This window comes from Homarus americanus, unplaced genomic scaffold (assembly GCF_018991925.1).
Source record: "Homarus americanus isolate GMGI-L3 unplaced genomic scaffold, GMGI_Hamer_2.0 scaffold13284, whole genome shotgun sequence".
Classification (NCBI taxonomy): Eukaryota; Metazoa; Arthropoda; class Malacostraca; order Decapoda; family Nephropidae; genus Homarus; species Homarus americanus.
In genome coordinates this window covers 88,951-161,039 of record NW_024750842.1, presented here as the reverse complement: position 1 = coordinate 161,039, position 72,089 = coordinate 88,951, and the positions used below count along the sequence as shown (strand labels likewise).

Here is a 72,089-nt window from a genome sequence, read left to right as displayed (position 1 = left end):
GGGTCAATTTTTTTTATATATTTTGTTCGTAATTTTTTTGTTTACGGGGTTAAAATTTCCGCTTGGTTGAGTTGCCGGATATTGTTTTTTTTTTTTTTACAGATATTTTAGACTTAGCGGTGAGACTTTCGTTAAGTTTTATTGCTTTAATTTTAGTAATAGAATGAAATAAAGAGAGAGAGTGTGTGTGTGTGTGTGTGTGTGTGTGTGTGGTAGGGTATGTATGTATGTATGTATGTATGTTTCTCTTATCATTCTTTCTACAACTTCTTTTGCAGATGTACACATGACCGCCACACACACACACACACATATCCCCGTTAGGTCACAGGAAGGAGAGAGAGAGAGAGAGAGAGAGGAGAGAGAGAGAGAGAGAGAGAGAGAGAGAGAGAGAGAGATAGATCACTATTTAGCACCGTTCAATTCACTTTAATTTGAGAGAGAGAGAGAGAGAGAATAGATCACTATTTAAGGCACCGTTCAATTCACTTTAATTTGAGAGAGAGAGAGAGAGAGAGATAGATCACTATTTAAGGTACCGTTCAATTCACTTAATTTGAGAGAGAGATAGATCACTATTTAAGGCACCGTTCAATCACTTTAATTTGAGAGAGAGAGAGATCACTATTTAAGGCACCGTTCAATTCATTTTAATTTGAGAGAGAGAGAGATCACTATTTAAGGCACCGTTCAATTCACTTTAATTTGAGAGAGAGATAGATCACTATTTAAGGCACCGTTCAATTCACTTTAATTTGAGAGAGAATTTGGCACCGTTCAATACTTTAATTTGAGAGAGAGATCACTATTTAAGGCACCGTTCAATTCACTTTAATTTGAGAGAGAGAGATCACTATTTAAGGCACCGTTCAATTCACTTTAATTTGAGAGAGAGAGAGATCACTATTTAAGGCACCGTTCAATTCACTTTAATTTGAGAGAGAGATAGATCACTATTTAAGGCACCGTTCAATTCACTTTAATTTGAGAGAGAGAGAGATCACTATTTAAGGCACCGTTCAATTCACTTTAATTTGAGAGAGAGAGAGATCACTATTTAAGGCACCGTTCAATTCACTTTAATTTGCTCTCTCTCTCTCTCTCTCTCTCTCGTGCTCACATTAACTAACCATCATCATTCATACATTTCCACAATTCATACACAATATAAAACAAACTGTATACATATACGTATACATATTTCTCACTGTCTTGGTTATGTATAAGAAACAGTTGTTCGAATGTTCACTAAATGTTCATATTGTTCAAAAATTTTCAGTTTGTTCATGAGATGTTCATTATATGTTCAGACTTTTCACACTTTGTTCACGAGATGTTCATTAATGTCCAGATTTTTCACACTTTGTTCACGAGATGTTCATTATATGTTCAGATTGTTCAAAAAAATTTCAGTTTGTTCAAGAGATGTTCATTATATGTTCAGATGATTCTTAGTTTATTCACGAAATTATTAACTATTCAAATTGTTCACGATATGTTCACTAACTCACAGATTGTTCACAAACTATTAATAAAATATTCACAAAAAATCACGATAAGTTCACCAAGAAGTTCATTCATAAGATGTTCAAAATCGTTCATACATGTTCCCAAAAACGTCCATAAGAATTAAAAACGTTCATAAATGTTAAAAAAACGTTCATAAGACGGAGTACATACACACATACATAAAGATCAATATAACTTTGTAAAATAAATCATAATAATGTATCAGGCAACTCACCACCTTCCAGCCTTGTTGATGATACAATGTGTGAGAAAACATGGCGTCAAAAGCTGTCTGTGACTGTACCTTACCTAACGCTACCTGGGGTAAGCTAGGTGAAATAAGCTGCCGTATTGAAAAACACAAATTGCCTCAAATAATTAATAAGAAAACAGAATAAAACACAAACGAACAATACAACGTAAAATAATAAACAAGAAAAACAAACAAACACAAACATCTAACAAATGGATAACTGAACAAACACACACACACACACACACACACACACACACACACACACACTTACGACATGTTAAGTAAATCAGTAACACTACAGCCTCCTCCCCCCTGCACCCACACACTTAACCTGTACTTAAAAACATGTAAAGTGAGTGAGCGACAAGGCACACTTAACTCTCTCCTCGATAACAATACCGCGATAGCGATAACATAACGAATAACTAACGATAAATATAATCATTACTCCACTTACGATATAACCCTTGACGATATAGGAACGACAGAGCAGACAGTAAAGTAAATTAGACTTGCGACAGATGGACGGGTACTGACAGGTGTATAGACAGGTATATAGAGATTAGATTGGACGGGGTAACATGGGAATGATATAATAACGTGATGTATATATGTAATACTGGATGTTAGTTCACTGTTATATAATGGTGGTGGTCGTGTGGTTGACAGACAGACAGACAGACAGACAGACATACTTATACACACACTGAACACACACACACGTAATACCTACCTATATACCTTTACGCATACTGAACATGCATACATACATACACACAGACACACATGGGCGTAATACATACTTACATACACTGAAAATGTACACATAAATACTTACACGCACACACACACACACACATACACACACACACTGAACGCATACATACTCATATATGTATACTGAAAAAATACACACACATACACCTTGGTTATATCCAACACAAACAAAAGAAAGAGAGAGAGAGAGAGAGAGAGAGAGAGAGAGAGAGAGAGAGAGAGAGAGAGAGAGAGAGTAAATTATAGTACACGTATTTCCTGCCTAATGAATAAATCTTACCACAATAGATGGATATTTAGGGCTCCACATCATCCACCCACCACCATCATCATCCACCCACCACCATCATCATCCACCACCACCACCATCACCCACCACCACCATTATCATCCACCCACCACCATCATCATCCACCCACCACCATCATCCACCCACCACCATCATCATCCACCCACCACCATCATCATCCACCACCACCATCATCACCCACCACCACCATCATCATCCACCCACCACCATCATCATCCACCACCATCATCCACCACCACTGCCTTACATACACTTACAGCCGCCAGTATGTACACTTAAAGGTCATTTTAACACTTGTCACTTGTGCTACATTATAAAGTGTGGGACGTGGGCAGATGGGTGTCACTGTGGGCAAGGTGTGGGGGGGAGGGTACTGTTGGATGATCACACACACACAGACACACCCTTCAGATTTGGATGGTACCCTAAGTAGTGATCCAAACTTACCTCTCTCTCTCTCTCTCTCTCTCTCTCTCTCTCTCTCTTTAATAGTTTCATTACTCTACCCTAAGCGTTACCCAATGCTCCTATTCCCCCAATACACAGAAATTCACATGTATAAAGTTCCCAGGTAAACACACGACAGAAAACAAACGAAAGCTTATAATAAACAGATGAATAAATACGTAAAACAAATGGCGATCACTATAAATAAAAGTAAAAACCCATAAACCAAATCCCCCACCAGCAGATAATCATATTAAATAAATAAATAAATATAAACAGGAAAAAAAATAACAAAAATCTATAAATAACAAAAAAATAATAAGTTCTTAGGTAATAAATTAAGAAAACAAAAACAAAAGAAAATCGGACGGAGCCTCTTAGAATCCTTAAGCAAATGCGATCATACTCGGAAGATCATCAACAAAGCATTCAAAACCTTTCCGACCAAGTTATACTGTACATAAACTCCCTGGCCCACACCACCGCCCCGCCACCTCACCAGAGTCCAGATACGGGCCGAAATACATCTCCTTAATGGGTGGACAAGTAGTTTAAGGGGCAATGGGGAGTGGGAAGTGTGACATAGGTCCATTCAAGAGAGAGGGAAGGATATGGGGGAACCGCGTATGGCAACATCGGGACCTTCACCTCCAGCTTGGTACGTTGTCTGCCAGTGTTGCCAGATCAGTGCCACAACCTCCACCTCCTCCCGCCTCTTATTTCCACCCCTTACCCTCCCGTGCCCTATACACCACCAATAACACCAAATGACTCGATTAACTCTATTTTCTCGATAAGATAAGGCGCTATAGAGGATGGAACACGGGTAGAGGTGTCGGGATGAGGGTTTGATATCCCGTGTTGGCAACGTGGAGGGCAGCAAACGCGGATGGGCACAGGGGGACGCGCCGAGCTGCCGCTAAACCTCTGCTGGGCCTGGCAAGCTGACTACCCCCCTTACCTCCTGCCCAACCCCTGTGCCCGCCTGCCCCAACGCTGCACCAGCATCACTACCACCACCATCCTAGCTATCACCATCCTCGTCCTTAGCTACCCAGCATCCTAGCTACCCAGCATCACTACCACCACCATCCTAGCTATCACCATCCTCGTCCTTAGCTACCCCAGCATCCTAGCTACAGCATCACTACCACCACCATCCTAGCTATCACCATCCTCGTCCATAGCTACCCCAGCATCCTAGCTACCCAGCATCACTACACCACCATCCTAGCTATCACCATCCTCGTCCTTAGCTACCCGCATCCTAGCTACCCAGCATCACCACCACCACCACCATCCTCGTCCATAGCTACCCCAGCATCCTAGCTACCAGCATCACTACCACCACCACCACCATCCTAGCTACCACCATCACCACCCCTACTTACCACCACCATTACATGAATCACCAACCCAGGCAACAGAACTACGAAACTACAGAACTACCCCCTTCCCTCCCGGGCTAAGAGTAAACAGCACCACCTGAAGATTACAACCCCAGCCTAGTTCACCTGATCATTAACCCCTAGTGCTAACCTAACCTATACCTAACCTGACCTCACCACTCGACCTATACCTAACCTAACCTATACCTAACCTGACCTAACCTAACCTAACCTAACCTAACCTAACCTAACCTACTCACCTTACCTAACCTAACCTAACCCCCAGGTAGCGTTAGGGTGTTTAATCATCAGGTGCGATAAGCTGGACGGGGGAGGAGCTAATCATCAGGTGGTCATTAGGCCTTTCCACCTGTCGCCTCGTTGTACCCCAGTACCACCTGTATATAGCCTCTCTCTCTCTCCTCTCTCACCTGGTAATAGATAAACAACTAAGCCTCCCCCCTTAACCAAGATGGCGGCCTAACTTCACTGTAACTATACTGTAATTGGACACATACACACACAACCCGGCCACATCTACAAGCAACTCGCAAGGAATTAATTAAACGACATACATACATACATACATACAGCGTGATTTAATTTGGAAAGAAAAACAATAATAAAATACAAACTTTAATTATTATTATTTATTTATTATTTTATTAACATTATCTCCTAGCAATTAAATTCAGGTAAACACAAAAATATCTTTAAAAAAAAGAGAATATCAATTAAATCCTTTCTAAAATAATAATAATAAAACAAATTACAAAATATTCCACCTTAAACAGAGCGACTAATTACGTACACGCAAAATTACGGACGGATGAACGGACGGACGGACGGACAGACAGACAGAGACACACGGACTGATAAACCCAAATCATTAAAAGAGAAAAAAAAATTAAGATTAAGTTACAACAAATCCTAATTATTTCACAAACAAGTGATGGAGTGTCAGGAATTTGCATACACACTCTCCTCTCCTCGGTGTGTCGGGCGGCATACGGCCTTCATACACACCCACCCAACGTCGTCGGTTCATTGGTCCCAGCAGAGAGTCTTGCCTAACCGAACCTTACCTTCCGATCACTGAACCCTCGAACCAACGAACCCATAATGAACCTTCCGATCACTGAACCCTCGAACCAACGCACCCATAATGAACCATCGAATCACTGAACCCTCGAACTATGGATGGATTGTAGCTACAGGACACAGGTAACTACAGGACACAGGTAACTACAGGACACAGGTAGCTACAGGACACAGGTAACTACAGGACACAGGTAACTACAGGACACAGGTAACTACAGGACACAGGTACTACAGGACACAGGTAACTAGAGGACAGGTAGCTACAGGACACAGGTAACTACAGGACACAGGTAACTACAGGACACAGGTAACTACAGGACACAGGTAGCTACAGGACACAGTAACTACGGACACAGGTAACTACAGGACACAGGTAACTACAGGACACAGGTAACTACAGGACACAGGTAACTACAGGACACAGGTAACTACAGGACACAGGTAACTACAGGACACAGGTAGCTACAGGTCTGGTAACTACAGGTCACAGGTAACTACAGGACACAGGTAACTACAGGACACAGGTAACTACAGGACACAGGTAACTACAGGACACAGGTAACTACAGGACACAGGTAACTACAGAACACAGGTAACTACAGGACACAGGTAACTACAGGACACAGGTAACTACAGGACACAGGTAACTACAGGACACAGGTAACTACAGGATGGGATGCATGGATGGATATTTTGAAGGATGGATGAATTTGATGCTGGGTGGATAGGTGTACAGACGGACAGATGGATAGATAAATAATTGGATAAACAAATGGATATATGTACGAGTGAATGGATGGATGACTGGGTGAATGAATGGATGACTGGGTGAATGGATGACTGGGTGAGTGAATGGATGGATGGATGACTGGGTGAATGAATGGATGACTGGGTGAGTGAATGGATGACTGGGTGAGTGAATGGATGACTGGGTGAGTGAATGGATGGATGGATGACTGGGTGAGGGAATGGATGCTGGGTGAGTGAATGAATGAATGGATGACTGGGTGAGTGAATGGATGACTGAGGAGTGAATGGATGGATGGATGACTGGGTGAATGAATGGATGACTGAGTGAGTGAATGGATGGATGGATGACTGGGTGAGTGAATGGATGGATGGATGACTGGGTGAGTGAATGGATGGATGGATGACTGGGTGAATGAATGGATGACTGGGTGAATGAATGGATGACTGGGTGAGTGAATGGATGACTGAGTGAGTGAATGGATGGATGGATGACTGGGTGAATGAATGGATGACTGAGTGAGTGAATGGATGGATGGATGACTGGGTGAGAATGGATGGATGGATGACTGGGTGAGTGAATGGATGGATGGATGACTGGGTGAATGAATGGATGACTGGGTGGAATGGATGACTGGGTGAGTGAATGGATGGATGGATGACTGGGGTGAATGTGCTGGTGAGTGAATGGATGGATGGATGACTGGGTGAATGAATGGATGACTGGAGTGAATGGATGGATGGATGACTGGGTGAATGAATGGATGACTGAGTGAGTGAATGGATGGATGGATGACTGGGTGAATGAATGGATGACTGAGTGAGTGAATGGATGGATGGATGGATGACTGGGTGAATGAATGGATGACTGAGTGAGTGAATGGATGGATGGATGACTGGGTGAATGAATGGATGACTGAGTGAGTGAATGGATGAACAGATTAATAGATAGATGGATGGACACTCTTATTATTATTTATTACCAGAAGCAGTGTACAGGTGTAATGTGTACAGGTGTAATGTGTACAGGTGTAATGTGTACAGGTAGAACAGCTTATACACAATGTAACACACCAATTTATGCCCACGGACAAAATTTTTTATCCAACACGCTGTTATATATTACTGAAGGGTCCTGGGTTCGATCCCCTGTAGGAGTGAAGGATTGAGTTACTGCTCCTCCTTGTTCTTCTTGTTCACTAGTTGTTGTTCATGTACAGTAGAGGTGACAGATCCCCCATATAGATAAAATATTGCTATTTATGACTTTTATTTCCTCCTCTTTCCCCCCTCCCTCCCTCTTCTACCCTCCCTCCTCTCTTCCCCTTCCCCCCCCTCTCTACGTCCCCTTAGTGTTATAAGAGACCACTAGATGGGGCAGCTTAAAGGGGTGTGGTGGGGTGTGGTGTGTGGTGTGTGTGTGTGTGTGTTGTGTGTGTGTGTGTGTGTGTGTGTGTGTGTGTGTGTGTCGTCTGTTGAGTAAACACCCTAAAGTTACCTGGAGGGTTAGGTTAGGTTATGTCAGGTTAGGTTAGGTTAGGTTAATGTTACAGTAATTTGCCTAAAATAAAAAAGAAGCTGGGGTGCCTATTCTTCATGTGATCCCAGTCATGTTTTTCTTCATCTCCAATCAGACACACACACACACACACACACACACACACACACACACACACACGAGAAACAGCACCCAGGTAGGTAATTAAGAGATGAGTGGATACAGGTGTGGCAGGTGTGTGAGTAAAGGCTTCCTCGTGGGTAATGGCGATAAAACTTGGATGGATGGAGAGCAAATACGTCATAAAATACACAATAAATATTACGTCACCAACACAAAACCCTGCACACGTCTCTTTAATACGTCACCAACACAAAACCCGCAACACACCGTCTCTTTAATACGTCATCAAACACATAAACCGCAACACACGTCTCTTTAATACGTCACCAACACAAAACCCGCAACACACGTCTCTTTAATACGTCACCAACACAAAACCCGCAACACACGTCTCTTTAATACGTCATCAACACAAAACCCGCAACACACGTCTCTTTAATACGTCACCAAACACATAAACCGCTACCAGGACATAAATAAAACCTAAAACCCCGCAAAGGTTAGGTTAGGTTTAGGTTAGGTTAGGTTTAGGTTAGGTTAGGTTTGAGGTTGGGTTGGAGTTTAGGTTAGGTTAGGTTAGGATTTAGGTTGGGGTTTAGGTTAGGTTAGGTTTAGTGAAAAAACGTATATGAAAATGGTGGTGATGGGGGGGAGTAAGGGGGGTGAGGGGTGATAAGGTGAGGGAAATGGGGGAGAGAGTAAAGGGTAAGGGAGGATTGTCGTGATCATTTGTACTCGCTAAACGAACCATCTACTTCCGCCTGAGCACTCCCTTTGCGTGTGAGTGTGTGTGTGAGTGTGTGTGTGTGTGTGTGTGTGTGTGTGTGTGTGTGTGTGTGTGTGTGTGTGTGTGAGTGTGTGGGGACCCCAAAAATACCACCTGTCTCATATCACCTGTGAGCTGTACAGGTGAGAACGTACCAAGGACTCACCTGTGCTGGAAGGTAAACACACCTTGCTAACCTAAATGACTTATTACACCAGGAGTCTCACACACACACACACACACACACACACACACACGCACACACACACCACACACACACACACACACACACACACACACACACACACACACACACACACACACACACACACACTACCATTTCTATACAGTACAGGTTGAAATATGCAAATGTACAACCTAACATAACTATACAATGCTAAACAAACAAACAAACAAACAATAAACAACGAGTCATATTTCCAGGTTACAACGAGCGAACAAGTTAATGAAAGACAAATGGTAATAATAGCGAGAAAAGTCATTATATTCAAGTACTAAACTTCCTTAACATAATAACAAAAAGATTCCGGTAAAAGCTGTAGTAAAGGTTATAATCCCTTGCTGAGTCATGTTGTTGTTACGGCCCAGATGTTCTTTTGTTATTTAGACGCCATGATGGACTATAGACGCCATGATGAACTATAGACACCATGATGAACTATAGATGACGTGATGAACTATAGACGCCATGATGAACTATAGACGCCATGATGGACTATAGACGCCATGATGGACTATAGACGCCATGATGATGAACTATAGACGCCATGATGGACTATAGACACCATGATGGACTATAGACACCATGATGAACTATAGACGCCATGATGGACTATAGACACCATGATGAACTATAGATGACGTGATGAACTATAGACGCCATGATGGACTATAGGCAATGATGGACTATAGACGCCATGATGGACTATAGACGCCGTGATGGACTATAGACGCCATGATGGACTATAGACGCCATGATGGACTATAGACGCCATGATGGACTATAGACGCCATGATGGACTATAGACACCGCGATGGACTATAGACACCGCGATGGACTATAGACGCCATGATGGACTATAGACGCCATGATGGACTATAGACGCCATGATGGACTATAGACACCATGATGAACTATAGACGACGTGATGGACTATAGACGCCATGATGGACTATAGACGCCATGATGGACTATAGACGCCATGATGGACTATAGACACCATGATGAACTATAACGACGTGATGGACTACAGACGCGCGATGGACTATAGACACCATGATGAACTATAGACGACGTGATGGACTATAGACGCCATGATGGACTATAGACGCCATGATGGACTATAGACACCGTGATGAACTGTAGATGACGTGATCCAGTCTGCTCGCTTGCCTCTCATTGGTTGATACGGGGGCCACTGGCGGAAGGCTATCAATCATCAAGGGGTTACAGATATGGGAGTAATGGCCGGGTCACCTGATGATTAGACACCCTAGTTTATTTTACCTGAATATTAGTTACCTTAATACTAATCTAACTTAACCTAACCTAACCTAACCTAATCTAACGTAACCTAAAACCTAACATAATAAATCCACGGTAAGGTTAGGTTAGGTTTTTATATTCGAAACGATACTTCCATTTTAGTGAATACCAACACACACACACATACACACACATACACACATATAAACACATACACATATACACACACACACATACACACATATATACACATACACATACACACACACACACACACACAATACTAAGTGTCATTCTTCTTGACGACATAAACCTGCCCTGTGATTCAACCCTCCCCCCTCCCCTCCCCTCCTCCTCCCCAACCACGAGTCAGCTGATATGATAAACAAAGTAGAAAGCCGAAACGTAAACAAACACACCAGGGTTACCACACACACACCAGGGTTACCACACCAGGCCACACACACAGGGTTACCACACACACACCAGGGTACCACACACACACCAGGGTTACCACACACACCAGGGTTACCACACACACACCAGGGTTACCACACACACACCAGGGTTACCACACACACACCAGGGTTACCACACACACCAGGGTTACCACACACACACACAGGGTTACCACACACACACCAGGGTTACCACACACACCAGGGTTACCCACACACACCAGGGTTACCACACACTGGGGTTTACTCCACCAGGGTTACCACACACCAGGGTTACCACACACACACACCAGGGTTACCACACACACACCAGGGTTACCACACACACACCAGGGTTACCACACACACACCAGGGTTACCACCACACACCAGGGTTACCACACACACCAGGGTTACCACACACACACCAGGGTTTACCACACACACCAGGGTTTACCACACACACACCAGGGTTACCACACACACCAGGGTTACCACACACACCCAGGGTTACCACACACACCGGGTTACCACACACACCAGGGTGCCACACACACCAGGGTTCACACACACACCAGGGTTACCACACACACCAGGGTTACCACACACACCAGGGTTACCACACACACCAGGGTTACCACACACACAGGGTTACCACACACACCAGGGTTACCACACACACACACCAGGGTTACCACACACACACCAGGGTTACCACACACACACACCAGGGTTACCACACACCAGGGTTACCACACACACACACCAGGGTTACCACACACACCAGGGTTACCACACACACCAGGGTTACCACACACACCAGGGTTACCACACACACCAGGGTTACCACACACACCAGGGTTACCACACACACACCAGGGTTACCACACACACACACCAGGGTTACCACACACACCGGGTTACCACACACACAGGGTTACCACACACACACCAGGGTTACCACACACCAGGGTTACCACACACACCAGGGTTACCACACACACACCAGGGTTACCACACACACCAGGGTTACCACACACACCAGGGTTACACACCAGGGTTACCACACACCAGGGGTTACCACACACACCAGGGTTACCACACACACAGGGTTACCACACACACACCAGGGTTACCACACACACCAGGGTTACCACACACACCAGGGTTTACCACACACCAGGTTACCACACACCAGGGTTACCACACACACCAGGGTTACCCACACACACACCAGGGTTACCACACACACACCAGGGTTACCACACACACCAGGGGTTACCACACACACACCAGGGTTACCACACACACCAGGTTACCACACACCAGGGTTACCACACACACACCAGGGTTGCCACACACACACCAGGGGTTACCACACACCAGGGTTCACACACACACACCAGGGTTACCACACACACCAGGGTCCCCACCAGGGTTACCACACACACACACACCAGGGTTACCACACACACACACCAGGGTTACCACACACACCAGGGTTTACCACACACACCAGGGTTACCACACACACACCAGGGTTACCACACACACCAGGGTTACCACACACACCAGGGTTACCACACACACACCAGGGTTACCACACCAGGCAGGGTTACCACACACCAGGGTTACCACACACACACCAGGGTTACCACACACACACCAGGGTTACACACCAGGTTACTACACACTGATTCACCACAAACAAGGCTCTGGACCCATGTAACACTCTACACCATTTGTTAAGAATAGACAGATACAAGGACAGGTACAGATAGCAGACAGGTACAGATACAAGGACAGGTACAGATACAACGACAGGTACAGATACAACGACAGTACAGATACAACGACAGGTACAGATACAAGGATAAATGGACAGGTACAGATGAAGGACAGGTACAGATACAACGACAGGTGAGATACAAGGACAGGTACAGATACAACGACAGGTACAGATACAAGGACAGGTACAGATACAAGGACAGGTACAGATATGACAGGTACAGATACAAGGACTGTACAGATACAACGACAGGTACAGATACAAGGACAGGATAGATATGACAGGTACAGATACAAATAGGTATGCAGATACAAGGACAGGTACAGATACAAGGACAGGTACAGATACAAGGACAGGTACAGATACAACGACAGTACAGATACAACGACAGGTACAGATACAAGGACAGACAGATAATGACAGGTACGATACAAGGACAGGTACAGATAAGGACAGGTACAGATACAACGACAGGTACAGATACAAGACAGGTACAGATACAAGGACAGGTACAGATATGACAGGTACAGATACAGACAGGTACAGATACAAGGACAGGTACAGATACAAGGACAGGTACAGATACAACGACAGGTACAGATATGACAGGTACAGATAAGACAGGTAAGATACAAGGACAGGTACAGATACAACGACAGGTACAGATCAAGGACAGGTACAGATACAAAGACATACAGATACAAGGACAGGTACAGATACAACGACAGGCAGATACAAGGACAGGTACAGATACAACGACAGGTACAGATACAAGGACAGGTACAGATACAAGGACAGTACAGATACAAGGACATACAGATACAAGGACAGGTACAGATACAACGACAGGTACAGATACAAGGACAGGTACAGATAAGAAGACAATGACAGGTACAGATACAAGGACAGGTACAGATACAAGGACAGGTACAGATACAAGGACAGGTACAGATACAACGACAGGTACAGATACAACGACAGGTACAGATACAACGACAGGCATGGTAAGGACAGGTACAGATACAAGGACAGGTACAGATACAAGGACAGGTACAGATACAAGGACAGGTACAGATACAACGACAGGTACAGATACAAGGACAGGTACAGATACAACGACAGGTACAGATACAAGGACAGGTACAGATACAACGATGCTGCAGATACAAGGAGAGGTAGATACAAGGACAGGTACAGATACATACAGGTAGACAGATACAGACGACAGGTACATACAAGGACAGGTACAGATATAAGGACAGGTACAGATACAAGACAGGTACAGATACAAGAGGTGTACAGATACAAGGACAGGTAGATACAAGGACAGGTACAGATGCAAGGGACAGGTACAGAGCAATGACAGGTACAGATGGACAGGTACAGATACAAGGACAGGTACAGATACAGGACAGGTACAGATACAACGACAGGTACAGATACAACGACAGGTACAGATACAAGACAGGTACAGATACAAGACAGGTGCAGATACAAGGACAGGTACAGATACAACGACAGGTACAGATACAAGGACAGGTACAGATATGGGGTACAGATACAAGGACAGGTACATACAACGACAGTAGATACAACGACAGGTACAGATACAAGGACAGGTACGATATATGACAGGTACATACAACGAGGTACAGATACAAGGACAGGTACAGATACAAGGACAGGTACAGATACAAGGACAGGTACAGATACAAGGACAGGCAGATAAATGATGGGTAAGATACAAGGACAGGTACAGATAAGGACAGGTACAGATGCGACAGGTACAGATACAAGGACAGGTACAGATACAAGGACAGCAGATAAACGACAGGTACAGATACAACGACAGGTACAGATACAAGGACAGGTACAGATACAACGACAGGTACAGATACAACGACAGGTACAGATACAACGACAGGTACAGATAGCAGGAGATACGGACAGACATACAGTACAGATACAACGACAGGTAAGATACAGTACAGGACAGGTACAGATACAACGACAGGTACATAACGACAGGTACAGATACAACGACAGGTACAGATACAAGGACAGGTACAGATACAAAGATAGGCAGATACAAGGACAGTACAGAGCAAGGACAGGTACAGATAAATGTAGATAGAAGAGATAAGGACAGGTACAGGTACAAGGACAGGTACAGATACATACAGGTAAAGATACAAGGAAGGTACAGAAAGGACAGAAGATACAGATAGAAGCAGTACAGATGGGTACAGATACAACGACAGGTACAGATACAACGACAGGTACAGATACAAGACAGGTAGCAGATACAAGGACAGGTACAGATACAAGGACAGGTACAGATACAAGGATGAAAAAGATACAAGGACAGGTACAGATACAAGGACAGGTACAGATACAAGGACAGGTACAGATACAAGGACAGGCAGATACAAGGACAGGTACAGATAAGGACAGGCAAGAGATATGGACAGGTACAGATACAATGACAGGTACAGATATAATGACAGGTACAGATACAAGGACAGGTACAGATACAAGGACAGGTACAGATACAATGACAGGTACAGATACAACGACAGGTACAGATGAAAAGGAAGGTACAGATACAACGACAGGTACAGATCAAGGGAGTGCAGATACAAGGACAGGTGCAGATATGGACGGTACAGATACAAGGACAGGTACAGATACAAGGACAGGTACGAGATACAAGGACAGGTACAGATAACGACAGCAGATACAAGGACAGGTACAGATACACAAGGTGTACAGATACAAGGACAGGTACAGACAAAGACAGGTATACAAGGACAGTAATACAACGACAGGTACAGATATAAATGACAGGTACAGATACAAGACAGGTACAGATACAAGGACAGGTACAGATACAAGATACGTTAGATATAGAGGGGTACAACGACAGGTACAGATACAAGGACAGGTACAGATACAAGGACAGGTACAGATACAAGGACAGGTACAGATACAAGCGACAGGTACAGATACAACGACAGGTACAGACATAAAGGACAGGTAGATACAAGGACAGGTACAGATACAACGACAGGTACAGATACAAGGACAGGTACAGATACAAGGACAGGTACAGATACAAGGACAGTACAGATACATGACAGGTACAGATACAAGGACAGGTACAGATACAACGACAGGTACAGGATACAAGACAGGTGCAGATACAATGACAGGTACAGATAAGGACAGGTACAGATACAAGGACAGGTACAGATACAACGACAGGTACAGATACAACGACAGGTACAGATAACGATATAAGACATAAGGACAGGTACAGATACAAGGACAGGTACAGATACAAGGACAGGTACAGATACAAGACAGGTACAGATACAAGGACAGGTACAGATACAACACAGGTACATACAACGACAGGTACAATGCAGATACAAGGACAGGTACAGATAAAAGGACAGGTACAGATACAAGGACAGGTACAGATACAACGATCAGGTACAGATACAACGACAGGTACAGATAAGGAAGTACAGGTACAGATACAAGGACAGGTACAGATACAACGAGAGGAGCAGATACAACGACAGGTACAGATACAACGACAGGTACAGATACAAGGACAGGGCAGATAAACGACAGGTACAGATACAACGACAGGTATAGATACAATGACAGGTACAGATACAAGGACAGGTGCAGATAAGGATAGACAGAGATAAGGACAGGTACAGATAAAATGACAGGTACAGATACAAGGACAGGACAGATACAAGGACAGGTACAGTATGGATACAGGTACAGAGATACAGGTACAGATACAACGACAGGTACAGATATGAAGGGAGACAGATACAAGGACAGTACAGATACAACGACAGGTACAGATACAAGGACAGGTACAGATATAAACAGGTACAGATACAAGGACAGGTACAGATACAAGGACAGGTACATACAAGGACAGGTACAGATACAAGGACAGGTACAGATACAAGACAGGTACAGATACAAGGACAGGTACAGATACAACGACAGGTACAGTGACATGCAGATGTAGATAACAGGACAGGTATGCGGACAGGTACAGATACAATGACAGGTACAGATACAACGATAGTACAAGGACAGGTACAGATACATGGACGAAGGATACAAGGACAGGTAATAGACATATACAGGTACAGATACAAGGACAGGTACAGATAAAGGACAGGTACAGATACAAGGACAGGTACAGATACAAGGACGAGAGGTAGATAACGACAGGTAGATACAAGGACAGGTACAGATAACGACAGGTACAGATACAAGGACAGGTGCAGATACAAGGACAGGTACAGATACGAAGGACAGGGTACAGATACAAGGAGTACAGATACAAGACAGGCAGATACAACGACAGGTAAGAGATACAAGGACAGGTACAGATAGCAAGGACAGGTACAGATACAAGGACAGGTACAGATATGGACAGGTACAGATAGGACAGGTACAGGACAATGACAGGTACAGATAGACAGGGGTACAGATGAAGGCGACAGGTACAGATATACAGGTACAGATACAAGGACAGGTACAGATACAAGGACAGGTACAGATACAAGGACAGGTAAGAGATATGGACAGGTACAGATACAACGACAGGTACAGATACAACGACAGGTACAGATACAAGGACAGGTACAGATACAAGGACAGAGGTACAGATAAGGACAGGTACAGATACAAATGACAGGCATATAGACAGGCAGATACAACGACAGGTACAGATACAACGACGGTACAGATACAAGGACAGGTACAGATACAACGAGAGTACAGATACAGACAGGTACAGATACAACGACAGGTACAGATACAAGACAGGTAGATACAACGACAGGTACAGATACAAGGACAGGTACAGATACGACAGGTACAGATACGGATGCAAGCAGATACAAGGACAGGTACAGATACAAGGCGCAAGGAAGATACAACGACAGGTACAGATACAAGGACAGGTACAGATAAGGACAGGTACAGATACAAGGACAGGTACAGATACAAGGAAGGTACAGATACAAGGACAGGTACAGATACAAGGACAGGTACAGATACAAGGACAGGTACAGATACAAGGACAGGTACAGATACGACAGGTACAGATACAAGGACAGTGTAGATAAAGGACAGGTACAGATACAACGACAGATACAAGACAGGTACAGATACAACGACAGGTACAGATACAAATGACAGGTACAGATACAATGGGCAGCAGATACAAGGACAGGTAGCAGATACAACGACAGGTACAGATACAACGACAGGTACAGATACAAGGACAGGTACAGATACAAGGACAGGTACAGATACAAGGACAGTACAGATACAAGACAGGTACAGATAGCAGATACAAGGACAGGTACAGATACAAGGACAGGTACAGATACAAACAGGTACAGATACAAGGACAGTACAGATATGGGGACAAAGGATACAAGACAGGTACAGATACAAGGACAGGTACAGATACAACGACAGGTACAGATAAAGGACAGGTACAGATACAAGGACAGGCAGATATGGACAGGTACAGATACAATGACAGGTCAGATAAGGACAGGTACAGATACAAGACAGGTACAGATACAAGGACAGGTGAACAGGTACAGATAACATGTACAGATACAAGGACAGGTAGATACAAGGATACAGAGAAAGGCAGGTACAGATACAAGGACAGGTACAGATAAGGACAGGTACAGATACAAGGACAGGTACAGATACAACGACAGGTACAGATACAAGGACAGGTACAGATACGGACAGTACAGATACAAGGACAGGTACAGATACAACGACAGGCAGATACAAGGGCGCAGATACAAATGACAGGTACAGATACAAGGAAGGTACAGATACGAAGGACAGGTACAGATACAAGGACAGGTAAGGACAGGAGTAATACAACGACAGGTACAGATACAAACAAAGGTACAGATACAAGGACAGGTAGAGATACAAGAGACAGATATCAGATACAAGGACAGGTACAGATACAAGGACAGGTACAGATACAAGGACAAGAAAAGGACAGTACAGATACAAGGACAGGTACAGATACAATGACAGGTACAGATACGGACAGGTACAGATACAAATGACAGGTACAGATAAGGACAGGTACAGATAAGGACAGGTACAGATACAAGGACAGGTACAGATACAAGGACAGGTACAGATACAAGGACAGGTACAGATACAAGGACAGGTACAGATACAAGGACAGGTACAGATACAAGGACAGGTACAGATACAAGGACAGGTACAGATACAAGGACAGGTACAGATACAAGGACAGGTACAGATACAAGGACAGGTACAGATACAAAGACAGGTACAGATACAAGGACAGGTACAGATACAAGGACAGGTGACAGATACACGACAGGTACAGATACAAGACAGGTACAGATACAAGGACAGGTAGATACAAGGACAGGTACAGATACAAGGACAGGTACAGATACAAGGACAGGTACAGATACAAGGACAGGTACAGATACAAGGACAGGTACGTATATATGACAGGTACAGATACAAATGACAGGTAAGATACAAAGAGGTACAGATACAAGGACAGGTACAGATACAAGGACAGGTACAGATACAAGGACAGGTAGGATACAACGACAGGTGACAGATACAATGACAGGTAGCAGATACAAGGACAGGTACAGATACAAGGACAGGTACAGATACAAGGACAGGTACAGATACAAGGACAGGTACAGCACATGACAGGTACAGATACAAGGACAGGTACAGATACAAGGACAGGTACAGATACAAGACAGGTACAGATACAAGGACAGGTACAGATACAAGGACAGGTACAGATACAAGGACAGGTACAGATACAAGGACAGGTACAGATACAAGGAGGTACAGATACAAGGGACAGGTAGTAGATATAAGGACAGGTACAGACATGACAGGTAAGACATAACGACAGGTAAGATAAGGACAGGTACAGATACAAGGACAGGTACAGATAAGGACAGGTACAGATACAAGGACAGGTACAGATACAAGGACAGGTACAGATACAAATGACAGGTACAGATACAACGACAGGTACAGATACAAGGACAGGTACAGATACAAGGACAGGTACAGATACAAGGACAGGTACAGATACAAGGACAGGTACAAGATACAGTATGAAGAAGCAGATACAAGGGACAGGTACATACAACGACAGGTACAGATACAACGACAGTACAGATACAAGGACAGGTACAGATACAAGGACAGGTACAGATACAAGGACAGGTACAGATACAAGGACAGGTACAGATACAAGGACAGGTACAGATACAAGGACAGGTACAGATACAAGGACAGGTACAGATACAAGGACAGGTACAGATACAAGGACAGGTACAGATAAGGACAGGTACAGATACAAGGACAGGTACAGATACAACGACAGGTACAGATGAAGGACAGACAGATACAAGGACAGGTACAGATACGCGACAGGTGACAGATACAAGGACAGGTACAGATACAAGGACAGGTACAGATACAAGACAGGTACAGATACAAGGACAGGTACAGATACAAGGACAGGTACAGATACAAGGACAGGTACAGATACAAGGACAGGTACAGATACAAGGACAGGTACAGATACAAGGACAGGTACAGATACAAGACAGGTACAGATACAAGGACAGGTACAGATACAAGGACAGGTACAGATACAAGGACAGGTACAGATACAAGGACAGGTACAGACAATGACAGGTACAGATACAAGGACAGGTACAGATAAAGACAGGTACAGATACAAGGACAGGTACAGATACAAGGACAGGTACAGATACAAGGACAGGTACAGATACAAGGACAGGTACAGATACAAGGACAGGTACAGATACAAGGACAGGTACAGATACAAGGACAGGTACAGATACAAGGACGGGTACAGATACAAGGACAGGTACAGATACAACGACAGGTACAGATAAGGACAGTACAGATACAAGGACAGTACATACAAGGACAGGTACAGATACAAGGACAGGTACGATACAAGGACAGGTACAGATACAAGGACAGTACAGATACAAGGACAGGTACAGATACAAGGACAGGTACAGATACAAGGACAGGTACAGATACAAGGACAGGTACAGATACAACAGTGCACAGACAAGGACAGGTACAGATACAAGGACAGGTACAGATACAAGGACAGGTACAGATACAAGGACAGGTACAGATACGGACAGGTACAGATACAAGGACAGGTACAGATACAAGGACAGGTACAGATACAAGGACAGGTACAGACAAGGACAGGTACAGATACAAGGACAGGTACAGATACAAGGACAGGTACAGATACAAGGACAGGTACAGATACAAGGACAGGTACAGATACAAGGACAGGTACAGATACAAGGACAGGTACAGATACAAGGACAGGTACAGATACAAGGACAGGTACAGATACAAGGACAGGTACAGATACAAGGACAGGTACAGATACAAGGACAGGTACAGATACAAGACAGGTACAGATACAAGACAGGTACAGATACAAGGACAGGTACAGATACAAGGACAGGTACAGATACAAGGACAGGTACAGATACAAGGACAGGTACAGATACAAGGACAGGTACAGATACAAGACAGGTACAGATACAAGGACAGGTACAGATACAAGGACAGGTACAGATACAAGGACAGGTGCAGATACAGACAGGTACAGATACAAGGACAGGTACAGATACGACAGGTACAGATACAAGGACAGGTACAGATACAACGACAGGCAGATGCAAGGACAGGTATAGACAAAGGAGGTATGATACAAGGACAGGTACAGATACAAGGACAGGTACAGATGCACAAGGACTGCAAGCAGAAGGACAGGTACAGATGCTGGACAGGATAAGGACAGGTACAGATACAAGGACTGGTACAGATACAAGGACTGGTACAGATACAAGGACAGGTACAGATACAACGACAGGTACAGATACAACGACAGGTATAGATACAACGACAGGTACAGATACAAGGACTGGTACAGATACAAGGACAGGTATAGATACAACGACAGGTATAGATACAACGACAGGTACAGATACAACGACAGGTACAGATACAACGACAGGTACAGATACAAGGACAGGTACAGATACAAGGACAGGTACAGATACAAGGACAGGTACAGATACACGGACAGGTACAGATACAAGGACAGGTACAGATACAAGGACAGGTACAGATACAAGGACTGGTACAGATACAAGGACAGGTACAGATACAAGGACAGGTATAGATACAACGACAGGTACAGATACAAGGACAGGTACAGATACAAGGACAGGTACAGATACAAGGACAGGTACATATACAAGGACAGGTACAGATACAACGACAGGTACAGATACATGGACAGGTACAGATACAACGACAGGTACAGATACAAGGACAGGTATAGATACAACGACAGGTACAGATACAAGGACAGGTACAGATACAAGGACAGGTACAGATACAACGACAGGTACAGATACAAGGACAGGTACAGATACAAGGACAGGTACAGATACAACGACAGGTACAGATACAACGACAGGTATAGATACAACGAGAGCTACAGATACAAGGACAGGTACAGATACAACGACAGGTACAGATACAACGACAGGTACAGTACAGATATGCAAGGACAGGTACAGATACAAGGACAGGTACAGATACAAGTACAGGTACAGATACATGGACAGGTACAGATACAAGGACAGGTACAGATACAAGAACAGATACAAGGACAGGTACAGATACAAGGACAGTTGTTGAAACAAGTACAGAGGCTGATACAATATGCATAAGTCTAATGTTACAAAGACAGGTACAGGTGCAGACTTAATTACAGATACGAATACATATACAGGTAAGTACAGGTGTAGAGATTACAAAATAGTACAAACTGTATTTATTATCGACATTTATTACTATGTCATATGAATCCAGAAAGACCATTTAGGTTAGGTTAGGTTAGGTCAGGTCAGGTCAGGTCAGGTTATGTTAGGTCAGGTTATGTTAGGTCAGGTTGGGTTATATTAGGTCAGGTTATGTTAGGTCAGGTCAGGTCAGGTTAGGTTATGTTAGGTCAGGTTATGTTAGGTCAGGTTAGGGTTAGGTTAGGTCAGGTTATGTTAGGTCAGGTTAGGTTATGTTAGGTCAGGTTATGTTAGGTCAGGGTTATGTTAGGTTAGGTCATTCATTTATAGGTTACATAATGTGTGTCTGTATGAATGTTACTTTTAATAGAACAGATCTTAATGTGTAAATAACTAAATAAATATATATTTATTGAATTTATCTCCATTACTTACGATAATCTTGTACACACACACACACACACACACACACACACACACCACACACACACACGTATAACTATCAATGTCAGGTAGTTCCCAACCCGACAGCTTCCTCACACTAATTATGTCAACAAAGGTACAGTATCAAGTGTCGCTATTGGCTCCTGTCGATCGGCCAATCCGCCATCAGACCAATCAGAGAGGGTGTCAACTAACGCCGTCTGACAGGTGAATCCCGAGGGTGATTAGCTGAACCAATCAAGTTGAGTGACTGCTTAATACGTCATCACTGAATAGCCAATCACTGGACGCCTCCCCCCCTTCCCTTCCCCCTGAATCAGTGGGATAATATGAGGCGAGGAGAGGTGAGGCGAGGTGAGGTGGAGGTGAGGCGAGGTGGAGGTGAAGGTAAGAGGTGAGGTGAGCGAGGCAGGGTGATGCGAGGGTGAGGTTAGGTTAGAATTGCTGAGTAGAAGTGAGGTGAGAAGTTAATTCCTGAGTACGATGACTTAACCTCCCCTGAGTAACCTTGATGATGAATTAACCTTCCCTCCCTGAGTACAGTGTCATCGTGCTTAACAGATCATCGTACTCAAGGAATTAAATCATAAGAGTCAAGGGCTCTCATCATTGTACTCAAAAGGGGTTAAGTCAATGTACTCAAGGGGTAAATTTATTATAGACAGTGAATTAATTGTACTCAAGTTATTGGCATCGTACTCAAGGTGTGGTTGACATTGTACTCAAGGGGTTAGGTTAGGTTAGAAAGGGCATAAATCACCAACACTCACAAGTAAATCACCAACACTCAAGTAAATCACCAACACTCACAAGTAAATCACCAACACTCACAAGTAAATCACCAACACTCAAGTAAATCACCAACACTCACAAGTAAATCACCAACACTACCACAAACCACCAACACTACCACAATCACCAACACCAAATCACCATCACAAGTATATAAAACAAACTCACAAATCACCAAAACTAAACAAAACATCCTAATAAATAAATAACTAAATACCCACCATCTAAAAATCACCAGTAACCAATTGTCACCACTCAGAACTATGTCACCATTAACAGGAACACTCACAGTCAAACACTTACATTAACTATCACCAAATTACGAGTGAGTCCATTAACAAGTGTTGCCAACTTCACCAATGATTCGTGTCACCAACCAATAAGTACATGTCACCAAGCACTTACATTATCACCAAGGATTCGTGTCACCAACCAATAAGTACATGTCACCAAGCACTTACATTATCACCAATGATTCGTGTCACCAACCAATAAGTACATGTCACCAAGCACTTACATTATCACCAAGGATTCGTGTCACCAATAAAGGGAACATTTCACCAAGTAATTTTACGAGACAAGAAAAAAAAACAGATTGCAGAGTACAAAGATTTTACACTAGATTATCACCATGTATATACAGGGTACCTTATCACCATTCACTAGAGCACCAAGTGAGGGAGAGGTGAGGGAGAGGTGAGGGAGAGGTGAGGGGAGAGGTGAGGGAGAGGTGAGGGGAGGAAATACTCAAGGCCATTAACCTCCCCTACCCTACCCCCTCCCCAGGTAAACAAATAAAACACCTGGGTAATTACAACCACTGAAATGTAATTAATCTGGAGTGTAATAATTCCTCTAAAGGTAACATCTCCCTTAAAATATTAATTATCTCCATTAAATACACTAATTATATCCCTTAAATATACTTATTACCTCCCATAATTACATTAATTATCTCCCTTAAAAATAATAATTATCTCCCTTAAATGCACTAATTACCTCCATTAAAACATTAATTATCTCCATTAAAACATTAATTATCTCCCTTAAATACATAAATTATCTCCCTTAAATACACTAATTACCTCCCTTAAATAACTAATTTCCTCCCTTAGATACACTAATTTCATCCTTTAAATGTACTAATTATCTCTTAAATATATTAATTACCAAAAATTTTAAGACTCCCTAAAATTAATTATCTCCCTTAAATTTACCAGCTCCCTAAAATCCAATTAATCCCTAAAATATCCCAACTGTCTCCCTTAAATTATACAGAACAATTCCCTTAAATGTAACTACCAATTAAGTCATAAAATTAATTGCCCATAAATGTAATTAAATTGGTCAACTAATAAATATTCCTCAATTACACTTAAGCTCAATCACCATAATAACATGTAATTACTCAACTACATAATTACAATTAGTATTAAAGAGTAATTGAGAAAGTAATTATTTATTTAATATCTAAGAGTTGTTATTATATTTACAATACATTAAGGGAATTACACCGAAGGGAAGCGCTACATTTACAGCAATTAATTACGTTTTAAGGGAGGGATTACATTGAATTTATTTCGTTATAAACACTTAATCGACTTCGTTATAAGGTCGAGAATATTAGGGTGAGTTTATTAAGGTTACAAGTGTTATATTTCAGCTCGTGGTTGACACACACACACACACACACACACACACACACTTTATGGTGGTTCACACACCACATTCCTTACACCAGTCAGTCTTCCAGTAAACACGAGCTAGTGAGAATTTTGTCAAGGTCATCAACACTAAATTACTTTCTTTTTTTCTCACGAAAATTTTCCAAGTTACTACAAGGTGTTGAGAGCAGCAGGGCACACTACTGTAGTACAGGTTTGGGTGAACAAGTTTGTTTAGTAAGAGGATCACATAGTGACACATCACAGGACGGGATATTGAGTTACGACTTGACACCACCTGAGGCACAGGCTGGTTATTACCTGGTAAATGTACACAACAACAACGGTGATTAACACAGGTGTGGCTCAACACTTACCTGAGTTGTGGAGAGTCTAGGAGTGAGTCCCTGTGTGACCACGGCTGCCACGGTCACCACGTAGTTGTTGGGACCGTCCTCACGGTCGAGGACGGCCGCCGTCACCACTACGCCCTGCTGCTGCATGGTGAACATACGGTTCATGAGCTCCCCGTCTGCGCCCGTCACGTTCACCACGTAGTAGGCTATATCCGTCAGCGCGTTGGAGCCGAGACGGGCGCTCACTGTGGCGACGGACGTGCCAATGTTGGAACTCTCTAACACTGATCCCGAGTACGATTTTTGTGAGAACTTGGGTCCATCCTGAGACGAGGCGCTCAGGATGGTGAGGTAGGCGTCGGAAGACTTCCGCTGCGACTGTACAGCCTCGTCAGTAGCACGGACAGTGACGCAGTACATGATCTTGGGACTGGTGACCTCCTGCTTCACGGACAGTGACCCCGTGATACGGTCCAGGCGGAAGATGTCCTTATCGCCGGCCACCAGGTCGTAGGTGACCAGACCGTTGGTGTTTGCGTCCAGGTCTCGAGCTGACACTCGCATGATCTCCGTCCCTGAGTGAGAGTTCTCGTCCAAGATGCCAGCGTTCATGGAGACGAAGCGAGGAGCGTTATCGTTGATGTCCTCCACGATGACAGTCACCAGTTTCTCCGCAGATCGACGAGCTGATTTAGGTTCTGCTTGATCCGTGGCCACGACAGTCAGACGGAAGGTGTCAGAAAACTCGCGATCAATGTCCTTCAGAGTTGACACGTTACCAGTGTTTTCGTCGATTGAGAAATGCATGCCGGGCGGCTCCTGACTCTTGATGGTGTATTTGATTTTACCGTTTTCACCAGAATCCGGATCTTCAGCTGTGACAGTGACAATCGGTGTGTTGGGAAGAATACCTTCCTCAATCCTTCGCCAGATGGCGGTGTTGGGAAAGGCTGGAGGGTTGTCATTGTAGTCCAACACGTGAACCACGAAGGATATGGTAGAGGTCAGACGAGGAGAGCCTCCGTCAGCTGCTGTTATGTTCAGACGATACAAACTCTGCTTCTCAAAGTCCAGTAATCTCTCCAGGTACAGAGTTCCAGTTTTGGTGTCAATGCGGAAGGCTTCTTGCATGTTCCCTCCTCCTATCATGAAGGCCACGTCTTTATTCACGCCCAAGTCAGCGTCTGACGCCTGGAACTGCACCAGCACGGTGTTGACTGGTGTTGTCTCCACGATGGAAATCTCGGACTCACTTTGGGTGAACTCTGGGGCGTTGTCGTTCTCATCCAGGACGTCCACAGTGAGCGTGGCGGTGGCAGTAAGGCCAGGGTGACTGCCCAGATCAGCTGCTGCAACCGTCAGGAGGTAACGAGGGGTTGACTCTCGGTCCAGGGGCTTGGCGAGTGTCACCTGACCCGTCGTTTCGTCCACCTTGAAGCGACCTTCATCATTCCCGTCAACTATGGTGTACACAACATCCCCGTTCAGGCCCTCGTCTGCGTCCGTGGCTGATATCCGAATCACCTGCGTGCTGAGAGGAGCCTTTTCAGGTACCTGTGCTCGGTAAGGTTTCCTCAGGAACTTGGGTGGGTTGTCATTGACGTCTGTGATGTAGATATTGACTTTAGTTTTATCTCTCAGACGCGTGATGCCGTTGTCCAGGACTACAGCCTCCATGGAGATGTAGTCCAGACCAGTTGTTTGGACGAGCTGCTCTCTGTCGAAGTAATGTAAGGTCTTGAGGAAGCCGCTCTTGGGGTCAACTACAAAATCGTTTTGATTTGTAGCAATGGAATAAGTGAGCTCCGCATTTCTGCCCTTGTCCTTGTCTGCTGCCGTCAGTTTCCCCACATAGGTGTCGGGAGGCTCGTTCTCGTCCAGGTAAAACGTGAAAGTCGAGTTTGTGAAGACTGGAGAGTTGTCATTCTCGTCAATGACATGAATGACGACAGAGACAGTTGAGGAGCGGGGCGGCGTGCCATGGTCCCTGGCCACGATGGTCAGGGCGAAATAATCCTGAGCTTCACGATCCAGGGCGCTCTTGACGTACAGGTAACCGTCGGGGAAGATGCCAAACTTGCGTTCTTCATTACCCTCAGTTATGTCGTAGGAGACAAACCCGTTCATACCGTCGTCTTCGTCAGAGGCGGTGAGGGCGAAGAACCTGTCATTCACTGGCGTTGACTCCAGCAGAGAAGTCTCGTACGACCCGTGCTCGAAGATGGGCGTGTGGTCGTTGACGTCCTCGACTGTGACGGTAACGATCTGGCGAGATGTAAGGGACGGTAACCCAGCATCAGAGGCCGCCACCTCCAGCCGGAAGTTGCTCGTCTTGCTGTACTTGACGGGTTTGTTGAGGTAGATCATGCCGCTGGTCCTCGAGATGGTGAAGTAATCATCCGGGTTATTGGAGAGGTTGTACGTTATCTTGCTGTTCTCCCCGTAGTCGCTGTCGTAGGCTCGGGCTAGGTAGACCTGGTGACCCACGGGCCAGTTCTCGGCCACCGTGGCGTGGGCTCTGGTGATGGGAAACTTGGGAGGGTTATCGTTCACGTCCTCCACTGTCACGTTGACCCAAGTCCGTCCATAAGCTGAGGTCGTGGTCGCCACCGTCCGGAGGCTGTAGTACGCTGCCTGTTCTCGGTCAATCCTCCTGGCTGTGCTGATGACACCTGTCCTCTCATCAATCGAGAACACCTTGTCAGGGTCGCCAGCGATGATGGCGTAACTGACCTCGCCTACAGAGGCTGGGTTCAGCACGCTCACCCTGCCCATCTTCCGCCCTGCTGCAGGTTCCTTCTTGCCAACATCTTCAGAAAGCGAAAACTTGTATCCTTCGTTCTGTTCAAACTCCAGCAATTCTATCTGATTGCTCTCCACCACGATGTCAACAGTGGCGTCCTCCACAGCCTTGCGGTCACCAGTGTCTCTCGCAGCTACCGTGAGGCGGTACTGAGCTTTTCTGATGTGACTCAGCCGACCACTCAAGCTCAATATACCGGTGTCTCGATCTAACTCGAAGGTGTTTTCGTTGTCCTCCCCCACGTTGAGCTCGTAGGTGGTGACAGCGTTCTCCCCGATGTCCTTGTCTGTGGCTGAGACCTGTAGGACGGAGGACCCCAGGGGCAGGTCCTCGGGCACCACCACGAAATACTGTTGTGGGTAAAACTCTGGACTGTTGTCGTTGACGTCTTGTACATTCAGCACGACTGTCGCCGTCGACGACAGGGGAGGTATTCCCTGATCCTTGGCCACTATTTTGATCTCGTACTGGGGCATCGCCTCCCGGTCTAACTTGGTCTTGGTGGTGAGTCGACCAGAGGAGACGTCGAGAGCGAATATTCCCGGATAATTGTGTTCCACGTCTTGGTCAAACATGTAGGAGACGCTGCCGTTGGTGCCTTGGTCGTGGTCGACGGCCAACACCAGCGTCACCAGGGTGTCAGGCGGGGTGTTCTCCGACAGACTCACGTTCACCATCTCCTGAGAAAATGTCGGCTTCTCGTCGTTTTCATCCAATATGGATATTTTAAGGTGAGTGTACGCCCACTTGGGGTTTGGTCCACCATCACGAGCAGAGATCTTCAGGTCGATCGAGTCCTTCACCTCTCGGTCGAGGGGCGCCTTGGTGGTGATGAGGCCACTCTGTAGGTCGATGTCGAACCACTGGTTGTCGTTGCCAGAGACGATGGCGTAGTATATGTTGGAGTTAACACCTGTGTCCTCATCATTGGCGGTGATGCCAGCCACGTAGGTGCCGATAGGAACAAGCTCACTCAACACAGCCGAGTACTCGCTCTTCTCAAACACTGGCTCGTGGTCGTTGATGTCGTTAACGTGGATAATAAGAAAGGCTGTTGACGACCTCGGAGGAGTCCCCTTATCTGTGGCTACGATGGTAACGTTGTATTTACCAATTTTCTCACGATCTAACACACCGTTCACTCGTACAATGTCGAAACCAGATTTGGAATCGAGTCTAAAATGGCTGAGCTCGTTGCCAGCTCGTATTTCTACTGTTGTTTCCCCGTTTGGACCTTCGTCAGCGTCTATGACGGAGACGGCAGCGACCACAGACCCGTTCTGCGCATTTTCGTCGACGGTTGCGAAGTCAGCTGTGGTGGGGAAGTACCTAAAGCTGACGACCGGGTCGTGGTCGTTGGCATCCAGTAGGTTGACGGTGACGTAAGTCCGGCCATCTTGGAGCGGCGACCCGTGGTCCCTGGCGAACACAGTAAACACGCAACTCTTGGGACACGGCTGTAGTTGTTGACAGTTCTGGTGGCAGCTGAGAGGCTCCACAGTGCTGATGATGCCCGTCTCGGGATCCACCGTGAACTGCGTCTCCGTCTCCGACAGGTAATAGGTGAGTCGGGCGTTCTCCCCTACGTCGTTGTCCGTCGCCTGTACCTGTAGCACAGACGTGCCAGGAGGTACAGACTCGTTCAGGGAAACGTTATAGTCACTGTGGTCGAAGATGGGCGGGTTGTCGTTCACGTCCAAGATGGACACGTTGACTAGCAAGAACCCGAACCTCGGCGGAGACCCACCGTCCTGTGCAGAAATGTTGAGCTGATAAACAGTCCGAGTCTCCCGGTCCAGCCTGTCCGTCGTCTCCAGGTGAAGGTACGGCGTCTCTCCTGAAGGGTTTATCGTCACCTGAAGCTTGAATTTACCATCTTCGTTGCCATCGACGATCTTGTAGTCGGTGGTGATATCGTTGTCGCCGGCGTCGCCGTCAGTTGCCGTGTCAAGGATGACCCTGGTGCCGGCGTTGGCACTCTCAGAGAAGGTGACGTGGATGGAGGCCTCCGGGAACCTTGGTGAGTTGTCGTTGATGTCGATAACGTTGATGCGCACCTCGATGGGGTAGGTTGGCTGTGACGACAGGACCACCAGGTCGAAGCGGTCCGTGTCGAGGGCCTCACGGTCCAGCACGTCCGTGGTGCGTATCTCTCCAGTGGTACCATTGAGGGTGAACTCTTTAGGGGACTCATTAAAGCGGTAGGTGAAGCCCGGCTTGAGGGGGATGATACCCACGAAGGTGTTGGCCGGGTGGCCCTCCATCACAGTGAACTTGACGCGCGTATCCACGGCGCGTGATTGCATCTTGTCCAGCTCCTCATCCAGCACTCCCCCCTGTGGCCCAGGCCCCGGCCCCGGCCCTGGCCCTTGCCCATTAGTCAACAGGCACTGCAACACTAACACTAACACTAGTCTGAGCATGATGGCGGCGTGCATGGTCACGGTCGTCGGCAGAGCGGGCTGGCCGAGCAGTGCCCGTGGCCGCCCTGCAAGTCACCCCCTGCACACTCCCGCGGTGGTGTGACACCGCGCATGGTCACGCAGCACCCCACCTACAACCACCACCACACCACATCATCACTCACACTTCAACACTGACTGATCCTGGGGCAGGGGTGCGCGGGCTCCCTCACTTCACCACCTCATAAGAACAACTGGGGGCGGCGCGGACCCGAGCCACGGCCAGCAGGCTGGGGGCGGGGCAGACGCGCCCTGGCCAATCACAGCCGCCCAGGCCGCCCGGCCAGAGCTGCCCGGCCACCTCGCAGCCACCACTGCCACCCTCCTCAGGAATTTAGGAATGTCTGGTCCACTGTTGCATCTATACCGTTTACTGGATAAAATGTCGACCACCGTACACCGTCACGTACACTCTCCATACAGCACAGTGAGCACGGGCAGGTGACACTCCCACACAAGAGGAGAAGGAGAGCGCGGGGGGTCAGTAGTTGGGCTACACGACCACCCGGCCCACCATCTTGTAGGCCCACTGCTACCCTCACCGCCGCTACTCCACACCATCTCCTCCACTACCACCTGCTTATTACCACTGGTCAGCAGGAGCAGTGCCGTGTGTTACCGAGTAGTGGACCTGCTGGGAAAAGGAGAAGAGGGCTCCAGCAGTCAGCTCCGCACCCCCCCCTCACATGTTGTTCCCTCACTCACGATCCTCCTCCATTCACTTACCGTTCTTCCGTTGATTCTCACCCTTAACTCTCACACTGTAAACACGGCCTTTAACCCAACAACTATTGAACAGGACAAGTGTAAACACCACACACACACACCAATCACCTCAGGTCGTCTCTCTAACTACCATTATGATAGTTATTAATTTATTTATTTTATTATCTTTATTTTTTGGTTATTCTCTTCTGTTCACCTTAACCATTTACAGCTGACAAACAGACCCACACTCCCTCCACACCCACACTCCCTCCACCTCCACACCCACACTCCCTCCACCTCCACACTCCCTCCACCTCCACCTCCACACTCCCTCCACCTCCCTCCCACCCACCCACCCCACCCCCTCCCTCCACACCTCCTCCTCCCCCCTCCCACCTCCACCCTCCACACCCCTCCCTCCACCTCCCTCCCTCCCACACCTCCCCCCACCTCCCTCCACCCCTCCCCTCCTCCACTCCCTCCACCCCCTCCACCCTCCACCCCACTTCCTCCCCACTCCACCCCCTCCCTCCTCTCCCACCCCCCCCCACCTCCCCACCTCACCCCCCCCTCCCTCCCCTCCACCCCACACTCCCTCCACACCCACACTCCCTCCTCCATCCCCTCCCCCCCCTCCCTCCACTCACACCCCATTCCTCCATCTCCACACTCCCTCCACACCCTCCACACCCACACTCCCTCCCTCCCCACCTACACACCCACTCCCTCCACCCCCTCCCCTCCACACTCCCCACCCCCATCCCTTCCTCCATCCCTCCACCTCACACTTCCTCCATCCCACCCCCTCCACCCCACCCCACTTCCACCCCCTCCACACTCCCCTCCCCCACACCTCCACACCTCCTCCACGACTCCTGGTGCTGGGTGGTGGTGGTGGTGGTGGTGGGGTGGATGGATGGTGTGTGGTGAGGTGGTGGTGGTGGTGGTGGTGGTGGTGGTGGAGGTGGTGGTGGTTGGTGGTGTGTGGGTGGTGGTGGTGGTGGTGGTGGGTGGTGGTGGTGGTGGTGGTGGTGGTGGTGAGTGGTGGTGGAGTGGGGTGGTGGTGGTGGTGGTGGAGGTGGTGGTGGTGGGGGTGGTGGTGGTGGTGGTGGGGTGGTGGTGTGGAGTGGTGGTGAAGTGGTGGTGGAGTGGTGTTGTGGTGGTAGTGGTGGTGGTAGGTGGTGGTGGTGGTGGTGGCGGTGGTGGTGTGGTGGGGTGGGTGGTGGTGTGGTGGGTGGTGGTGGTGGTGGGGTGGTGGGGTGGGGGTGTGGGGTGGTGGTGTGGTGGTGGAGGTGGTGGTGGTGGTGTAAGTCTTAGTATCAAGGACGTTAACGTAAACAGTGTTACAGTGAGGGTGAGGAGGGAAGCGTGTCGGAACCCACCTGGCGTCATATCTACCCTCCTTCCCTCCCTCATCTAACCCATCCTCTCCCCCTAACCAACTTGAACTAACCTCCTTTCTCTCCCATTGTCCTTCCTTCCTTCCCTCCCTCTTCCTTCCTTCCTTCCCTCCCTTATAACGGCCCATGTGTCCCGGTACGATCCCTACACTGTGTTTGTCGCGGTATAAAGTGTTAACCCCCCCCCAGTCTGTAATACTCCCACGTACCGGTAACACCAGTTTAAACACCGGTAACACCAGTTTAGCGTCTGTGTTTACCAGTTTGTTGCAGTTTTTTGTTTATTTAGAGAGTGTGTGTGTGTGTGTGTGTACCAGTAAGGACAGTTTAACATTCTTCTCATGCCTGTGTGTGTGTGTGTGTGTGTGTGTGTGTGTGAGAGAGAGAGAGAGAGACAGCACTCGGCAATCTCTCTGTCTCGGAGACCTAACCTGGTACGTCACCCTGGCCTGTCCTACACCTGTCCCGCTCACTAACCACCCGTCCCACAGGTCCCCGTCAATCCCACGCCCGTCCCAGCTGGTGTTCCCTGTCCCACCACCTGAATACATAAGTTCCTCCTGTACCATCTGTTGTATCCACCCATTCCGTACCGTCATTACAGGAGAGAGAGAGAGAGAGAGAGAGAGAGAGAGAGAGAGAGAGAGAGAGAGAGAGAGAGAGAGCGTTCCCACATACTCCAATCAACTGGAGGATAAAAATTATATTACATGTAAACCTTTTAAGAGAATCAGGGGACCTTAAGAAGTTATGTAAGATACACCCTACCCCCCACCACACCCCCTCCTACCCCAACCCCTCCCCCCATACGGACCCACAAACCATTCGAGTCCGACTCTCATTCCGTTCGGTCGGGGGTATGAAGGTTGTGGGGAGGATAGGGGAGGGGGGTTACCGAGCCATGACGCGAGGGGTACCACAGGGTTACTCCTTACTACCTCACCTGTTTCATTAACCTCAACCTAACCTAACCTCCCCCAACGTAACCTAACCTAACCCCACCCGACAGGCGTGAACTATAGCATCGTTGACCACCTCAAGATAGTCAAAGAATCAATTCCCGGTCAAATAACATAGGATTACGGCCCAACCTTCCTTTCCGGTTGTAAACAGATCCCACGTACCCATCAGAACGACCTTTGACCTCTGCTGACTGTGTGCCCGATGAGCTGGTTCCACTACACACACACACAAGTTCATCAAGACCATTAACATAACGACGCTAGCCTTAGAGATAATTGATCACAAAAATGAACCCTGATCAAACCCGTCCCTGATACCCTGATCAAACCCGTCCTTGATACCCTGATCACACCCGTCCTTGATACCCTGATCACACCCGTCCCTGATACCCTGATCAAACCTGTCCCTGATACCCTGATCAAACCCGTCCTTGATACCCTGATCACACCCGTCCCTGATACCCTGATCAAATCCGTCCTTGATACCCTGATCAAACCCGTCCTTGATACCCTGATCAAACCCGTCCTGATAATACCCGTGATCACCCTGAACCCGTCCCGTCCTCAAATCCGTCCTTGATACCCTGATCAAACCCGTCCTTGATACCCTGATCAAATCCGTCCTTGATACCCTGATCAAACCCGTCCTTGATTATTGATAAGTTTCCTTGAGCCGGCATCAGGTCTCTGGGGATAAGACTGACCTAAAGACCACAAAGAAAGACCAAGAGAAAGTGAGGAAGAGGAAGAGAAGTGAGGAAGAGGAGGAGGAAGAGAAGTGAGGAAGAGGAGGAGGAAGAGAAGTGAGGAAGAGGAGGAGGAAGAGAAGTGAGGAAAGAGGAGGAGGAAGAGTGAGGGAAGAGGAGGAGGAAGAGTGAGAGAGAGGAGGAGGAGGAGAGAAGTGAGGAAGAGGAGGAAGAAGTGAGAAGAAGTGGAAGAGGAGGAGGGAGGAGGAAGAGAGAGGAGAGAAGGGAAGAGGGAAGAGGAGGAAGAGAAGTGAGGAAGAGGAGGAGGAAGAGAAGTGAGGAAGAGGAGGAGGAAGAGAAGTGAAGAAGAGAAGTGAGGAAGAGGAGGAGGAAGAGAAGTGAGGAAGAGGAGGAGGAAGAGAAGTGAGGAAGAGGAGAAGGAAGTGGAAGAGGAGGAAGAGGAGAAGGAAGTGGAAGAGGAGGAAGAGGAGGAGGAAGAGAAGTGAGGAAGAGAAGTGAGGAAGAGGAGGAAGAGGACCCCCAAATTTCCCACACTGAAACTACAGATTGTTAAGAGTATGTTAGGTTTAGGTTAGGTTAGGTTAGGTTAGGTTAGGTTAGGTTAGGTTAGGTTAGGTTAGGTTAGGTTTAGGTTAGGTTGAAGCCGTGGTTGTCAATGTCTGTTAACCCCTTCAGGAACCCTCAAAATTCCCACGGACACTCATCAATAATAACAAACAAACACTAAATAAATAATTAAAAAATAATAATAAAATAAAAAATAAAAAATAAATAAATAAAAAATAAAACAAATACATAAATAAAATAAAATAAATAAATAACTAAGAAATAAATAAAATAAAAAATATCCATAATGCAATAATAAACTACATATCTTTACACTGGAACACAATATTTACCTCAGATACAGTATAGAGATAACTCACTCACTCACTTCCCTGATGAGTACGTCTTCCCCAGGGGACACACACGTGTACAGGACACGTTTAGTTCAGCCTAATACCCGCCAAACAGACTGGTACTGAATTTGTATTGAATGCCGAGCTAATCCACTACTGTATCTGTATAAAACTCGTACATACCGTCATCTGTAAATAATTTAGTCATATTGGTATTATGTATGACCTGACCTGACCTGACCTAACCTCCATCTTCTCACCATCTCTCTCCCTTCACTTCCTCTCCCTCCCTTCATTACCTCCATTCTTCTCTCCCTCCTCCTTCCCGTCGTCATTCCTCAACTCTACCCCCCCTCCTCCTCCTCTCAACCTAACCTTCCCAAACTACCTGTCTATAAAGCCCTCCCCCGTTACCCCTCCCTCCCCCACCTCTACACAACCCCCACCCCACCTCCTTCTTATCCACTCCTTCTCTACCTACCCACCTCTCTCCCTCCTCCCTTACCCCCCACCACCCCTCTATAGCTAACCTCCCATCCCCTCCTCCTCCTCCTTTCCTCCTCACCATCCCTCCTACCCCCACCCCTGCTCCTCCCAATCTGCCTAGTTAGGTGACCTGCTGTGATAATTGCCAGCTACAGCTCTCAGGACGGCTACTTCTCGGTGTGCATCTTAATGGCCGCCCACTGACGCCGCCCGTTGCCGCCCCACCACAAAGAAGTGATCCCACAAAACAGCGTATGATGGCGAACACTCCTGAATGAAGGATGGGCCCACGCGCCTCAGTATATAAACACGTATTCAGTGGTCATAATCCTTGAGTGTATCTTGATAATAACGAGCAATAAATACGTGGTCGTTTAGAGAAAATATATGAAGCGGTTATATATTACAAAGAGTATATCAATATAATTAGTAAATGAGTTTATTAATAAAGATGAACTGTCAGCGGTTATACTCCAATGCGTATCTTAATAAGTAGTAAATTCGTTTATTAATATATATATATATATATATATATATATATATATATATATATATATATATATATATATATATATATAGCGGTTATAATGGCCGTTAATACGTAATAACTTATATAAAAAATATGAGGCGGTTACATTCCCGGGTTCATCTCAACACCAATAAATGTGTGTTAGTTTATCTGTAAGTCTTTATATTATATGAGTATATATTAATAACTTCAATAAGTGTAAATGCGCATTACTTCATCTCTATTGACTTTGTGCCTAGTGCGTATTTTATAAACGATCAACAAATACATTTCAGTACAGTAAACAAAATATAGTGTTTATATTTTAACTTCGCGGTGGAGAGCAAAGTACACTTCTTTTAGTATAGGAATTAGTACATTAAGATGAGTGACGGTACTGTAAATGAGTGAGTGACGGTCCTACAGATGAGTGACGGTCCTACAAATGAGTGAGTGACGGTCCGGAGTTATTTGAGTACCTGAGTTACAACGGTCAGCCATCAACTATCGCCCTGGGTACGGCTAAAATATCCACACGTCCTTTTTTTATCAGCATATTCGTCTTCAACTGTCGTTTTTTTAGTTATATCTTGGAATATAAATTAAAACTTTATACCCAGTAAATATCTACACGCTTATGATCCGTAGTTATTAATATTCTCAGCAACATTACTACGATAAATGTTTCTGATGATCTTTTAAAAGTTTTTGTTGTCCATTTTAAGATTGGTCAACACGATAGCATCTTGGATGAGCATTTTCCCTTCAGTTATTTCAAGTTGTCTTAAATATAAGTTAATATAAACATAATATTTATTTATTCTACATAAATAAATAAACAAACAGGATGTAGTTTTTTTAGCTTAACAAATTTATTGGCAAAGCTTGTAGTGCAGTTTGCCTATTCTGAGTAATTCATTCAGGTCTTGACACTGAGGGTGGTATCACTTCTCACTGCCGCGCAGGACAGAGGTTCATACACAAAGAAATACATCATATTCATTAACAGCTATATATGTATAGAGGTCAGGTTCATGTGGGTAATGTCACTGTTCACTGCCACGCAGGACAGAGGTTCATACACAAAGAAATACATCATATTCATTTACAGCTATATATGTATAGAGGTCAGATTCATGTGGGTAATGTCACTGTTCAATGCCATGCAGGACAGAGGTTCGTACACAAAGAAGGAAATACATCATATTCATCAGCAGTATATATAGGTCAGTGGATCACATACATTGGTCGTCATATTCTAACTGAAGGCTAATCAGTGTGGGCTAGCAAATTTGGGATAAACAGCAAGAATGTAAAATAATTGGACGCAAATTATCTCATAACATCATGCAGAAAATAACAGAATATTTAAATAAATTTCCATATTTATTGTTTTCCTTTTATGTTCAGTCAAAGAAACAAAAAATATATTTAAAATAAAATTACAGTATTTTTTGTTACATAATTTAGATACAGAGCAATATATGATGGCTCTTTTCCGTGTATTAAGAGCATAGAATAAGTGACATGTACACGTTACTATTCAAACACCATTTTTATCAAACAATCGACTCTGTTGTCAGGGTTGATAGAGGTGGTTTACCCATCTATAAGTGAGTTAATGTAGACCTACAGACTAAGTACCCATAATTCACTTTCTATACTTACAGTTTGCGAATTCTCAGTTGTGTCAGGCTCAGTGGTAGTCCATGTAGCTAAGTTTCTTCAGGCTTTGACCAGAGCTGCAACGAATCAGTGATAGTTAAAATAAAATCAATTAAAAGGCCTAAATAGCATTATTTTGTTACTATACACAAGATAAATGGCTCATAGTATGAAATGGAATATAATTAAATAATGTATTTCACGCAAAAATTGGTATATATTATAAAAAAAATCGGCTCTATCTCTCTCTCGTAGCATCAGGCGCGGAGTGACAGCGGGTGGCCTGACCTTGATAACCAGGACCGCCAAGCAAGCACTCACCAGGGGAAAGGCACTTGAGTTTTCTTACCCACGGCTGCCTCTGTACACAATGGATGTACCCAGCTTGTTATATGAGCATCACATAATAATATCGCCGTGATAGCAGTATATATATATATATATCTTTACGAACGTCTAGCTTGTGGGCGGATGAACAAAATGCACACAAGAAGCGCACCATCGGGTTACTGTATAGGACTTGGGGGCTACATTGTACTCACATTGTACTCACAGGAACCTACTCTATGCATGGGGTCGGATTCTCTACGGTTCATATTTTGATTATTTCTCGTAACTGGAGATAGGAGAAGGCATCTAACTGGTTGACTTAAGCTAAATCATAAAATAATAATATGCAAAAATAGGATACTATTTTGAGACACTTAAATATTTACTTAGGAGAATAAAATTAATGTATATATGTATATAATGTACTGTACGAGATACTATGAAAGTGACTAGATTATGAACACTTTAGCCAAATTCACATTGAGAGGCACGAGGCTTCTGCACACATTCAGTTCACTGGTCAACGCGTCGCTCTTATCTACAAAAGAATAGAATCAACTAATCTGAATAATCGTTAATCTCTTCAGTTTATCTTCAATTTTCATATAAATTTCACGTTTCACGAATATTTTTGCTGAAGGAACTAGCAGCCCCCCCCCCCCCATAAAAAACCCCACTTCGAATAACTTAACATATGAACCAAAAAACCTAAACTAACCTACCCAAGACTCCTATGGTGTTTTTAACTACCAATTAGAATCACACACTCTTATTCTACACCACTGATGAAGATCCTTTAAAAAAAACATCAGGGAATGGAGGTAAACAGATCATATTCCGTTGGGAGTTAAGCATTAGGTTTAGTGCTATGTTAGGTTAGATTAGGTGTTAGGTTAGGTTATGATAGATTAGATTAGGTGCTTGGTTAGGTTAAGAAGTTACATTAGGTTAGGTAATCAAGTTAAATATTATGTTAGGTTAAGTAACGATGAATAACGTCTTGGGTTAAATTAAGGAGCGTTAAGTTACAATATGTTACGTGGGATAATGTGTTACAAGTTACACACCGGAGCCAAGACCAGACCCAAGCTGCAGATCCTGTAACTGAAGTTGATCTCACACACACACTTTACATTATAACTCCTGAGGAAACCCGTCAACCCGCCCGTACCGACGTAGATTATAAGCAAATCTTAATCTGTGTTATTCTGTGATAAGTAAAATACCACCACTGACTCTGTAACTGGGAGGTATTTTGTTCTCCACTGTCTGTCTGTTATTCCGCTCTATAGTCCACCCTCGTTGAGTCATCCTCCTTATCTCGCTTCACCTTTCCTTCATCCACCCCTACCTTCCTCACCCCACCCTCTCTACCGTCCCCGCCCCACACTATCTTACTTCATCCAGCCAGCCCTCATCCTCCCCACACTACACTGCCTCACCCTCCCCTGCCCTGCCGTCCCATCCCACACCACCTGACCCTAAGATCCCAACCGTTCGTGTCTTAACAACTTCTCTCTCTTCAGCTCTGACGTCGGGTTTTTCTGAAGCTCTGGCCATTACGACTAATTTTGATAAGAAAAGTTTCTCCTTGTCGGAAAGCACAGCACTAAGAGCGACTAAGCCTTTATATTAGCAGATTAGAGAACAAAGACAAGCAATTACTGCGGGTGCCGCGCGGAGCCGTGATGGACGATATTGCCAGTCGTATATAAAACACCGCCGAGATTTAGGGAACAGTCGCATGCAACCCTAGTCAGGCCAGGCCCCCTCCTGCCCGACCACGCTCCCTCTGGAATTTTAATCAATTTTCTTCACTTAGAATATAGGATTATACAGCAGTGAGTTTTTCTCTCTTGGGATGAAATGAGGACCTGAGAATACATGTATACTGCCCAACTTATTCCCTCCGCCACCTCCTCCTAACAGACGCTTTCCCTGGATTGTTTAATAAATTTTCAGTACTTATGGTTATAGAACAACTAGACGTTTTCTCTAGGTATGCTGTAAAATGCATAATTATCGAGCTGAGAACATAGCTTAACTCCCTCCTCCCAGCTCCTACAGACGCCCACACCAGAATATTAATTACTATAGTACCGTTTACTTAGAATATATTATTATACTGTACAACAGCAATCCGTAATATTTTTTCTTTATAGACTACAGTACATAGTTACTTAGCTGAATACAGTGGCTGCTTAGCTTGGTAGATACACACAGCTTAGTCAGGTTCGAGGAGATTATTGACCTTTTCCACAACTGTACTATCTAACGTTCGCAGGAACATTGATCAACATACTTTAATTACAAGATAAAATAATAAGACGTAAATATTTCAGTTTCTGTGGATAATATGTAGCGTATAGCACTCCAGCTGGGTCGACTCATCAACAGCCTAGTAAGTTCCTGCTTGCGACGACCCCCCTCTTGTCCGGACACTCTCTCTGGAATTTTAATCAATTTCCCTCACTTGGACTACTCCATTATACAGCATCGAGACCTATTATTGATGATGCTTTCTACATGGTATCAAAAGGCACTGCTGCTTAACTAGACCACAGAGAACCTCACTGAAAGTGGTCTCGACTCCTGCACCCGGGAACCTGAGTGTTCTCTCCTCCAAGGCCGTGAAAAAGCATGTGGCTCTTAATCAAGTTATCGGCCAGGGTCAACCGTTCATCACCGTCCGCCATACACCTGTAACTCACTAAACATGACCGTGATTGGTGAAGGCATTACCTGAGGAACAATCTACTGCCCTAACGCACACACCACCAAGCACCCCGCGCTCCACCTAAACCCACGATAGGCGGCATTCCATTATTTCTTTATCAATAGTGATGAGTAAAACAACTTTGTTAGCGTCGTGCTACAACGCTTCCAATAGTTCCCTACAGTGTGGGCAGACGAGAGGGAGAGAACATTCAGACTAAGTTGGAAAAAAAAATGCATATTAGTTCTGGTACCATCATAAAATCCGTTCTTCCCGAGCGCCAATACCGTTACACTCGTAAATCGCACGTAGATCCCGGAGGTGTGTGTGTGTGTGTGTGTGTGTGTGTGTGTGTGTGTGTGTGTCGGTATAGCCTCCACCACTGTGATGCGGGTAAGCCTCATCAGAGTGGATCCTTTGGTAGGAACCCTGAGGGGGCGTTAAAACGACGTGCCAATGATTTACAAACACCATCTGGCTGCCAGGCTAAAGGAATTGAGGTTCCCTAAGAGAAAAGTTTGTACAGTAAAGCTGACCTATACTAGTGATAGCAAGTCTCACGTCAGCTGAAAATCGAACTAAAATCAAATGCCAGTCGAAATAACCTAACCTAACCTAATGTAATCTAACCTGACCTAAGCTATAAAATGTATCTATTTCCAGGTTGTCTACTGTATAAAAAGTGTACAGGGCATCTTAACAGGAGGAATGTTTACGGAGTCCCTGTAAGACACATGGATAAGTAACAACTGCATCACCATCTACTGTACTCAACCAGACGTCCAGTGATGTAGAACTAACACTAGGAACTGTAAAGATAAAAAAACTCATGAAGATGGTCAGATGTTTACAGTTCCACCAGTAAGTTAAAGTGTCACAGAGAGGAATTGTTGTACTGTACCATATATACCCATGTTATGTACGGTAAATGCCTCGTTAACCACTCGTGAACGGTGTCTCCTCTGAGCTGAATAAAATCATCTGGTGTTATTAGCCAAATAGAATATTAAAAGTGGCGTCCCCGTAGTGAAGGGGCTAGGGGAGATAGCCTACTAAAATACTGCATACCTGTACAATAACACCAATGGTAAATACTACATATAATTCAAAACAAATTAAGTTCCCAATACAGTAACCCTATTGTACAACCCACGACCTGCAATGAAGGCTGGACGGACGCTAGTGTCATCATTCACGCTTGTGGTTAGCTGGAGCGAGTGATAAGCTTCTGAAATTAGTTCAATGATTCTCACAAAGCCTCAACATTACTGGAAATAACACAAACCTGACGATCTTGAGTAGGGTGAAACTATGGGTACGTTTCTTTACGTCATTTACCTGTCAACCCAGAAATAGTTAGAACCTGGTGTGAATCGATTTATGGAGCGTGTTCCGAGGTAATGGTTAACCAGCACATTGACGAGTTGTCCGGTCTTCTTGAACTATTCCTTCACACTGGATCATACAATTGGTTAACCTAGGATATGGTTGTTGTGTTGACAGCTCAAATAAAACCATGTTATTATAGGACTTGTCTCTGCACGTTTCTAGAGTGACCGCCAGCATTTGTAAAAGTTTAGTAAGAACTGAGCTGAAAGAATTATCTGCACATCTCCTCCCTTACAAATTCAAGTTTAATAAAATCATAACTTACACTCCATTATCACTGTTGGTATTGTAGGTACAGTTTTAATGAAGGTGTATCAAGGTTTACCACTGCATTAGTTTAGAGCTCAATGTTATAATCTGTAACAGGTGGTTCTAGTTATGTTTAATGTAGTCATCTGGTAACATATTTCAAGGTCAGTTTGGCGCTTTCTGTTTACCGGGAGCGAGGGAGTGTAAAAATTACAGTAACTAGTCTAGGGTTATTGCAATCCATATTTCACTTGACTACTCATCACACCTGTTGGTCACATCCAGGAATACTGACACAGAATAATAAACCCAACAGCTAACTGTAAAGCTAGGATTCCATATATGCGTTTGGCGTAAGCGTTTGGCGTATGCGTTTGGCGTATGCGTTTGGCGTAAGCGTTTGGCGTATGCGTTTGGCGTAAGCGTTTGGCGTATGCGTTTGGCGTAAGCGTTTGGCGTATGCGTTTGCGTTAAATTGCCCTGAAAAACGGACACTCTTGTTTCCATTTGCATGCAGCTGTCTTTCTGTTAGCGGGAACAAGACAAGAAAGATGGCTCCTAGTGCATCAAAGCCACGAGCCTTATATGAACAGGGTGATTTGTTATTAAACATCCTGGGTTTGTATAAGATCAAAGGAAAAACTGACAAGGAAACATAGATGGTGGGGTCATAGACTGATGCTGAATAAGACCAAATATGGAGCCTACGGTACCCTGGTAAAAGACCTGAGCTTGGATGAAGAAAAATTCAAAGAATATTTTCGTCTGAGCAGACAACAGTTCACACATGTTCTTACCCTGGTTGAGGAGGATTTAGTGAAACACTGCAGGAACAAATAAGTCATTTGCCCAAGGCAGAGACTTGCGTTATGTATAAGGCAAGTCATGCTAATAATAGGATATAATAGGAACCGTAGATATATATTGTGACAAATATTATTATTCCAGTGACCCTTTTATTGAGACCATGAACCTTCATTTTAGAAGTTGTATAAAAAATTTATGGATCTTGTAAAGATTCAATTTTTCAATTCAATTGTTTATTCCTTGATAGAGGAAGCGGGATCCTAGTGCTGTCACTAGGTACCCCTGTACAATGACACCAGAAGCATCTGGCAAGTGTGACAAGTATATACAGTATAAATATTATAAAGGGGTTTACTAAAGCCTAAGGAAGGAAGGATATTCCTTTAACACATAATCAATGTTATTTACATAATATCTGGCTGCTGTCGGGTCTTCTGCATAATGCACAAGAGCGTTGCTCAGGGGATGCGGGGATACCAATCTCCCAAGCAAAGTCATACCCAATGATGATACGGGCAGCAATCACGTCCCCTTTCCGTGACCCTTTATTTAATGATTGATGCTTAATGAGTTAAGTTATTGAATAACACTTGCTAGGTTTCTAAATGTATTATATAAATGCATTACAAAATCGGGTTGGGATATATTCTGAGTAAAATGATGAAACAGTTGCAGGTTTCAAAGAATACTGAAGATAAAAACAATATAAAAAGAAATTGGTTTGTTTGTCACAAAGACACTACTGTATGTTGGCACACATGGTCAAACAACTCCTCAGTCTCCTCGACAGAAAACTGTTTTTTCTTCAAGGCATTTTGCTGGGTGAGGAGAGCAAACACCAGGATAGTGACCTCACAGTGTGGGATTCCCTTGTCCTTTTCCATGCTGTTGCGTTGTCAACCGCTACAGGGAGCGATTGACATGTACAGCAAACGCATAACGCTACCACTAACGCAACCCGTGCCAATGGAAACAACTGTGTACATTTCAATATAATCTATTTTCCCACTACCTCTACCGCGTGAATGGAAACCATCTTAATTCAAAAGAACAACCCAAACTTAACCTCTTTAACCTAACCAAATCTTCACTCGGGTTTAGTTAATCTGTACAGTCTTCTTCGTCAGTAATTTTAAAACTATTTTCTTATTTGTTCTATTCATTAATACAAAGATATCAGTTATTATCCTGTCAAAAATATGAAGAGATGGTGGGGTGTAATTACAGTATTCCATCCGGATGTGTAAACGACGATAAACAGTTGTAAGCTTGACCCACGAAACACCATTACTGAAGTATGTCATCTCCTCGCCTTAAAACTTCTATGTACAAGGAACATGGAATCAATAATAATTCGTACGATGACTTTTTTCTCAGTATTTACGTTAATTGAGTTGCGGGCGATTTGTTAACTAATTTTGATACCATTTCGACGATAATTTCTTCAGGTGATAATGGCCTGCGGAGCTTACAATAATCGCACGTCATTTATAAATTAGATTAAATTATTTATACAGAATGCAATTTTAGGCTTGTGACTACAGCTATATTCTATTAATATTCTACACATACATTAACTTAATAATTACTGTAAGAACAGTCGCTATTATGGACTATGAGGTCTAGTTATTGAAATTCTATCTACAGAGACACTTCTATTACGGGTTAATGTGATTGTAACCTTGTAATGATACAAGTCGCTCTTTAATTAAATGGCAACATAATAATTAGTCTGACATATCATGATAATCATTTAATTTACATTACATTATTCGAATATAATAGAAAAATCTAGAACAGCCTATGGTTGGTGCTTTTACAGGTTTGAGTCCAGAAGTTTCTTTGTCATAATTACTGACGTCTCAGGAATACCGACTCTTTACCAACAACTTAAGGATATTTTTTGTTAGATATGAAAAGGTTGTTGAGAAGCATTTGGTCGGTGGCTGGGAAGAGGTTCAAGCAAGTGAAGTATAAACAACTTGTTGACAAATAGTATGGAAAAATAAAATGATAAAAGATGTAATCCTTTCACCACTTTTGCGATAATCTAATCTCTACCCCAAGGAACTCTTTATGCTTTATATAGAGGGAAACCTGAACTAACTTGAGCTAATCTTACCTTATCTTCACAACACGGAAGCTTAACAACACCAATGGCCTTGTACTGCAGTGGCGTTATTAAAAAAAAAAAGGTAAATTTGCAGTCACACCGTTCACTATTAGCAAGTAAAAAATATATTTTTCTAGTGTATTTGTGTGTGTTTAGACCGAATATGAGGGAGATAGGAAGAAACTGGTTTACAAATAGGGTGGTGGACGAGTGGAACAAGCTTAGCAACTTTGTAGTAAGTGCTGGAACTCTGGAAAGTTTCAAAAGGAGGCTAGATAGATTCATGGATGATAGAGAGTGGTAGTAACTCTCGACAGGAGCTGCCATGCACAGGCCTATTGCAGACTCCTTATTTTCTTATGTTCATTTTTGGCGGAAATTAGCAGGGTTTTTGCGATTTTTTTTTTCGTTTGACGTTTTCCGAAAAAAAAGTGGCTAAGCGACTAATACAAAAAAAACCCACTAGAAAAACAGGAAACTAACCTAACCTGACCTAACTTAACTGACTCTCACCATGAATCACCTATTTCTTACCTTATTGGCCTAGGTCTTGTTCATCGTTGCACTCTGGGAGTCTTACCCAACGTCACATATGTTGGTCTTTGCGATATTTACATTCAGTCTTGCTCTTAGTACACTTTACTGAGGTTAGAAGAACATGCCATCGAAAAAATGCTACAGTTTCTACGTTTTTCCCCCCAACTCTCCATCAACTCCATATACTTTAAGTGACACCCACCTCAGACTTCCTTGGTGGGAACTGAACTTGAATGTCAAAATATAAGAGACCCAAAATAAAACTCCATTTTGATTAGGCCAAATATACTCTGAATTAAACCCAAAATCATTTTAATTGGTTCCAAAAGCACGAGTACGCAGGAGCTTAATGCTTTATGAAGGAGACCCGAGAGAGGCGATGATGGCGGGAGGTTAATGGAAGAAACTTGAAATATTTTTGGTAAAGCTATCTCCGTTATCATACATTTCCGCCGGTAATGTAATAGATGAAAATTATCTTATAATTAGACGTTCTATGTGAGGTGGTTTATTTCTTTTTAAATTACCATCCTAAGTTTCTTCAGTCTACACACCTCACAAATGGTGCACTACTCTATTAACAATATAAAGAGTTAATATTAGGCAGGCAACATAAATACTGTACAGACATATGTAATCTATAGAGTGTGAATTATTGGAGTTAATAATTGTTTCATAGTTAAGAAATATATTTAAAATATTATCTCGATCTCACATTTCACTAACCTAACCTACACCTGTTAACACGATAAGATATACATTTATTAACTAAAGTCTTCCAGATATTCCTTTAACAGCAGGGGATGATAGAATTAATTTTAAGATATGGTTTAAAGGAGAACAGAATCTTTACTTAAATTAATTGGTATGTGGCATCAGTAGTGAAGGTAAACAACAACAAACCTTCAGTACAGTGAGTATAATGTCTTTTATATATGAACTACACACTATAATACATACATAATGATACATATATATTCTCTAGACCATGAAACACTTTAGAAAAACTCCATAGTTGTATTTGGATATTTGTGTGTTGAGGTGAAGTAGGTGTAGATCAATAAGTGGTTAAGTCTAGCTGGACCCCGGGAGACACAACCTCACACCACCTGCTATGGTAGTTGGTGATTGAGTAAGTTCTTCACTCATCAGTAAGGTTAGGTTCATCAGTTTATTAAAGGGAGTCAAGTTTATTAACACGATGCTTTATTTTTCTATTTTATTTTGTGTGTAGGAGGCAGGTAGACAGGTACTGTGAGTAGTTTGATAGGATCTTTACTGATATATTGGTTTTGGTCATATTTAAGGTTATATACAGCTAAGTTACTCATTATATTGTTTTTGTTGTAGAATAAAAGGTGTTTAGGTGAGATTGTTACATACTCAGTAGTGCTGTAGAGTAGTGGTATTGTATCATTTATTTGGTTATAGTTAACATTCCTTGTATCATAAAGTTAGACCTTTGTAAGAGGTCTTCTACAGTACTGTATGTAAGGAACAATGTTGCTTACATTAAGGTTTGAGTTAAACAATGTCGGGATTTAAAATACGGAAAAAAGTATTTCTCCGGCATCATTGCCTCCGTCCGCTTTATCAAAGTTGTAATAATTTTCAGTAAACTAGATCTTTTTAGCTGTAATGGGCAGTAACTGTTGACAAATTTGTTCATTCCTGCTAAAATCATAGCTTTCAAGTTTCGGTTCTGATGGTGATGCTTAGTGGCCCGTGTATTGCAAAATCACGGTGCAATATTGTATATATATACAAGTACTGTATTGGTGCGTTTTGATTCACAGGGGCACACGGGTAGTCGGTGGTGTAGCGGAATTTAAGAAAAAATGTAAACCCTAACAGTTTCTTGGTTTAATGTAGATATTATAGTCATAATTGAGCTGTGGTCACATGTGTACTGTGTTGGAGTGAGAGTTGTGAACTCTGAGTGCTCACACTGGCACATAAGATACAGTATTACCTTTCCACACTCATTTTCAGCCATCCCACATCATTGATACAACTATTTTGTTCTTTTATCACTTAGTCAGATAGTTTATCTTTGTAACTCGATAAAAAAGAAGAAATTCCCATGATTTTACCCATAAATGAAAAAAATCAATTCAAAGAAAAATCTATGCATTTTGTCGGCCGGTCTACAGGTGAGAGTCGGATCATATGAGTGGCCGATGAAAGGTTTAATCTACATTGCACTAAGGAAGCTTTTCACCTTTATATTATGATAACAGATCTCTTCTGACTATTTCACTGTCTTATGTCAGGATGAAGAAAAGTAATAGTGTACTTTTTGTATTACTGCATTTACTGTAATTATTGTTAGGTCTTACTGTACTTTTTTTCATATTTTTTTCATCGTTTTTATTTCTCAACAGGTTTATCTGGGATATTTCTGAGGCAAAGAATGAAGCCAAGAGGATCACATGAAGAACAGGGAGAAGACAGTGAAGGAAACGAGGCGGCGAGTGAAGGAAATTATCCGGCGAGTGAAGAGAATGATCCGGTGAGTGAAGGAAATGAGCCGGAAAGTGAAGGAAATTATCCGGCGAGTGAATTCGTAGAAGACGGAGAAAGCGGCGAAGAAGAGCATGGGGTGGTAAGTGATATTGATTCGGAAGACACTACAAGCGAGGATAATGAGTACGATGATGAAGTGTCGAAGCGGGAAGAAGAAGAAGCGGAGGTGGAGGAGGAGGTACCAAAATCAAAAGGCATCATTGAGACACTGAATGAATATCTTGAGAGTATTTTTGCCACAGCGGAAGAACATGATGAAGAGGTTAGATACAATTTAATGTTTGTTTATTTATTTATTTGGTGCCTTAGAAAATTTTATTAATGTACTTGTTGTTTATACGAGTAAGTTTAGTTTGGTGAGGTTTAGTTTAGTTAGGTTTATTTCGGTTAGGCTTATTTCGGTTAGGTTTACTCGAGTTTATAAACCCAGCCAACCCAATATTAAACCTAATTTAACATTTATATAAACAATATCCAGATTAAGTAACATCCTGATCTTTTGTAATCGGATTAACGATGGTTTACTTTACTGCGCTAAGAGAAAGAAGATATTATTTCTACATAACAGAGGGAGATAAAGAAACTCTTTTAATATCTATAATGACAATGATTTATTTAGATTGATTTTATTGAATTCTTTTTCTCTTATCCTTTTCACCAGGTTGAAGAGGAACTTACGGCAATGTACGAACTCCTCTGGAAGATCTTGAGCGGCACCTTGGGAGTCATAGCCATTGTGGTCATCCTCACCAAATACCCACAGTACTTAGATATTCTCCATGAAAATCAACTTTGGTTCTCAAATATTAGGGTAAGATGTGTGAAGCTGTTTGTGAGCCTTAGATAGTGTATAGTTAGGTTAGGTTAAGATAGGTTAGGTTAGGGTAAGTTAGGTTAGGGTAAGTTAGATTAAGTTAGGTAAATTAGGTTAGAATGGTTAAGTTAGGTTAGGTTTTGAAATAGTAGCATGTAGAATGTATTTGGAAGCCTCAGTCTTATCATACATATCTATTCATTTGCTAGAACTATGAGAGTATTGTACACCGATAAGGATATGTGTTGTCCAGTTGAGAATTTTATAGACATTATCAGCTTTTAAGGAATAGATGTTTTACATACAGTAGATTGAAGACTGATATTTATTTATTTATATATTTATTTTATTATATATATTTATTTATATATTTATTGTATTATATTTATTTATTTATTAATGTATTTATTTTTGCAGGAGGTTGAAAGAGAAATATCCTTCCGAACAGAGCAGGGACTCTACTATTCTTACTTCAAGCAGATAGTAGAGTCCCCAACATGGCAGGAGGTCAGTAATCACAATACTGTACTCGTAATCACTGTATTTCCCATGTTTTAGATATACAGTGCTGTAATATGTTTGCTTCTCTAGATATAAATGTGTTTTGGTTACCTGAAATTTATACATTAATTTATCCTGTAAGACAGTAGGTTAAAAGTAATTGAAGTTGTATCTTATTTGTCTATTACAAAAGAAAGAAAAGGTCTGCAGTGTAGGAGAGTTTTAAGGAAATAACTGAGTAAATTAAAGAAAAATCTTCCTTTATTTCTTGACCGGCCAGTCAACTACAGTCAGTGTCTGTCCACTTAACGTACATGATGCACTCTGTACTGTACCATTTGTTAACCATGTGTACATTGAACTGACATTGACTGTATATACCAAAACTAAGTCATTACCGGTAGTTGAAGAATTTGTCAATTATCCAAAGTACGATCATTATTTTTCTCAATGTCTTAAGAATACCTGTAAATATTTTCTTGAATTATAAGGCAGGAATTAGCTATGTAATATATACTGTATTTTACTGCAATTACAAGAATCTTTACTGTACGAGGTCATGTCATTTCACAGGGGTTTAATCAGCTGAAACAAGACAATCAGACGGAACATGGTCGTACAATCAACATCATCCACAGATTTAATATTCTTCCAGAAATCATCCTCAGCGCTGTTTATAGGTGAGGGATGATGTATGGCGTTCGTCTGCAGTATCTCCCGAGTTAACCTTCAAACTTGGCTAAACTTAAAGGGGGTAAATCATTATTGTATTGTTTAATTTTATTTTACCTTTTACCTTTGGGGAGGGGGCAATGCTGTTGTCAGAAAATATTCAAACCACACACACACACACACACACACACACACACACACACACACACACACACACACACACACACACACACACACACACACACCTTGTCAGTTATATCAGTGCTCAAGGACATGGAGAGTTTTAAATCATTATATAACTTTTTTATCTATAACTACTAACTTAACTTCAGCCAACTTGTTTCATAATTCTAATAGTATCAGTTTAACCCGATGTTGAGTACTGTACTATATTGTTGATCATATTCATTAAATTATTCCAGATGGTTGTCTCCTCGGGAAGCACCAAGTGTGTTTTATGTGTCCACCGTGTTTGGCCTACATGGGGTGTTCGTCGCTACTCTGTATATAACCGCCTGGTACCTCAGTGGCTCCATCCTTGCCGGCTTCATCTCCGTGATCCTCTTTGTCGTTCACCTGTAAGTTGTTGCCCGTAAATAAATCTTGCGTCTATATTTATTTTCAATCTATTTGTGTACAGTGAAGCTTCCATGTAACTGACTTCTCTATCCATGTAATTCGATAGATGGAGGGGATTTCACATCTAACGGACCCTCGATATAATGGACTTTCATCTCTGTATAGTCCGTTAAACAGAGGTTACACCGTTTCATTTAATCTCTCTGTCTATCTGTCCATCTCCAAAAGTCTCATCAAACCTTACCTAACCTAAATCATTTTTGAAGTTGAATAACATTTAAGCGAGGCAGACTTGATTCTCTTACAGTAACTTAAATGAAGCGGCCAAAATAAGCTTGATATATTTCTTGACTGATTATCTCACTGATGCAGCTTGAATAGATTAGCTCATTTTTGCCATATTGAGCTATTTTACAGAACTGGAACTGAGAATAAACTTTGCCATGTCTTATTATATTTCACAGACAGCGTACACATATTGCTTTGTTTTACCGTACTTTAGGATTAATATCAACAGGACAAACTCGACAGTAACTCGGTTGTATCTCACAGGATTGACACAACCCGGGTCAACTACACCGTTCCACTGAGGGAGAGTTTTGCCGTCCCACTTCTCTTCCTGCAGATATTCCTCATGTGTACTTATATTAGATCATACAAGTGGCAGGTCAGTGAGTAATAAATTGTTACTATTGAGTGATGGGATAATATAGTTACAGTATAACAGATTGTATTCTTGTTTTGTCTCTTTTTCTCGGATTAAATACATTTATTGGATTAACTTGGGAATTAAGTACATTTATTTATATAGTATTCTTAAATTTAGTACATGTAGAGATATAATTAATCTGTGTAAGTGTGGAAAATGGATTAAATTTTTTTTCTTGTTTTTTCCAGAGAGTTAAGTTGGCCGCCATCTTCCTCCTGAACGTGACTTTCCTCCTGAGTTGGCAGTTTGGGCCTTTTGTTCTACTGTGTCAACTGTTTTGCTTCACGAGTCTCGGCAGATTACTTCTCATGACAGGAACAAAGGTAGAGAGAATGGACGACAACATCATTATCCATCAATATGTCTCTGATGATATGTTTCTTCAGTAAGATCCTCTGTTTGGTTAGGTTAGGTTAGGGTCTCATTATACAGTAAGTTCATCTCATCAGGATATACACTGTGGAGATGTTGCCCCTTGTTGTGCGTGTGTGTGTCTGACCGTATATCTGTCAGGTTTTGTGTTCTTATAGACAAGTATCGTGAAGCCTTTATATACTTTCCTGCCTCACAACACTTGAACTGTTTTTAAGATAACTTCAAGCTTTCTACCGTATTTGGTTCATCACTATTTTATGCTTTATTGGATAACTTACAGATAAAAGTCATAATGATATACCCTGCATTGTATGTTTGTCATCCTGGTATTTATTACAGTTTTTTTTCAAATATACCAAAGTGTCATGAGGGACATATTATATCAGATAAGAGAGATTTAGGCATTTCTAAGTATAAAAGTTAAATCTGATTGGGATAGATTATTTAAATGTTGTTATTGATTTGAACTACAGTTCCTATCTTCTATATATTGTGTTTGAATTACTTATATCACTCATTATGTTAATTATCACTTCGTTTACTCTTTTGTCAACTGTGTTTAATGATTGTTAATTAACTGCCTCTGCCGTAACTAGGTCAGCATGCTGGTGGTGGTGATGGGCATCTCCCTCCTGGTGGCGTGTGTAGTACAAGCCAACCCTCCTTTAGTTGTGTCCTCACCGGCGCTATCCATGGTGCTGCCGGCCCTCGTCCTCAGTTTTACTCCCTCGGCGGACAGGAACCTCGGAACAACTCTCAGACTCACCATCGTGGCTGCTGAACTATCCCTGCTCTTGCTGGCTACTGTGCTCATCAATGGCAGTATAAAGGTATTGACTGTATACTAGATATCTAGATATTGGTTTTCCACTGTTGAGAATAACTTAATGAGGATGACCAAGACTTGGGTCACGTGTTGTGTCAAGAGATTCTATTAGTCAGTCAAGCAGGGCTGGTATTCATAGAGCTGTATATTGTAGCTAAGAGTAGAGACTGATTTCTCTCCCATGTTCCTTTGCTTTCTACAGAATCTTTCAATGTGTCTATCTTAATGGTTAGTGAGTCTATTTTAATTGACATTCAAAAAGACTAAACATAAAAGTAACCAACTCAGAGACTTTGCTTTATGGTGAAGTTTGGGACAAGGTAACACAACTCATGATGGAGAAGCTCTTTTCTTGTAAACTTTATTGTATACACTACTGAATGTGACTTTCAAATAGTGTTATCTCCACCGTCCAGATTTAGTACAACCGTACATTATTTTCAGTGTTTTAATAGTTTACTTTGTCTTTTTCTCTTGTGTTTCAGATATTTCTCGACATAAATGCAGACTCTCATGTTTACCAACTACTCTTTGCAAAATTACAAATGGGAGATATACGAGACTTTGACTCACGACTGTATATGTGTAGTGATGCCTTTGACTATATGGACATTGAGTCCCTGGAAAGGCTGTGTGAGAGTGGACTCCTGCCGCTGTACGTTGTTGGTGTCATTGTGTTTTTAGTATCAACTGTGAACTATTTCTTAAGAAATAATCCAGAGGAAAATATGGAAAATTATACTGAAATTTCATCCGATTATAGAGAAAATCTATTTAATTTATTGGAGTTAAGTAGAGAAGAGATTTCTTACACTTCAGAGTATATGAAAATAATACAACAGGAAATTGAGACTCTTGAATATGGAACAGAGAGAGTCATTGACACTACATACATGGGTGACATGAAGGTGGATCCATCTACAGAAAAACTGATCAAAGAACAATCACAGACAGAGTGTATCTATGCCCCCTGGGATTCCTCTCAAGGTCAATCATTCATTCAAGGAAGACCTGACTTGATCTTCTTTTTGGGTGAGTACAGTACAGTACAGTATTGGCTACTTGCTGTGTTTTAATCCCTACTCCTAGATCATTAATCCTGTAGTAAGGTCGGTACAGTGACTGCTTATGTTAGTGGGCTGGTGGACTACTGCTCCCGGATTTGAGTATAGCTCGAGTAAGCAGTGTGTGGTTGATATCCAGTGATAGCAAATATAGCAGAGTAATAGTGGTGCAGGATAACACAATCCTCACCAACCAGCTGTAAAAACTGAGTTTGTTCACACATATCCTGACAGTATAGCAGTCCTGTCTCAGCCTGTCAGTGATGCATGCTTCCAGGTCAAGAATATTGATAATAGTGGAGATATATTTATTGTCTTGCTTTAAGAAATTAAATCAAGCTACAGTTGTTATCCTGTTGTGAGATAAACCATAACTTTCCTTAATAATTTCAGCACTGTCGGTCATGTGGAGCATTTTGGCAACTCTTATTCTTCGTCTTAAAGTGCTGTGGATGCCAACAGTGTGTGTCCTGACGGGTGTCTTTATGGCTGACATAAGAATATACAGCTCACTAATACCTGTACTCACATGTGGAAAGTTGTCATCCTATCTTCCAAGATGGTTTCCTGAATTTTTTAAAATGATCATCTGCTTCAGTTTTGTAGCCTTCATCTATATCAAGGTGGGTTGGTACAGTACCTGCTTTGTGACATACTGTACCATATTTGTTTTTACTTCACTTTATACTTAGTTATGACATAGATTATGACGTTGTGCTGCAGTGTGTCAGTATCCCCAGTGAGAGTCATGCAGTGTAGCTCGGCACATTTAATGAAGCCAGCCCGGGTCTGCTGTGACTAACTGGCATGCCATCACTCTCTACCATAGCCTCAGCCTGAATCATTTGACCCTGCTTCAGCTCACCACAACTGACACACTTCACAGTCAACTTCAATTAAAATTTTAACTTTCTATACTAAATCAAAAGTACCTGTGCTGTTTTCAGATTGTATTCCTTGTTTTCCTCACTTGAACTAGAAGGAGAAGCAGGTGCTGAGCATTTAGTCATCTTAGTAAGTGGTGTACAGTGTGTGGTAAGCTCAGTGGGAATGACTGAAGAGGAGTGTCAGAGGGATGCCATGATTGTAGCAGGGAAGTGCATCATAGTTGTACAGTATTGAGTCACTAGATGATTTATAACACATCCAGCCTGACTCTTCTTACAAAATTAAAACCTTCACACAATACACCTTGTACTGTATATAGGAAAATGGTAGTAATTTTGGTAGCAGTGAAATAAAAAAAATAGCTACTCAACAAAATTACAAAATAATATGAGGCTATTCTATATCTTTCAATACTTTATTTATTGAAAGTTTTTCTTGATATTCCATATTCTTCGTTTGTAAGGAATTTATAAATTAACAATTAATATTTTGTTTACAGTTTTGGGGTAAAGTGGCATCAGAAGTGTGGCCAGAGGAGATGTATGAGTTCTGGGACCCTGATACTGTGGAGTTGATGGAGTGGGTCCAGTCTTACACTCCACCTGACGCCGTGTTCGCTGGCTCCATGCAGTTACTGGCGGGTGTAAAGTTATGCACTGGTCGACACATAACTAATCATCCTCACTATGAAGACTCCTGGCTCAGGGACCGCACACATCAGGTAATGGCGACCATCAGGTTTATTCCTATAGGAAGTACTGTAACAAGGTTTTGATTTACATTGACTGTGTGAATATATGTAAGAAACTTGTAGTTCCGCAGAATGACTATATTAAAATGGAAACTGTGGAAGGATATTTCCCTTTTCATGTTGGCTCAGGTCTGTTTCCACCTCTGTAAGCTCAGTGACTTGGTAAGAGCTCAGCAACATATACCTGAATGTTTGTATAGTTACTTGGAGCTTCTTTATTTTGGCTGAACAAATAATTATTGTTAAGCATTAATAATATAAACGAAAACAGTTGATGAAAGTACAACTACAGTAATACACTGTGCAGTATAGTAAGCAATGCATCGACTTTGTCACTGACATCCTACACAATTCATCATAATTTGGAATTGACCTTATTTATTAAAGCAAGGGTAGAGTTAATTGATAATGACTTTTTCTTTGTAAATTAATGTGTAAACAATATGTAAATCCCAAATCTAAGTTATATAAACTAACAGGCCACTGACACTACAGAGTCCACAGTGTTGCAGGACATAGAATCAGCTCCCACCATATAAATTTATACTTTAATCTATCATCTACATTTACGTCACTTCTCAGTAACTAACTTTGAGATCTCACACTTACAGGTTTATCAGATATATGGGCGGGAAGCTCCTGAAGTTGTATATAATGCTCTGAAGACTGCCGGAGCTACACATATCATCGTGGAGGACAGCATCTGTCTCCTTAGTGTTGACTCCAAGCGCCCACTGTGTAGACTGATCGATATTGTTGACCTTCATAATGGTCATGTGAGTTTCTTTTGGTCAAATATTTATTGTTAAAGGGAATTTTATGATATTTTGTTTTTATTGTTCTCTCACTTATTCTCTTATTTTTATTCTTGTTATTGGTCTCTCTCTCATTCTCTTTTTTTTCTTGTTCTTCCTTGTTAGTGTTCTCTCATTCTCTCTTGTTCTTGTTCTCTAAGCTCAAAGTAGAGAGAAATGCAGATTTATATAACCACCCTATAAATACATAGTGTATATTGCTATTTACCGTACATCACCTTACAGATCCCGGAGAATGGAGGACAGGGTATACCAGCCTTGCAAACACCCTTACACGGGAGATTCTGCAACATGGTTCAGCAGAAGATTGCCGAGTACAGCCGCTTCTTCTCCCTCGTCATGAGCAACAAGACCTTCAGGGTGTATAGAGTCGCCGTTACCTCCTAGCCTTAAGAGTTAGCTAAGGTGTCTCTCTCTTTTGTGAGGTATGGTTATTATTACAGGCAGGTCCCGGGTTACGTACGAGTTCCATTACTACGGACGTTCTTAAGTCGGAAAGTATCCCCCGTGTGCGTGCCATACTTGCAGAACAATGTTTAAAATCCCACTGTGTCATAGCCTGAGTCCTTATATACATCTAAAATCACTTAATTTAAGAGAAAAGAAGAAATATAATGACAAAATACTGTAAATGAGAGTATAAGTCATCAGGTAGTAGGTAGTAGGCAGCTATCAAACAGAGAGGTAGTACTGCCTGGGAAGATATTGGAAGCATAAAGTGTTGTCTAGTGTGCCTGGGTGGGCTAATTCCCATTAAAAAAATATATTCTAAATTTGAAGCTTAACTTTATGGGACCTCGTTCTTATCGGCAGATAAGTCTGTAAGTCTGACGTACGTAACCCAGGGACCTCCTGTGTTATGTTTAAGTATCAGACAGTGTCAGGATGTACTGAATAATTTCACCCAGTCATTTAGTTTACTATTGGTCTTGAATAGTCACCCTTGTCACTACTACTAATGGTTTTATTTATTTTATTAATGGTAGTGTATAATGCTACAATCTACTTCTACCACTACACTACTTTTAAATATAGTAAAATTTTACATTACTATATAGTATTTTATAGTCCGTGGCACAATGTCCAGTGACCCGTGAGATTGCTTGGCTAGAACAGCCCGTGAAGAGCCTTTCTTGAGGTAGTGTCTTAACCTTAGTGTTGACAGAGTGAGTGTAACTTTTTATACAACATTTACACTGATCTGATGGTACAGTAAACATACCTCAAGAATACAGATACTAAACCCTTTGAACTAAGTACACTGTTAAGGGGAGTTCTGGTAGGGTCATCATGTAGGTCACTTGATGCTTAACCTTATTGGTGTAAAAATTAGGATGTCATAATCCATCCCTGTGTTTTATATATGTTTATCATTCTGAGATGACCACGAACACAGCTTGATTTACACTTGTTGAAATTCATGCAGACCAATGTATTGAATCTACTGTAGTTAAAGAAAAATATAGCTGTTGTAGATAGTGGTTTAGAAAAAAAATTCTTCTAATTTTAGTGCCATAGTTGAAGCTATTTTATGCACAATATGTCAAGGTGGGCTTTGATATTTAGAACCTTGAGCATTATGCCCTCCCAACCCTGTAAGATTTGCCTGTGGGCCACTCAGTGAGTTCTGTTAACTGGCCAATCAAAGAGCTTGTACAAGTGAACTTTTAACATTAGTCACATGGGTCTGGAGTAAGGTCAGGGTGTTTTCATAATTCAGAATAAGTTTAATCTAATAACCACTAAAGGAAATAATTTTGGCATATATAAGAGTAATGAACCCAGAATATTATATTATAGTACAGTACTGTGTTATATAATATTTTCTCTAGCTAAGGCTTCTTTCCTGTGGATAAAGTGTTGGAAGATTCAGGTTTCATTACTTTTGGTGGTTCACGATTTTGGGGGTTGGGTAGTGGCTCTCAGGTCCAACTTATTCTGAATCTGGAAGATCAGTTGCCTTTGTCTCAAGTCACCTGTTGCATATTGGACAGTAGGGTTTGCTTTTTACTCCATTTAATGTGCATATATTTGTGAACCTTTCAGTTATAATTGTGTAACTGACTCAGAGTAGAGATCAGTCAAACCCAGGACTCTTAGATTGCCTACTGAGGTCAGTTACCACTGTCTCACCACGTCTAGGAAGGAAAAGCTAATCACTACTTCGCTGTGCGGATGACTAGTGATTGCATAATGCTGCCTTATGCACTGACTTGTAGTTAGGACCATGTATGTACCATAGTTTATGTGTGCATTGAGCAACAATCAGAGTACTACAGTAGTAGTTTTGATTGAACGTCTGCCGCTACAGCAAAACTCAATTCAAGTTTTGCTCTGGAATATTTATAGTACCCAGTACAGTACAGTACAGTACAGTAGTACAGTACAGTACAGTACAGTACAGTACTGTCTTTCATAAAAGGACAGATGTTATGACCCATTAATGGATGGATTAATATTTGTGGTCGCCGTTGATATGTGATATGTAAAAATTAATGATGGAGTGTTTTATTTTACAGGAGAGGAGGTTATTAGTTACACTGAACAAATAGATTCATTTATTAGAATGTTTGAAGAATGAAATAGGGAACAAATGTATTAAGAACTAGAGTTTCTGAATTACAAATGAAAGTTTATTTTGCTATTGAAGTAATTTTCATTTTACATGTACCTGTACTGTATTAGAATCCTTCTACATATGAGGACAGTGTTAGTTATGGATAATAGTACAATATTTGATCATTAACCAACTATTGTAGTTTATTTACATCACACGGTATTTTTTATAATAATTCTCTGATAGACTCGGAACACTATGAGTGATGTGATTACGGGTTACAAAATGGTTTTCATTGCCTTCTGTGTTGACCCTAAATATAATCCACCATCAGAGCCACCAGTAGTCCTTCACCATGGACTAGTAAGACCAATGTATTCAGGTTATGGTATATAAGAAGGTGTTACGCCCATTTCCTTTTCTTCTTAGATTTGTCCTCTGTGCTCTTGAGGTCAGCACCAATGCATCCTTTATGCCGAGGCACCAAGGATCATTACCTCAGTGCCCTGTTTTTTAGTGTCTATATCTTATTGATGATAAATTTCTGGACCTTGTGATATTAATCAGTGTTTGGCGAGTCTCGTACAGTCACTGGGTTCTGTTTGGCCATTGATGTCTTGTATAGTAAGCAAGTGTTCATCTTCAAGTTGATCTAAATTTTTATTGATGATACAGAGAACAGCTCAGGAGGGACCTAGTGAAGAAGTGGCTATCAGTTGACCATGTTGGATTGTATCAACCACAGTAACATGCGGACACTTGAAGAATAGAATGTTTCACGTCTTTTGCCAAGTTTGAGTGAAATCCATTGCTACATGTGTAAGATGTGGCAACAGTTCACAGAAAACTGGACAGTTGGAGCACAAACCATTAGCCTTTCATCCATGACAAACCCAGTTGGGAATAAAATGGCTCTATTGTTATATAAGCCACATTAGTTCTCATTTCCTGAACAGTGAATACCACTTTTCTGTGTGAGAAGTTACATGTATTCTTTATAGAATTTTATTATAATATAGTAAGTTTTCTCTTGACCAGATGAAATAATTCACACCCAGTCTTTTTAAGAGAGAATTCTAGTTCAGCCAAATGGTTTCTAGTTAAAAGAAAATTTTTAGAATTACTTAACCTTCACACTCATGTTTTATTTCAAGATCACAAAGGGGGCGCAGGTGATAAGAGAACACGTCAAAACAGTGCACAGAAAGATGAGTAGAAAAGTGAAGCTCATTATTAGAGGCTGTTGTAGCTCTTTGCACAGTTTGTACAAGTGGGCTATAAGGTTATATAAATACATTGAGTTGTAAAGACATATCATAATGTTTGTACTGTACAGTCATTAGACAGTGACAAGTTCAGGAGAAACAGTGTGTCAGTATACTGTTTGTTGCCCCATTTTATATTTGTATCTTTCTAAGTTCTGGTGTTTTACAAATTTAGAATTCTTTATTTGATTATCTGTATGTATCTGGGCTGGTGACTAGAGATCACCATATTATGATAACAAATATACAGTACTGTATGTCTTTTGTCTCCCAGATATGAAGAATGTATAAGTTATGTTGCTTGAAGAAGTATACATTACTGTATTGTATAAAAAATTAAGTATTTGAGGTGATGGTATGTAGATACAACTAATTAATATTATCAGTACTAAGAAGTTTGTTATAAAATACAATACAGTATTACAAGAGCATACTTTTTTATGTATACCTGTACAGTGTAATATAGTCATATCACTACTTATCAGCTTACTAGCCATTAGGGAGGTTGCCCTATCCAGTGTTGGTACAGGAGGAAACAGAGTCCGGGAAACCTGTGGTGTTTGGTAGTGAGGGTCACACTGGATAACACCCTTCTCACGTGTGTATGGGTCAAGCAGGACTCGAAACCTTGGCATATCGGTGAGAGATACACAAATTACCGCTGTACTGTACCGCCAACAACTACAAAGGTGGTCATCCAGTGTCACAAGTGCCTCTTATTCAAATTCAGAAGTATCGATTTTAATACAGATTCAGGTACAGTAATTTCCATGTAGTAACATATTATCAGCACAATGCCTTAGCCAAGATAGGAAGAGCTCTTGTCAGTATCTATTTCATATTTTTTACATGACCCAATTTTGTGAACTGTAAACTTTGTGAAACTCTTGTGAACTTTGTAAGATTTCAGTGAACTTTGTAAAACTCCTGTGGACATTTTGACATTTATTTACTCTTTGGAAAGCTTGTATAAAGGTTGAGAAGCTTCTGTAAACTTTGTAAAGCTTCAGTGAAATTTGTGTAGTATATGTATATCTTTTTGTGAATTTTGAGAAAGTTTCTCTGGTCTTTGTAAAGCTTGTGAGAATATTGTGAAGTTTATACCTTTACTTCCCTGACCATATCACTCACACACACACACACACACCTTCCCTCCACAAGCAACAACAGATGCCTGGACAAAATGCCACGTCACATAGAAACCCACCAGAATTGCTTACTGTACAAAATCCCACAACCAAGATAAAGAAATAGACACCAGCCCAAGGTTAAGCTAGGTTTGGTTGGGTTAGGTTAGGTTTGGTTGGGTTAAGTTAAGTTAGGTTAGAGTGGAGTGGCCAGCATCACTAACATCTCATCTCAGCCACATTGGTACTGTAGGGTGACACAAATACGGCATTCAAATTTCTATTCATCCTCTTATCCTCACTTAAATTAATATATTAAATCATGAATCTTTGAGGATTTAGTATGGCATAAAATAATCATCCATGTGAATTTTGGTTATGGGTGCTGATTTAACTTACCGCCTTACCTAGACTAACAGTCCACAGCCTTAGTTTATGGCAGAGTCACTGTAACAGATGAGTGTGACTGTTCCTCTACACTGGCTGCCTTATATCATTGACACACAGAAGATAGTATTTATATTACATCACACCAGATACTCAAGGGACTACTGTATTGTACTATGATAAGTTGGATATATAAATGGGCATTAGCATAAACTATCTTAGTACAATAGAATGCTTGAAGTTTGGGCATTATTTTGGCCTTCAATTTTATGCTGCAGCTTAACTTAGCAATTAGATGAGTTTTTGCATATACGATTATATTATGGAGGTACAGTATAAATACATACTTAGTGCACAAACCTATGAGAATTTGACTCGAGGAAGATTATTGAAGTTTTTTGTAATTTTAAGTCTTTTTTTTTTTTGCTTGAAATTTGTTTTGAAGCAGAAAGAGATATAGAACTGTATTTTAATGAATCATTGATCCAAAGGTTAGAATAGACATTTAGACCAATAAACTATCATTATATGGAGCTGTAACTCTTAAGACCAGTTCTCTTACATTATAGAAGGAATAACAGTATAATGTGAACAAAGTTTGTAAACCGAACCCAAATAAAAGTTTCCAATTTCTTATTCGAGTTTAATTTATTGTCTCGGGATGAGGACGCTGACTGCACACATGTCCTAAGGTTGTTCATTTGTGCCTAGACTGAACACCCACTAGCCACTCTTCCCTTAATTGTGAATGAATACCAAAACTGACGGACGACTGAGTGTAATGCTGGCCACACTGCTTCCTGTGTACAGAAAATAGGCCAAATAAAGTGTTCTGTGTCTCAGATGGGCTATTAGAGAACTTCAGGAACCATTTTAACTTTCATGATTCAATTGAAAATAAGGTTTAGTAATGACATCAGTTTTTGGTTTGTGGCAGTTAAGTGTAAACCAAGGACGGTGTGAGAATTAAGCAGTCGTGGGTATTATTTCATCATAGGAACGTTCTTGAATCTGTTACCTGATCCATCACCCTGTGTTCATGTTTATATAATGTCACCTACTATTGTTTTCTCATTTACAAAGTATAAACAAAAGTTTAAATATATCACCCTATTCCTAATTAACAAATACATTATGATTGAGGCTTAATTATGTTATTTATATAATTGGATTTATTTGTTGGTTGTTGTTGGCAAAATATAATCAGGTTTACGGATCGTTTCATATGGTTGGTTTGTGTTGTCTTTGAAGAGTGATTTTTACCAGTAGTTTCTCTCCCAGCTGTAACCTTCACTTTGGTGCTGGATAGTAAGACATTTGAGATCACCTGAAGTTTAGCCCCCATCATATTTCACCTGAAGATTAATGAACCTAACCTAAACACACACTCATTTTAGCATCAAGGTGTTTAAACAGGTGAAATAAACTTGAGGGGTTAATTATCAGGTGATACTCTTGTTATTGTTATTGATAAAAATACAATACCGCAGAGAATGGTGGGTCTTGTAGATGTTTGACTCGATAATTGTGCTACGCTACAACATTTTCTTTATACGTATTTCAGATTGGGACCGCACGGCACTCTCTCTACTGACGGGGAATATAACACAAGTGACTCACATTTCGGGCTAGACTCACCTTATCCACCGTTGACGAGAGATTTACCTGTGTTATGAAAGGTAAGTAATGTCTTGTCCTAGGAAGAGACGTGAGTGAATGAGGAGTTTTATACACGAGGAGAGGAAATAATGTAAGAGTTGAATAATGTTAAGTAGCAGTGATAACATGAGGAAGAATGGCGAGTTATAACTTACGATTGAGATTAAAAGACGAGGGTGATAGAATTGATTTTATTGTCGTGTTGACCATGGTAGTTGTTATAGGTGAGGGGGAGGGTGAGGAGGTGGGAAGGGGGGAGAGTGAGAGGGGTGAAAGGTCTGTGGTTGGGGAGGGGGAGTTAATGAGGCGAGGAACTTTGGTATTTTGGTTCATATTGGTAATTAGGATGGTGGTGCATTCCAACTGCACTAAGATTAAGTTTAGGTGCTTAGGGAAGTCTCTCTCTCTCTCTCTTTCTTTCCCTCTCGTTTTCTTCTCTCTCTCTCTCTCTCTCTCTCTCTCAGCGTCCTGTCCCTGAGTCAACCTCTCAAAGATTAATAGTTTTTACTGATGCAGCGGGAAGGACGGAAGACCATGATGGAGGAAGAAGGGAGGAGAGGAGAGACTGAGGAAGAGAGGAGGGAGGGAGAAAGGGACTGAGAGAAGAAGGGAGAGACTAAGGGAGGAAGAAAGAGGAGGGAGGGAGGGAGGTGGTGGGTCCTCATGTACCAGACGCTCCTGGGAACATTTCTGGCCTAGTTCCAGCATTCCCACTCCAGGGGCTGAGGGGGAGGAGAGGGATGGGGAGTGGGGGGAGGAAAGGAAGAGTGAAAAAAGTGGTGGGGAGGGAGGGAGAGGGAGGGGTAACTTGTTTGTATAAGTTTGATATGTAAAGCAGCTCTTGGGGGTTAATAATACAATAATGGGATCACCTGAAGATTAGACACCCCATCTTATTTCACCCTTACACTAACCTAATGCCCCTCCAGGTAGTGTTAGGGTGACTAATGTTCAGGTGAGATAATGTGAGGGGGGGGCTAATCTTCAGGTGATAATGATAGACCACGCCTCCTGGCCTCTCATGCAGTGTTAGGATGTTACGACGGGTGTGTAGGTGAGGTTATTATTATTATTGTTATTATTATTGTTATTATTGTTGTTATTACAATATTATTATTATTATTATTATTTTTATTATTATTATTTTTATTATTATTATTATTATTATTGTTGTCGTCGTTATTATTATTATTATTATCATTATTATTATTATTATTATTATTATTATTATTATTATTATTATTATTACTATTATTATTATTATTATATTACTATTATTTATTACTATTATTATTATTATTATTATTATTATTATTGTTGTCGTCGTTATTATTATTATTATTATCATTATTATTATTATTATTATTATTATTATTATTATTATTATTATTATTATTATTATTATTACTATTATTATTAACTTCCCTTAAGGTTGAAGATAAAGGTGTAGAGAGGAAGAGGAAAGGAGAAGAGTGAGAGGGAGGCAGGAAGTACATGAGGGAGGAAGGGAGGGTGACTGGTGAGGGGCATGGTAGGGAGGGGGGTAGACTTTCCTCTTTGTTGAGACTCGTGAGAGATGGGAGGTAATAGTCTCTCTCTCTCTCTCTCTCTCTCTCTCTCTCTCTCTCTCTCTCTCTCTCTCTCTCTCTCTCTCTCTCTCATGGTTTGGTTGTCTCATTTTTATTTTTCTCTTTCTCTATCCGTTCAGCTCAGGTCCGTTTGTCTGTCTCTTTGTCTGTCTGTCTGTCTGTCTGTCTCTTCTGCCTTTGTTTGTCGGAGTATCATATTCTTAAAGCCTCTCTCTCTCTCTCGAAGAAGAAGAAGAAGAAGAAGAAATTAGGAAAAGTACCACTATCACCTTCATATGTACAGCAGGTAGAAGAGGGGAAGGGGTACCACTGTTTATCTTCGTGGTGATGGTGGTGATAGGTCAGACGAGGTACCATTGTTACCATTCTATACCGGGGGAAGGGGAGGATAGTGAGGGGAAGGGGAAGGGAGAGGAGAGGAGGGTGAGGGGGAAGAGGTGAGGTGAGGGAGGAAAGACATATCTCACGTCTGAAGATCCTCCTCAGCTCAATGGCTCGCAACAAAAGATTCCTCTCTTGTGAAGCCTTGTGTTCATGTCTCAGTGTTCATGTCTCAGTGTTCATGTCTCAGTGTTCATGTCTCAGCAGATCAGAAAATGTTTCTTCTCAGTCATACAGGTGAGAGAGAGAGAGAGAGAGAGAGAGAGTTTATCGTATTTAAACTGAGAATTGTAACATCGTTTAAGATTTATCGGATCACTTGAAAGGTTAGGTTAGGTTAGCATTAGGGTAGTTAATCTTAAAGTGAAATAAGCTGGGGGTCTAATAATGTTTGTGTGAACTGATTTTTCTTATAATTTATTATTAATATCATCATCATCATCATCATCATCATCATCATCATCATCATTATTATTATTATTGTACTTTCGTGTCTCCCCACCCCCAGGCCCCGATGTGGGTCAGTGGGTCATTAACCTGTACTCGGGTGGGCTAATCCCTGTTAAAAAAAAAGAGAACTAACCAATCAGCTGATCTTATTCAAACACACACTCTAACAACCATTACTGTTTGTATGTTCAGTGTTGGTCCTTCAGTCAGTCTTCTTCCCGGTGAACTATCAGTGAGGTGATCTTGACCAAACATCGATTTTCTCAGCGTGTAAAGTTGCTCTGCTAAATTCTTGGGTCCGCCCGCTGGTGCTCATGTTGTTGTTGTTGCCTACGACACCAACACAAATCCTCACAGCTGCTACGAGACCCAAACCTAACCTAACCTAATCAACCTAACCTTGGATTCTCTTCTCTTCCAAGCACCTCTCCATTGGGCCCTCCCTCCCTCAGCACCCCTCCCTCCCTCCCTCAGCCTCTCCTAGCACTCCTCCCTCAGCTTCTCTCAGCACCCCTCCCTCCCTCCCTCAGCCTCTCCTAGCACTCCTCCCTCAGCTTCTCTCAGCACCCCTCCCTCCCTCAGCCTCACCAGCCACTGCTACAAGAGCTGCCGAGGAACTGCCTGACGGAGGGTAATAACGCCCTACTGCTGGTACTGCTTAGATCCCTTTCCTTCCCTCTCTTCCTTCTCCTCCTTCCACCCCTTCTTTCCCTCTCTTTCTCCAATTCCTTCTCCTGTTTCCCCCTCCCTTTTCTCAACTCCTTTCCTCCCTTCCCCCTGATTTACCCTACTTCCTCCTTCTCTTCCACTTCGGTTTCTTTATCTCTTCTCCGTTCCCTCTTCTTCCCCTCTTTCTTTCCCTCTATTGTCCATTTCTTCATTTTTCTTTTCTTTTCACTTTCCACTCCTCCACTACCCTTTTATCCCCTCCCCACCCCTCTCTCCCACCCCACCACCTACCCTCCCACCTTCCCTGCACCACCCATCCCACCTCTTCCATCTCACCTTCATTACAACTCGTTACTGGCGACTTCCTGAATTAGGGACGAACTTTGAATCTAGCCACCCCCTATCTCCCCTCCCCATCCCCTATCTACCCCTCCCCATCCCCTCCTACCCCTCCCCTCCCCTATCCCTACCCCTCCCCATCCCCTATCCTACCCCTCCCCATCCCTATCCCTACCCTCCCATCCCTATCCCTACCCCCTCCCCCATCCCTATCCTACCCCCTCCCCCATCCCTATCCCTACCCCTCCCCATCCCTATCTCCCCTCCCATCCCCTATCCCTACCCCTCCCATCCTATCCTACCCCCTCCCCCATCCCCTATCCCCACCCCCCCCATCCCTATCCTACCCCTCCCTATCCACCTCCCCCATCTATCTACCCCCTCCCCAATCCCCCATTCGGTACCCTACCCCTTCATACTCCCTCCCTGCCCCCCAAACGTCGCCTCCTGGCTCTGTTTGAGAGACATTTAGGTCATGCTCAAGGGGTTAAGACGTCGTACTCAATGGAATTGGAGTGTACTCAGGGGATTGAACGTCGTACTCAGGGTTAGACGTCGTACAACCCTTCTACATTGCTATCAGCACCACCATTGCTACCACCACCACCACTACTACGATTTTCACTACCACCTACCACCACCACCACCACCACCACCACCACCACCACCACCCCCACCCACCCACACCCACCCGCTACCCTACACCACCACCACCACTATCATCACCACCACCTTCACAGTCAACTCACATAAAACACCGCAGTATTGCCAGTTTTACCGGAATATCTCGATTGGTGGAAAAGATCTCGTCTTATCGTAAAACAATGTAGGTCACGAGAGGTCACGAGGTCAGTGGAGAGTATGAGAGGTTACAGGAGGTCGCGGGGGCTATGGGAGGTCGTGGGGGTTATATGAGGTCACAGTAGGTCCCGGGGGCTATGGGAGGTCGTGGGGGTTATATGAGGTCACAGTAGGTCGCGGGGGCTATGGGAGGTCAGGTCATATGTAATTCTAGTCTTAGGTTTATTTTTTTATCATAACTTATTTATATTGAGTTATAGTGAGAAGGAAGAGGAGGGGAAAGAGGAAGAGAAACGAGAGAAGAGGAGAGAGAATAATGAAAGGAAGAGAGGGTATTTGATCATCAGGTGAGATAATCTACAGGGGGGGCTAATCTTCAGGTGATCCTCTTATTTCATAGTGTACTGTAAATTATAATGAGATGATTAGCTAGGTGTTGTGGTGTAAGTACTGGGATACACACACACATATACATACATACATACATACATACATACATACATACATACATACATACAGTATACGTCAGGATGGAGATGGGAGGAGAGTCAAATATTTGTTCCTCTTTTGTCATTGTCTTCCATTTACTTGTTGTTCATCATCATCATCTTTAGCATCATTCTTCTTCTTCTTTGTACTTCCCCTGTGTCTTTATTGTTATCTCTCTCTCTCTCTCTCTCTCTCTCTCTCTCTCTCTCTCTCAGCTCTCACCATCCCTTGTTATTAGACGATAAAGAGCAGTGTTGCCAATTACTACCAGTGTGTCAAGTGTTACCAAAAGTTTTAACGAGGTTGTTTTGTGCCAGTGAGATTTGTACCTCTGGGAGTGACAGTGTTAAAGGAATGTTTATGTGTAGTGAGTTATTTAATTTTGTTCTTATATTATGCGGTTCTTATTTTATTTATGTATGCTGTACTTATTTTACGGTGGTATTTATTTTCCTTGGGACTTATTTCATATTTTTATTTTACACGTTACTTATTTAACGGTACACTTATTTAATTCTTTACTTATTTATTATTTTTGGTTCATGTAAGTTTTTTCCCGCCTACATTATGCCTGACGACCAAATGTTTACACAACAATAATATTTTCATCAAAAGTTTGGGTAAAATTCGATACTCAAACTCTGAAATAAATTTAGTCACAATTAGCACAGCGAACCGAAAAATATTCCCAGTTTATTTTCATCCAGAACTTGCTTTAATAATTCACCAACACTTTGAAACTTTTTAAGGCTTTGAGTTCTCATTTACGTCTCAAAATACTGTTCAGAACGTTAAGACGATTCGTTTTTTCGATATTATGATGATCTGTCATGTTGGCCGCCATCCTCGGCTCTCAAATACCCGCACGCGTCTAATTTCCCCAATTATTGAGAGTTAAGAGCACTAGTTATGGTAGGGTCTCACACTGCCCTTTTGTCGTCATTTTAATACTCGTCTTGGTGCCGTAGCATAAAGGAGTCAATTATACGTTTTGTCCCAAATCTGGTGTTCTGGTGACGTGTGTACTTCCGGAGCGAGTTGTGGTTGTACTGGATTTAAGAGATTATTCTGATCAAAACTTTCACCACACACACAGGATGCAGACAGTGTCATCCTGCAGCTGTCATGGAACCTACTAGTGTCAAAATTTCCTTCCTCTCAGGGAAATAATATGGGATAACTTGAAGATTGGACACCCTAGTTTATTTTATCTGATGATTAAATGATCTTAGAGCTAATTTAACCTAACTTAACCTAGTCTAATCGTATTCTAATCTAACCAAACATGACCTAACTTAACCCAACGTAACGTAACCTAGCCTAGCCTTCTTGTAGCCTAATCTAACCTAACCTGACCTACCCTACGCATTATTATTATTATTATTATTATTATTATTATTATGACCCAGTCGGAAACGTCATCACTCTTAATTAACTCCAGTCCTAGTTATTAGTTAGATCATCAGCACTGTGACCCCCATTTGAGTGTAAAAGGTATAGTCACCCCTTCAACAACGTCAACATACACAGTTTTCTCTTATGACTCAAGATGAAAGACACTCACATGTTTCTAAATTAGTTCTCATTATGTTTATTTCGTCTCCATTACAATGATTATATATTTATTAGAGAAAGAATTATTTAATATTACTATTTGTATTAGTTAAGGAAATATATTATAAATGGTACGTGTTGGGTGAGAGCCGTTTGTTAACACTGTACTACCGCCTAAGTCTGACTGGAGCAGTTCTTTATACCTCGACGATTATGCAAGGGGGGGGAGGGGGTATAGATTAGCCTGTCTGTCTGTCCATCCATCTAAGTTTGTGAGAAAGTCTTTTAATTTCAGGTTAATAAGTTGTGTTTGGGTTTGGTTAAGATAGCTATCGTTAACTCACCAAAACTAACCCATCTCCTGTTAGGTTTGGTTAAGGTGACTTGTATTTATTGTTTATAAATTATATAATATTGTAAAAATAGATAGCATTGTTAGGTAGATATCTCTCCCCCCCCCCCCAAGTGATATACAAAGCATTTAAATGACTTGATATTACCCATGTGGCCTTGTGTGTGTGTGTGGCTCTCGGTAGAATACAAATGGAGACCCCAATCTAATTTAATAATACGGCTTATATCCCCTGGTGAATTTATAGACCGGGATAGATTAGATTAGGTTTAGGCTTAGAGTGGGGTTAGGTTAGGTTAGATTGATTGTTTTTCATTTACACTGTGTAGCTAATACGCTCCTTCAAGTTACCCTAACCTAACCTAACCTAACTTAAACCTGATCCTAACCTAACCTACATATAAAGAGAAATGGATAGGTAAAAACAACCTAACCTTGTTCTCTGGTGTGTGTGTGTGTGGGAGGGACAACAGGTCCAGCGGTGGCGGTGGCAGGTTGAACTAATAACTATAATTCCTCCTACAAAGTGATAAACCATACCTAGATTACGATAGTATTAATTACTGTATAACTATATTAATATTATAATCCTAACAAAGAATTAACGCTTAAAAGGATATTTCTATAGTTCGACATTCCTCTCTCTCTGATGCAGCCTCTGATCAGTTCCCTCCTACACACGAGTTTGTTATATATTTCCATTTTATTTGTTTATTTGTGTAAGTTTTTGCTATGTGGTATGAAATAAACAAAATAAAAAAATTACAGTTGATGGTAGTTTGATGAGTTGGTATATATAAAGACGTGATATTTCTAGCGTTGAATGCCAAGTAATATTTTATCCTGGTCACTTGTTGAACTCACTACGCTTTTGTTATTTACTTGTGAAGTTAATATTCTGTGTGTGTGTGTGTGTGTGTGTGTGTGTGTGTGTGTGTGTGTGTGTGTGTGTGTGTGTGTGTGTGTGTGTGTGTGTGTGTGTGTGTGTGTGTGTGTGTGTGTGTGTGTGTGTGTGTTAAAAAAAATCTGAAAACGTTCATATTAACATGAACGCAAATCATTCACTAAGTTACAGCAAAAATTACATATTGTATCTTACATTAATATTCTGTACCTGTATTTGGAGCTGAATTGATATGTACCTTAACTTTTATTATATATACCTTAATTATATTAATACTTATTGTATATTTGTAATAGTAATTTTATTTATTTTTGTATCAGTAAAAGTATCCAAACTTTTTGCTGTACCTAAATATAAACTTTTACCAGAGACACACACACACTACTTGGCGTACGTGTTAAAAAAATAACTCCATTAGAT

General features: G+C 42.4%; 2 protein-coding genes across 4 annotated transcripts; one reads left to right on the top strand and one right to left on the bottom strand.

The window, feature by feature from the left end:
• Nucleotides 1–25,879: 25,879 nt before the first annotated feature.
• Nucleotides 25,880–31,320, bottom strand: LOC121854220 (cadherin-related tumor suppressor-like). The gene has a single exon (XM_042348727.1). The coding sequence runs from the start codon at nt 31,124–31,126 to the stop codon at nt 25,880–25,882; it is 5,247 nt and encodes a 1,748-aa protein (XP_042204661.1). The 5' UTR covers nt 31,127–31,320.
• Nucleotides 31,321–47,497: 16,177 nt separating this feature from the next.
• Nucleotides 47,498–57,790, top strand: LOC121854224 (probable C-mannosyltransferase DPY19L3). 3 transcript variants are annotated; one of them, XM_042348732.1, is made up of 14 exons: nt 47,498–47,539; nt 49,011–49,414; nt 49,814–49,963; nt 50,384–50,473; nt 51,041–51,147; nt 51,562–51,717; nt 52,271–52,385; nt 52,616–52,750; nt 53,399–53,632; nt 54,114–54,660; nt 55,086–55,315; nt 56,080–56,301; nt 56,943–57,107; nt 57,372–57,789. In XM_042348732.1, the coding sequence occupies exons 2-14, from the start codon at nt 49,040–49,042 to the stop codon at nt 57,531–57,533; spliced, it is 2,688 nt and encodes an 895-aa protein (XP_042204666.1). In that variant the 5' UTR covers nt 47,498–47,539; nt 49,011–49,039; the 3' UTR covers nt 57,534–57,789. The 3 variants fall into 3 exon arrangements, with proteins under 3 accessions (XP_042204666.1, XP_042204665.1, XP_042204667.1); XM_042348731.1 differs by lacking the exon at nt 47,498–47,539 and adding an exon at nt 47,676–47,758 and having other exon boundaries at nt 57,372–57,790; XM_042348733.1 differs by lacking the exon at nt 47,498–47,539 and adding an exon at nt 47,697–47,782 and having other exon boundaries at nt 57,372–57,790.
• The last annotated feature ends 14,299 nt before the right edge of the window (nt 57,791–72,089 follow it).

Coding starts and splice junctions, on each gene's coding strand:
- LOC121854220 (XM_042348727.1), bottom strand. CDS start 31,126: ATGCACGCCGCCATCATGCTCAGACTAGTGTTAGTGTTAGTGTTGCAG.
- LOC121854224 (XM_042348731.1), top strand. CDS start 49,040: ATGAAGCCAAGAGGATCACATGAAGAACAGGGAGAAGACAGTGAAGGA. Junction 52,386..52,615: donor TTAGATCATACAAGTGGCAG/GTCAGTGAGTAA, acceptor TGTTTTTTCCAG/AGAGTTAAGTTGGCCGCCAT. Junction 55,316..56,079: donor TAGCCTTCATCTATATCAAG/GTGGGTTGGTAC, acceptor TTTTGTTTACAG/TTTTGGGGTAAAGTGGCATC.